Source organism: Theobroma cacao, chromosome 3 (assembly GCF_000208745.1).
Source record: "Theobroma cacao cultivar B97-61/B2 chromosome 3, Criollo_cocoa_genome_V2, whole genome shotgun sequence".
Classification (NCBI taxonomy): Eukaryota; Viridiplantae; Streptophyta; class Magnoliopsida; order Malvales; family Malvaceae; genus Theobroma; species Theobroma cacao.
This window is the reverse complement of record NC_030852.1, coordinates 23,702,107-23,774,195: the sequence shown is the minus strand read 5'-3', so window position 1 is coordinate 23,774,195 and position 72,089 is coordinate 23,702,107. Positions and strand designations below refer to the sequence as shown.

Below are 72,089 nucleotides of genomic sequence, written 5' to 3'. Positions count from 1 at the left end.
CCTAGCAACCATTCAAACCCAATTCACTTATTTGTACTCATACATGGCAGCAAATCAACTAATAAATTCTTAACCAAATTTCATAGTTAATCTAATGCTTACACACAATCATATATGGCAGCAACTTTACCAAAGAAGTCTTAAATCTTTGCATGCATAATTTTTATCCTTTATTTCCTTCAACATTACATTCCCACAACATCAAGTCTCACAACCATTATAGACATTTTTCCTAACCCATAATCGCATAGCATAAATAATCAAGGATTAGGCCACAATTTGTCTTACCTGTCCTCAATAATTCAACTTGAACTAAAACCAAGAAATCTCAAGCTCTTTGGTAGCAAAATTTCACATTTTTTGTGATCCACCAACATGCATGGTTTTTCTTAACACCCATACGATATTCTTTTGCTGCTATAAATATTTTCACACATTATAATCAGTTCAAAAGGCATGCATTCAATTAAACTAACAATTTTTACCTTCCTTACCTTGAAATCTTAAGCCAAACCACCAAACTCTCCTTAAATTTCAACAATGTTGTGTGGGTGGGAGGAAAAACCTCTCGATTTTTCTCTAACTTTTCCAACCGAACCTTCCTTCCTTTCTCTCTTTTTCTTTCTTTCTTTCTTTCCTTTCTCTTTTCTTATTGGTTATTGGCGGACTCCTTAAGGCCAAGCCTTGAAAATGATTTTTACTTTCCTATTTTGTTCATGCATGGGCGGATTGCCCAAAGCCATCTCTTTTTCTATTATTTTCTTTCCATTTCTCTTTAGTTTTCTTTTATGGGTGGATTGCCCAAAGTTTAATAACTTTTGACATATTTCTTTTACCTTTTATGTGGTTAAAATCATAAGACAAAAGCTTTGCAACCTTTCCACCTACCACCTTGCATTTCCATTCTTTCTTTTCATTTTTTTTATTCCATGCACTACATTTACTTTATATTTTATTTAATCACTCTTTGACCCATTCAAATCACATGCAACCCACTTTCTTCTTTCCTCATTTGACCACCAGTACACCAATCACATTACATGCAAATAAATTTTAGTCTTATTCTTTCTTTTACTTCACACGGTGGGGATCCCACATGTCCCTCACTAACTTTTTCTTTTGCACACCATAGTTTGCATGTAATAGTAACTTTCATATGTATATCTCATATTTCTCATAATCTAGCCTTCCTTGGATAGGAAATTCCCCTTTTTAACTTCAAATATTGAAATTGTAAATGAGTCCTCAAACTTTTCCTTATTTACCGTGCGACCCCTTCAACTTTCATCCTTTACAATTGGGTCCTTCCAACATTTCTTAAACTCCAATTTCCTTATATCTTTCTTCCTTTACACGTGTACAATCAAAATATCAAAGTTGCACTTCACCAAGGTATCACCATAATATTTAAATATTTACTTACCTGCTCTTGCTCAATTTATTAAAGGCACACGGGCTCCACTAATGTTGTTTCTCTTTAAAATTCTTCTTACTTCTCTTCCCCCACTTAGATTAGTCATATAACCCTTTTTTCGGACTAATTTCAATAATAAATAAAATATTAATATTTTAATATTATTTTATTCATAAACATATTATTTTATTTTAAAATATTCTTTTAAACCGTCATCGCTCTTTGGTACTTAAATTTATGTCAAGTGACCCTTCGTCGCATCGATAAGGTCTTATTGGCTTCTAAACGAGGGTACGGGGTGTTACATGGAAGAAAGTTGAAGAAATTACTAAGGCCTAAAAGCAAACTCATAGAATAAGTCCAAAAAGATTCACTAACAATATTATACTAGAATATTCAAGTTGGCACACACAGAGAATTAAAAACATTGTGCTTCCTTTCGAATGTGACTTTAACTACCAAACTAATATGAAACTTCGAAATGTCCCCATCACTAAATTACAACTCGAGGTTGAGGGAAACAAATTGAAGCAGGAAAATGAAGAACTCAAGAGAAAAGGGAAAAGTTAATGGATGAAGTTGAAGAATGAGAAAAAAAGATAAAGAAATTATGTACGAAGAAAAAGGTTTGGAAAGAAATGTACAATGGCTTAGGATTCACTTTTGAATCTGTAACTACTGAACTTAATGTGTTACAAAAAAAGGTTAAGCAGTTGCAAGAAAAATGTCAAATGATTGAAGAACAAAATAAGCTCTCCAAACTTCTACCAATAGTTTGGGCCATAAGTTATATATCCAATAAAGAGCCAACCAGGTACTTAGAGGAGAACATGATCAATTCGAGTGGACTATATGAACACTTCAGAATGAGTATGCTCTGGTCAAACAAGAACTTTTGAAGAAACAAGCCTTAATGGAGTATCTTGCAAAACAAATCACCAACGTTGTTTTCATAGCAAGAGAAATGGAAGACAAGGCAGAAATCCTCATAAGGGAAATCGTTCCACTAGAAACATATGGGTGTCGTATGCTCAACTTCTTAGATGAGGCATATGACCAATATCGACAAGTTGGTCGTTTCATTTAGATTGTACGAAATGGATATGATAAACAAATCTTTCAAAACTAATTGAGGAATTGTTCTTGTCAATATTTGTTATGTGATAAATACCTTGAAACACATTCATTCATACATTCATCAAAATTCAAAAACATGCATACATATTCATTTGATAATTATAAAAATACAATTACCAAATTTTCATTTCATGGCACAAACACATGCTAGTTCATGTTTATAGTAATAAAAGGTTAAAAAATAGCTTTATTGTCAAAAATCCCGAGGTAACCTGTTCGTTATTCATACAATACTTGATCATAGGGTAAGGTCAAAATCATGGAATACGAACAATCAAGTCAAATAGATAAAGTCAAGAAAACTCAAGAAGAGATGATGGAAAAGTTGATAAGATTAATGAAAATGATGGCTTCCATTAAAGGAAAATGGATTGTTGAAGGATCTACTACTCAAAATGGTTCTTAATCTCAAAATGGAGATAAAAGAAAGGTTTTATATCCACCAAGATACATTCCACCCTAGGTGCATGTTGCTCAACAGATGTACCAGATGCCAAAGCCGCATATGGGAACTTATCCATTCCCTAAAATATAACCATATGTGGGACAAATTCCAATCCATGGGAATACTATTCTAAGTCCAAGTGCAAATCTTCATAATCCAATTTTTTTGCCTGATTTAGATGATCGCAAAGAATAAGAAGAGTTGAAGATAGCTTCAGGGGCAATATGAAAATATGACCACTTAAAAGGAGCTTTTTAAAGCTATTGAGGGATTGGATTTCTATACCACCATTGATGCAGCAAAATTATGTTTAGAACCTAATGTAGTAATAACACCTAAATTCAAAATCTCAAATTTTGAAAAGTACGATGGGACGCAATATCCATGGCTCATATCACTATGTACTGTCAGTGGATGGTTACCTATACACACAATGATAAACTTTTAGCTCATTGTTTCCAAGATAGCATTACAGAGTCAACGACAAGTTGGTATGTGAAATTGGATAAAAATTGAATCCAATCTTGGAAAAGCCTCACGAAAGCTTTTATAGCTCAATACAGAGATGTTACAAACATGGCTCTAAACATACTTTCCTTGCAAAACATGAAAAAGAAAGTCATAGAGAGTTTTAGAGAATATGCTCAAATATGGAGAGATATAACTACATAAGTTCAAATACCTCTCACCGAGAAGGAGACAACAATTTTGTTTGTTAACACTTTGCGAGCTCTATATTATGAAAGATTAACCGATCACCAAGCTTCTATACATACACCTACACCAGCATCAACTTCCACAACTCAACCTATTACTGGTTAGAATTAAAAGCCAAGCAATTTGACCTTATACCTATGACCTACACTACTTTGCTTCCACAACTTATCGAGAAACACTTAGTTGCACCTGTCCATGTGGAACACCTAAAACCCCCTTACCTTGGGTGGTATGATGTTAATGCTCATTATGATTACCATTATGGAGCTCAAGGTCATTCCACCGAGAATTGCACAACATTAAAGTACAAGGTGCAAAATTTGATTAAAGTAAAGCTAGTAAATTTTGCAAAGAAGCCAAAACCAAATGCTAATGGGAATCCATTGCCCTATCACACTGGAGCTTTTATAAATGCTATGAATAGTGAAAATGCTCATTACATCAAGAGAAGTGTAGATGAAGTTAAAAATCTGATGATTGAAGTATTTGAAGTAATGATTAAGGTTGGTAGGATTCGCTAAACACTAAAAGAGAACACTAAACAATCAGGATGTAACTCCAAATTCTTTTGTAAATACCACATGGTGATAGTGGGACACACTATTCAAAATTGCGTTGAATTTCGTCATGTTGTGCAGAAGATGATGGACTCATTCTTGGTTGAATTTTATGAAAAATGTGCTTAGGGGTTTATGGTTGCAATAATAAAAAAATCAACAAAAGTTGCATTTTCTCAAAATATGCCTATGTTGTAAATAATAAGCCTTATTGAGGCATCACTATAGAGGTTCCAAGCTCTTTCCCATATGAAAATAATAACGTAGTCCCATGGATATATGATTGTAATATTATATCTCCAAGTTTAGGAATTGATATGTCTTCACTTACCTCACTGTTCGAAAACACTGTAAACAAAACAAGCATTGAGGGCATGACTCATAATGGACATTGTTATACTCAAGAAATGTTGTTGGACGAAGCTCAAAAAGAGAAATGAAAGAGAAACAAAAGAGTTTGATTGGAAAAAAGAATTCACTAAAAGGTCAAGTAATAAAACCTAAAATTGCTTTGAATGTTGAGTATAAGAAGCTTGTGTCAGAAAATGAAGCTTGTGAATTTTTTAAGTTCATCAAGCATAGTGAGTACAGTGTAGTTGAACAATTAAATAGAATGCTAGCTCCTATCTCGCTGTTATCGTTACTTTTGAATTCTAATTCCCATCAAAACGCATTGTTGAAAGTGTTAAATGAAACGTATGTGACTTATAATATATGTGTAGTAAATTTGGACCATATTATGGGAAACATCATTGCAGGAAATCCCATCACGTTCAATGATGAGGAGATTCCACCTAATAGTCGAGGAAGCAACAAAGCCCTCCACATATCCACTAAATGTAAAAACCATTCTATAGTGAAGGTATTGATTGATAATGGTTCATCCTTAAATGTCATGCCTGTGACCACATTGGCTAAGTTGCCTATTGATATATTTTACATGAAGACTAGCCATATGATTGTAAAGGCTTTTGATGGAACTAAATGAGAAATGATAGGTGATATCAAGATACCAATACAAATTGGGCCTTGTACTTTACTATTGAATTTCAAGTCATAAACATCACATCGTCTTACAGTTATTTATTGGGGAGTCCATGGATTCACATGGCAGACGCTATATCATCATCTCTCAATCAGAAAGTAAAGTTCATAGTGGACAAAAAGTTAGTATGTGTTTCTAGAGATGAGGATTTGCTTGTTACTCAATCTCCAACCACTCTATATATGGAAGTTACAAGAGAAACAATCGAATGCTCCTTTAGATCTTTCAAGTTTGTCAATGCTACTTATATGAACGAAGGATTAATAGTACCCACTCTGTGCCTATTGAAGGTTGCCAAAATGACAATCAAGAAAACTGTTGGAAAAGGATGTCATGTTGGGTTCGGTTTCGAAAAAAGGTTGCAAGGAATCAGATGACCTTTATCAGTGGTTAAGAATAAAGAAAGATTTGACCTTGGATATAAACCTACAAAGAAGAAAGAATTCGAGATGATGTCTAAGCAAAAGAAAAATAGAATGGCTCGTTTCAAAGGAATGGAACTAGAAGAAACAAAGATGTTTTTTCCATATCTTTAAGAGACCTTTCGTTCATGAGGGTGAGTTCATCCAAGCCCATCAAAATGGAGGGATTGTGACTATAAAGCTTCTATGTGTGCAATAGATGAAGAACAATCGTAGAAAGCACCATTAATATACATAGGACCCTTAGTTTAAAGCTGAGTAACTAGATAGTCATGGAGCTGCTTATCATCCTCAAACCTTCAAAGTAACAATTGAACTTCTAAATGCTTATGCCTTAGAGCTTAGGGAAAGTCTTGAATGTGCAATAGGCTTTTATTCTATTATCATGTAAAAAAAAATGACATATATGATGCATTTTCATAATTATTCCTTCATACATCAATTGTCATTTCTTTATTTTTATCTTTTCAATTTATATTCCATTGTTTCCATATCCCTATATCTCTTCAATTTTACTATTTCCAAGTAATGAATGTGAGGATAGTAATGACAACAATTCTGGATTTGATTTTAAAAGAAATACATATGTTGGTGAGCTTGATGATGAGAAGAATACTAATGATTGTTCTTTACCTCCTGACTTGCTAAGTTTGGTCAAGCAAGAAGAAAAACAAATAGAACCTCATCATGATTCCGCAGAAATAGTTAATCTAGAAATACAGAGAACAAAAAAGAGGTGAAAATTGGCACATTACTTTCGCCCTCCGAAAGACAAGAATTAATAAAGGTACTTCAAGAATAAGTGGATGTGTTCACATGGTCTTACCAAGATGTACCGGGGCTTAGTACAAATATTGTCGTACATAAGTAGACTATGACAACAAAATGCAAGCCAATCAAACAAAAATTGAGATGAATGAAACCAAAAATGTTGTTGAAGATTAAAAAAGAGGTTAAAAACAGTTTGATGCAAGATTCTTAGAGGTAGCCAAATATATTGAATGGGTAGCTAATATAGTCACTGTTCTTAAGAAAAATGGAAAAGTATGAAAACGTGTGGATTACTGAAATTTGAATAGAGTAAGCTCAACAGACAATTTCCCACTACCTCATATCGACACCCTTATTGATAATATAGCTAGGCATTCTATGTTTTCATTTACGGGTGATTTTTCAAGGTACAACCAAATAAAAAATGGAGCTAGAAGACATGGAAAAGACTATGTTAGTAATAATGTGGGGCACATTTTCTATGAAGTGATGCCTTTTCGCTTAAAGAATGCTAGAGTTACTTATCAAAGAGCTATGGTAATTCTTTTTCATGACATGATCCACAAGGAGATCGAGATGTATGTGGATGATATGATTGTCAAAGCTTGTAAAGTAAAAGATCATACGATCAATCTCAAAAAATTGTTTAAAATATTAAGAAAATTTTAACTCAAGCTAAATATAGCTAAATGCACTTTTAGTGTTATGTTCAAAAAATTGTTAGGGTTTGTCATTAGTGGAAAAGGGATTAAAATATATCCAGATAGGATACAAACAATTCAAAACTTGTCATCGCTCAGAACATAAAATGAAATAAGGGGTTTCTTAGTATTTAAATTATATTGCTTGCTTCATATCGCAACTTACTGCTGAATGCGATCTTATCTTCAAACTTCTTTAAAAACATGATCCAAGTGAATGGAACGAACATTGCAAAATTGCATTTAAGAAGATTAAAGAATATCTCTAAAATCCTCCAATATTGGTACTTCAAATTCCAAGAAAACCACTCATCCTATATCTAAGGGTATTCAAGAAATCAATGGGTTATGTATTAAGCAACATGATGAAACAGTGAAGAAGGAACATGCCATATTCTACTTGAGAAAGAAATTTATAGATTATGAAACTAAGTATTCGCCATTAGAAAAAATGTGTTGTGGACTAGCTTAGATAGCGCATTGCCTCAGGTAATATATGATATATCATATTACTTGGCTCATGGTAAAATTACATCCAATTATGTATATTTTTGAGAAACCTTCATTTTTAGGAAGGATAACGAGGTGGCAAGTCTTACTTTCTAAATACAACATTGTATACGTATCCTAGAAAGCAATTAAAGGAAGTGCAATTGCTGAATTTCTTGCAAACCAAGCTATTCATGATTATAAACCCATGAAATTGAAGTTTCCTAATGAAGATTTAATGGCTATATTCCAAACTGACAAAGAAAAATTGATAGAAAACAAAGTTTGGAAAATGTTCTTTGATGGAGCTTCAAATGCATTAAGGCATGTCATTAAAGCCATTTTGATTTCACCAAAGGGGGATTATTACCCTGCCACTGCAAGATTGGGTTTCCACTGCACTAATAATGTCACAGAATATGAGGCATGTGTTATGGGTCTTCAAGCAAGAATTGAAAGAAAAATTGACACACTCAAAGTGTTTGGGGACTCTGCCTTATTCGAAAAATATATATTAGGATTGATTAAAAGATTCGATGAGATACACTTTAATCACTTACCTCGAATGAAAATCATATCAATAATGCTTTAGAAACATTGGCAGCAATGTTCAAGGTAAGAACAAAAGTTGAAGTCCAACCCATGAAGATAAGTCTGTAAGAGTCCCATGCACATTGTTCTAGTGTAGAGGATGAGATTGACGTAAAACCATTGTATCATGACATCTTACAATATGTTAAATGCTGACAATACCTTGAAAAAGCTTTTAAGAATGATAAAAGGATTATTAAAAGATTGGCGATGGGTTTCTTTCTTGATAGAGAAATCTTGTATAAAAGGAGTCAAGATCAAACATTGTTACAATGCGTCAACACTGCTGAAGCTAAAATGTCATTAAGGAAATTCATGAGAGGATTGCGGAACACATGCAAATGGGCACATGATGGCCGAACAAATCATAAGGGCAGGCTATTATTGGCTGACAATGGAAACTAATTGCATTAATTTCATTAAAAAGTGTCAAAATGTCAAAGCTACATTGATAAGATTCATGCTTTTCTATCTCCTTTACATGTCTTAGCACCTCCATGGCCCTTTTCCATGTGGGGAATTGATGTGATTGGGCATATTACTCCCAAAGCCTAGAATGGACATCGATTTATCCTAGTAGTCATTGATTACTTTACAAAATGGGTAAAAATGACCTCCTATGCTAATGTGACACGAACTATTGTGTGCAAGTTCATCAATAAATAGGTAATTTGTCATTATGGACTCCCAAAAAGGATTGTCTCAGACAAGGCACTAAACCTCAATAACAAGATGATAAGTGAAGTTTGTGTTTAATTTAAAATCAAGCATCACAATTTTAGACCATATCGCTCTAAAATATATATAACAGTAAAGGTAGCCAATAATAATATCAAGAGGATTGTGGCAAAATAACTGATGTTTACAAGGATTGGCATGAGAAGTTTCCATTTGCCTTGCATGCTAATTGAATGCCCGTACGCACGTCCACAAGAGCCACACCATTCTTTTATGTATATGGAATGGAAGCAGTAGTACTTATTGAAGTTAAGATTCCTTCTTTGAGGGTTTTGAAAAAAGTTGAATTGGAAGAGGCAAACTGGATGCAAGCTCGTCATGTATAATTAAATTTGATTAAAGAAAAAAAACTCACAGCACTTTGTCATGGCCAATTGTATCAACAAAGAATAATGCAAGCGCATGACAAGAAAGTACACCCTCGACACTTCCATGAAGGAGAATTAGTCTTGTAGAAAATTCTCCCTATCCAAAATAATCCTTGAGGAAAACAGGCACCAAGTTGGCAAGGTCCATATGTGGTAAAGAAGATTTTTTTTGGGAGAGGTGTTAATCTAAACAAAAATGGATGGGGATGATTGACCAAATCTAGTAAATGCTGTTGTAGTAAAAAAATACTAAGCTTAAAAAAATAAAACAAAAAAAGAAGAAAAAATTAAAAAAAAAAAGAAAGAGTTCAAGGTGACAATAAGGGCAGCTTAAATCCAAAAGAGGCACTTGAGTGTAAGTGTATTCTCTAGAGCCAATCGGTTAGACAAGGGGTACATAGTAAAGAATACATAAAACCTTAAAAGGTTTCACTTCATCAAATAAGTTTTATGGATAATAAGTTATCATAAAACTAATTTGGATGAAGCCTTTGGATATTTGGTGCTTTGCATAGAAATTGTAAAGAGTTACAATTATAAGATTCTAATGCATCCAAGCACACATCCTAAATATTCCTAGCCAATGTATTATTAAGATAAGGCATCAATAATGCTTCAAGGCTAGCACATGTTATGTTCCTCACTACGAGTCGGTAATCGACCTCATATGATTGATAATATAAGGGAACTTAGAACAAACATGTGGATGCTTGTTCAAGAAAGAATAAATTCACTGAAATTGACCTACCATGAGAATTCCATTTGGTATTTCACTTAAATGTCTATGGATTAAATTCTCATGTGTTAGTCGTGTAAGTAATCTTTAGACTTGAGACATCATTGTTATCTTCTATAAGGAGTGTTATACTTTGATTCCATCTCTATGGATCTTAACCATGAATGCCCAAAAAGGATTTTGTTGGTTATAACATGAATCATATGAAGATATATGAATTGTCCAAAAAGGAATCATCACCTTAAGTGAAAATTGTTAAGGGGGAAGTATCCTACATGCTGGTTAAGCTCGTATCAACTTGATAAAGTCTTTAACCAAAGTAGGATGAAAGGAAAAGAGTTTCCTTAAGGTTTCATCCAAAGTCAACATCAAGGCTTAATAGAAAATATGGAAGGCATTAAGAGTAAACACTATACCATGCCTTTTGCCTATTTCGAGATACATGATGATAGGATCGAATTACACAAGTAACACTAGACACGAAAGGTTGAGTCAAACCATATGACTTTTCTATCATTTGGGTGGCCATGATGCTTTACTAAAAGCCAATATTGTTCTATAAGTATGATTGGCCCATTAGAGAATTGGTGATGAAGCCAAATTTAATTTGATTCATCTAATTCCATATGAGGTTTGAAATTCCAATTTATGCTTATTACCAGCATGATAAGAAGTCAAATGAGTCACACACATAAGGTGATTGTTAGGAATTAATTTAGGAATCAATCAAATATGATCTGATTGATGAAGTTGAAAGACTTCATATAGAGATAAATTGAAGAGTTCAATTTATGAGTTTGTTAGGCTATTGCCAGTAGTTCAAATAAAGGAGTTTATTGTCTAACATGTGGGCCAATTTCTTTAAGAGATAATTGCACTTTGTTTTGTTTAATTAAGTTAAAAAATTAATGTACTAATCAACTACTAATGGCTTAAAAAGACTTATAACCTAATGCAGTCCAATGCATTAGGCAAATTCTAATTTGATTAGGAGTTAATCTAATAGTTAGATTACAAGTCTTCTACCTTTCTATTTAAATGATTATTAGCCACTCCTTGAGAATAAGTTTTAAGAGAAAACTTTTTGAAATCCTTAAGAGAGATTTCTAGTTTCACATGTGCTAAGATTAGGATTTTAAACACTTAGGAAAGACAAGGGAACTCTAAGTAAGGAGTCTACTAACATAGATTCAATTTTTTATCTTTCCTATCTTAGAGAATATATTCCTATTAGTTGCTGCTTCGATCACCATTAGAGACAAGACACTTGTGCTACTTAAAGTTTGACACAACCACTAGTTGGTGGAAAAAGAAGGATCAAAAGGCAAAACGGAAGTCACCTAGTAATTTTGACTTTAGGCTTTTAAGGTAAACCATAAATTCCTTATTACTATGCTTAGATTGTTTTCAATTAAAGAGTTCTATGGTTTAGGGTTCTAAAAAATTTTAAATTCCATTCCATGCTCTGATCAAGTGTATCCTAGAAACCCTAACACTATGTTGAAAACCTAAAAAGCTGACTTAAATACAACGAGTGATGCATATACGCCATAACAAGACAAGAGTCAAAGTTAATTGGAAATGTTCAAAAGAAATCAAGGACATCAAGAAATGTTTTTACATTAAAGGACCTCCAGAGTTAACTTGTTCATGATTGTTCTTATATTCATTACTTGGATCTTATATCCCTTGTTAGAATCTTGAAACTTTTATTTTCATTTTGATTTTTCCCATTATGTTGAACAAAATTGTGCCTTTCTTAATAAATCCTATCAATTCTTAGCCTCATAAACCAAGAAAATTTGTAGTGCATCATATTTGTTATGAAAGTTTGAATAATAATGAATTAAATAAACCATAACGAACATGAACGACTCTTATTTTACTTTGAATGGGATTTAAAGGTGATAAGGAGTTCAAAAATTGAGTCTGAAAAGAAATTTGAAATTTCCAGATTGACAAAACGAAATAGATGTATTGAAGAAAATATCAGATCATCAAATAAAGTGCCAAAAAGTGATGACCAAAGGTCAAAAATTATGGAATTCTAAAACCTTTGAAAAACCATGAACCTGGATGCATGACATCATCTTAGAAGTTAAACATTTCCATATCATGATAGCTTATATCACATGCATTCAAAGGATGATATTCGCTTAGGTATTAAAAAGGAAAAATTTTCAATTGTTTTAAGTTACGTAACCTCATTTGGAGGTGAGAAGCTTTTCTAATCATTTTAAAGTTGTGTAGCCTCATTTAAGGACAAGGAGCTTTTCCAATCATTTTAAAGTTATATAGCCTCGTTTAGAGATAAAGAGCTTTTCCAATCATTTAAAGTTGCTTAGCCTCGTTTAGAGATAAAGAGCATTTCCAATCATTTTAAAGTTGCGTAGCCATCAAGCCCTACTCTATTATATAATTGTCATGTCATTCATGTGCTTGATAGAATGTTTGCATAAGTGAATGTACCGAAAAATCGTTAAAAATCGATATTGTACCTAGTGGTACAATTAAGTTGATTAAAGCCTCGAACTAGGCCAAATAAAGATTTTACGATGTATTTGAGAGGTATTGAATCTTAGAATGTCTTAATATAATTATTCAAAATTCGAGGATTGATTTCGAGTTAATTCAGGAATTTTCATAACGTAGGGGTAAAATGGTCATTTTTCCATCTAAGGGAAAAATTGATATGTTGGATGATATTTTGACTAAATTTGATTAATTAGAGCATTATTTGAATTTGAGAAGTGAAAATTTTCAATTTCAACATTTTTTCGAACATAGGGGCAAAACGGTCATTTTACGTGTCCACGGGAACGTAATTGGAATTTTTGAAATTTTACACCACCATGACACTTGTCAAACCCTTGAATTTCACCCATTATTTTTTTTAAGTGAGAGATTATATGTGGTGGGAATGAAATGCTCAATTGTTAAGTTTTAAGCATGGACCAATTACATGGTGACACGTGGTAAATTTTAATCCTTTTATAATTCCCTTTAAAAAACCAGCACACACTCCACCCAAATCACTCTTATGGTCGGCCAAGCAAGGGAAAAAAGAGAAAAAGAGAAAAACAAACCCTAGGAAGGAAAAATCCAAGAGAAATTGTTGGATTTCAAGGAATCAAGCAAGTAAAGGTAAGATTTTGTTATTTTACCTTGTGATCTACCTTTCCCATGCATTCTTTTTCATTCTTCATGGCTGAAATTCAAGTTTTCAAGAGGGAACCTTTGCTGGCCAAACCTAGAGAGAGAAGTTTTAGTGATGAATTTTGCTAGATTTCATAATATCCTAGTGCTTTTACTCATTTCGTGATGTTTGGAAAGAAAAACAAGCAAGAAAATCACATGTTCTTCAACCACCCTCATTTGGTCGAATTTTCTATAGGGCATGTTGATGATGGATTTGGTTGTAAATCATGTTATTTAGCTAGGAATTGATGATTTATGGTATCGGATATCGAAATCGAAATGAATTTCGATCACGGTGAATTAAGGCACAATTAAGCTCATTGAGGTACTTTGGTGTATTTGGAATATTGGAAGTGTAAGGAAGGTATTTGGAGTTGAATTGGATGTTTTGGCTAATTAAACAAGGCATAGTGCGAGTTAGGTCAAATGCCAATTCAGTCCGATCATAATTGAACCCACGTAGAACACCGTCTTTAAGTGATTATTCGGACAATTCTCATTCAATGTCATGCATTCATATAGAGCCTGAAATAGTTTCATAACATTTTGGCACAAATATATTGAATTACGTGTCATGTATTATGTATAGGTTGTGAGCCCTCTTAAAAGGGTAAAGATATTGTGCCCGAGGATGGAGAATAGGAGTACTCCTACCACTCCAAACTCCCGCTATTGTGAGTAATTATATGTTCATCTTAATTATTTAAAGTGGTTTATACTTGTTTTAAGATTTTAAAGAATAAGGCACTTAATTTTCAAATTATTATGTTTTACATTTTAAATGTTAGTTAAATGAATGAGATTTATAAATTATTCTGGAACTAAATGTTGATTTTCGAAATAGAGTAAATGGAGGTTATACATTCGTATTATGTATATATACATGATTTGAATTGATGACTTATGAAATTGTGGTAGCATGAATGGCTGAAATTGTGGTTTTGTGAATTATATAAATTGTTTTATCTTACATTGACAGGTTGGATAGTACTATATTAGCCATGTTATGCTGCCGAAATTTTATTGATTTGGTGGGTTATGTATTTAGCTTACTGCAGTGGGCGGGTTTTCGTGGACCAGCCTATTAGAGGGGCACGGTAAACCCCATTATATTTTACCTTAGTATGAGAGGCTCGAAGGGTATTTCCTAAGGTAAAGTTTAGAGTTCACTTCACGTTGAACCACCATGTGAAAGTGAAACTCAGCCAACGCCAAGGAACGGCTATGTTTTTAAACGTGAAAACATGTTTTATGTGTATGTCTTTTTAACTGCCTTGGCAGACTCGGTTGGATGCCCGGTGCAAGGCATCATTGAGTACTAATTTTTGGCACGAGCCAAGTTTTTAAGAAAGTCACAAGCTTTATTGATTTTCTTGATGAAATGTGATTGTTTTTACATGGATTGAAATGGGTTTTGATGTTATGAATTTTATATATATATATATTGATGGGATGATTTAAGTGTCTCCATTTACTCAACTTTAGATGCTACAGAAGAACTCTGCTTACTCACTAAGTTCATAAAAACTCACTTCTTCTTTTTTTTAACCATTTCAGGCTTAGGATAGTCTATAGATAGCTGATTTCGTCGAGGATCTACTTTTGGATTTACATCCTTAGAAATCGAAGGTCTACCTTCTTGTACATATTTATTTATTTTTGAGGCCCATATGTCATTGTAGAATATTTTGTATACCTGGCTACGTGTGCCACTGTATGTATGAATTTATTTTGTTTTTACGCTATAAAAATTATTTACGCAGAGTTCTATAAATATTGTTTTATAAAGAAATTGAATATTTTATTTAATATTTTTATTTAATTTGAATAGCTATAATTTCACTTTAAATTGATGAATTAGACAACGAAACTTATTTTTAGACATGAAATGGATGCTTATTACTCATATATCATAATTTTACCAAGGTTCGAAATTTTTGAGTAAAAAGACCAAAATACCCCTATGTACTAGAAATTACTTTTTGATTGTTTTTTATTTGAAATTAGTCTATATTTCTTTAAAACATGGTATTTTATAACTGTTGCTCACAGGGGAGAAGTAAAACTAATGCAAAAGCCTTGCGAGGTTTCGGTTGGCATTCCGGGTAATGAATATCAATCGAGACATCGCAGCGGTAGTCACGGGCTCGATGGGAATTCCGGGTCGTGACAGTAGCCTTGTTCAAAGATAAGGAGCTTTTTCCAATCATTTTAAGTTGCATAGCCTTGTTCAAAGATGAAGAGCTTATCTAATAATTTTAAAATTGCATAGCCTCGTTTAAAGATGAAGAGCCTTTTCCATTCATTTTAAAATTATGTAACCCCATATAAAGATGATGGGCTTTTTCTAACCATTTAAAGTTGTGTAGTCTCATTTAAAGATGAGGAATTTTTTTAATCATTTTAAGTTACATATGTCACGGCCTAAATTTCGAGCCATGACCGGCGCATGGGCCCAATGGACATAGTCCACTAAGCCCAAGCAAGCCTATTTATATGACCTGTTCACCATTCCATCAAAAGTTACTAAATTACATTCCATAACTTTGAATCAAACTAATACTAAGCATTGCCAACTCATAGTGGCGTACCAATCAAAATGTACATATATTTTCTAAACGTGCAATTTAATAATTTACATCACTTGTACATATTTACAACAAAATGACTCTGGGTTTCCAGCGGAGTGACCACAGTGAAGGTCTAGCTACTGAATGCCATTGATACCTACCAAAGATACGAATCTACAAGGACACCTCGACCTAACTACCGGCTGCCTCTTGATCTGAAAACATGAAGTTGAAAACGGTGAGTATAAACCCAGTGAGTGAACAAGAAGGGAACAAGCAAACAATAAGGAATGTTTACGAAATCATGATGCATTCATTTTTCAAAACAATGCAATTTGTTTTAGTTCTTATTAAAACCCCTCATGTAAATCCCACATGAGTAAATCACTTTACGAAAAGGGTCTATGCTCAACAAAGGATTTGGAGAGTGAAAACTTTAATGGCATTCATGCGAATCAGGTCAAATAAACAACAGGTGCTCGTTGAGCGAAAAAGCATTCTCGCTACAGCAAAGTCAAGATTCAAGTTATTAGCCGAACGAGGGTTTCTCAACTGGCCGAGGGTTTCTCACCAAACGCCCTCATTTCAAACTTAACTAATTAATTACTTAATGTTAGAAGTCCATGCTCAACTATGGTACAAAAGAAGTGAAAAATAGGATAGCAACCGAACCAAATAAGGAGCAAAACAGAAAGTTTTTCGCTGCAACTAGAATGATTCTCGCTGCAGCGAAATTTCAGCCATAAAACAGAATGTTTTTCGCTGTAGCGAGATTTCGATCAACATTACCCCTCCAAACCCGAGAGTTTCTCGTTGCAGCGACAATGATTCTGGCTGCAGCAAGAAATAGAGCACCAAAGAAATATTTTCGTTCTTTCAAGAAAAAGGTCATCTTGTCGAAATGACAAAATCAACATAAAACACATAAAGAATTTCCAAAGTTCAATATGCCAAATTCATATGCATTTCAACCATAAACCATATTCATGAGTTTCCATTCTCTAAGCATATATACATATACATACATGGATAAATACCAATACCACTATCGTCTCATCCAGCTCATGTGTATCCCCCCACATAGTGCACGTAGCCAGAGTCATCATGTGTATCCCCCCACATCGTGCACAATCAGTGCCATCGTGTACATCCCCCCACATCGTGCACACAGGCACTATCATCATCCATCTCCCTCACCACCACCATTACCGGCATGTGCATTCCCCCACATCGTGCAAACACATGGTTATAATCATCACACAATATCAACCATCATGCACAACATATATATATCTACATATATATCAACATAATGTAATAGTGCATGAATCCATAACAACTGCATGTCACAACATAAAATCAATTTATCAAAGGCTTGTTCCCAAGGCACTTGTTTTTAAGAAAAGTTGGATAAAATCATTCAAGTATATTGTGCAAATAAGTTTACATTCCCAAAACAAATGTTGAAATGCAACTTCACTCACCGGTATTTTGTTAAATCCTTACTCAACTCCAACTTCCTCTATTGGTCCAAATAGGGCGATGGGGCTTCGTTGGAACCTATTATCACATTAGCATCACCATTAAGTCAATTCAGATACTTATAAAATCTAAAAGCTTTCTCTTAGTTAACTTTCAAATTGCCATTTAAGTGGCTATCTAAGTTCACTATTCTAATCACTCTAAAGTGAATGAAAAACCGCAACTACCAAATCACCCCCAAGTCTAAACACTAATCATTTTCAACATAAAAACTCAATTTTAGTGTACTACTCACCTTGGTAGCTTGTATTTGAAATTCTTCCTAACAACTTTCAAGCTATTATTAAAGCTTCCTCTTTCTCTCTCTAAAACACCTAACTAGTGAGAGAGAGAGTATGGAAATAAGATTTTTCAAGGGTTTCAAAGTGAGAGAGTGGAAGAGCACCAGGGTTTATGAAAGGAGTGCACCAAGGCATGAAAAGTAGAGCTATTTTAAGGGAGGTTATAAAGCTTTCATATCAAGCTTTCATATCAAGCTTTCATGGAGGATGAAAGGAATGTGAGATGAGAGGAAAAAGAAGGAGAAAAGCTGCTGGAGAATGAACAAGCTGCTGGAAGATCAAGATATTTATAGCCCATGCTTATCCACTTCACTTAAATTACGAAAATACCCCTCCATAAATTAGCTTGTTCTTTTCCAATCCTTTATGCAATCTGTTTACTCTTTTGACACTGGGACAAGGTCCATAACGGTCTAGAAATGCTCAGGTTCATGAAAACTTAAAAATTTGATCCGAGATGAAAAATGACCATTTTGCCCCTATCGTGAAAATTATCACCATTGTTATATTTTTCGTCATTTTACCCATATTTTCATCATTCATTTATGCCTTAGGCCTACTTAGGCCTTAATACTGTTTAAAACTTACTTTTAGGGGCTTATTAAGGAAATGACGAAATTACCCTTAGCCCGTCTTATTGCGTCTACGCCTAGTTACGAGCATATAGAGGTCAAGGTCTCATAGCGTAGCCTCGTTTAAAAATGAAGAGCTTTTTTTTTTGTCTAACCAAGTGGTGTCTATGTCTTTGCATAATTATTGATTCTTAAGAAATGCACAAAAAAGGACAATTATAGACACCCCATTCGTCCAAGGTTGTCTTAGTAATAAACATAAGTAAAAAAAAGAAAAAACAAAGAAATAAAAAAATCTAAAACCAAAAAAAATGATAATGATAATGATAAAAAAGAATTTGAATGAACATCGAAACAAATTAAGGATTGGTTTAAACTGATCCTAATCTAGTAATTTTTTAAATTCATTTTTTTAAAAAAAAAATCCTAATCTAATATCAACACAAATGTGGGTATAAATACCCTTTAATCAGCCTAGAATCAACATGGAGGGAATGAAGAGGAATCACCATAAAGTTTTTTTTAGTTTTTAGATTTTTGGGTTTTGAAATTTCAAATTTAGATCTAGGAAAATTGGAGTAGTTTTTGGGAAAGTTACTCCTATTAAAGGGAAGAGAAAGTCAAGAGGATTCGAGAAGAACAATTTGGGAGAATTTCGACATCGATGAACGGCAACCGACGATCGACAATGAACTGATGTTAGATTTTGGACAAAAGGAGAGAGAAGAGGTTTTTAAGAAAGAGGGAAGTTTTTAAAGAGAAAGGGCAAAAAGACAAAAAAAAAAAAAAAGAATAAGTCTAGCCTATTTATACTATAAGTGCAAAACTACGTTGTTTTTAAGTGCAAAAGAATAAAGGAGTTTTCATATCAGATTTAGAAGATCCAAACCACACCTATTCTTGAAGGTCCGTGTATGATCCAAAGCCTAGTAGTTTAAGCTCTTTGCTTTTGGGTTTTTAAGCCCACTAAGATCAGTTATGTTTTAGTTTTTTTAATTATCTTTATATCTCTCTTTCATTATCTTGATATATTCCTATTTACTTAGGATAAGATCTTTAACTAAAGAGATAAATAATTAATTTTAAAATTTACAATTATTTACAAATAAAATCTCTTAAATGAAATTTTAAGGGAGATTATAAGTGGTAACTTTCTTAAATTTTTCAAAGTAAGAATAGTTATAAGACCTCGCCATAAGTAACAGGAGATAATCTTGTAATTTTTTTTAACAAAGAGACTTATTCCTAAAAAATTCTTATAAACATAGAAAATAATAACAAATAAATAATAAAATTTATAAATTAAAAGTAATTAAATATTTAAGGTTTCATAAATTAAAATATAGGGTTTAGGGAATAGATATTTAAATCTTGTAGATTATAAAATATAACATCATAATATTCATAAAAATTAAATAAATAAAAATCCTCTGATGGTGAAATCTCAAGAAAGTTATAAGTAGTAATTTCGAGAAAATTTCTTGGTGAAAAAATTTCTTAAAATTTTTGCAAAAGTATTGAAAATTTTTAGAAAGTTTTCAATACAAGGACTTGCATGGTAATAATAATAATAACAAAACAATACAAATAATAAAAGTGAAATAAAAGAATTTATAAATAAAAAATCATAAATAAGTAAAAGTTATCTAATGATGAAATTTCGAGAAAGTTACAAGTAACAACTTCAAGAAAATTTCTAGGTGAGAAATTCTTCTTGAATTTTGCCATAAGTATTGGAGTATTCAAAAGACATTTTCATATATTAAAGGATTCTTCTTTGTTGTAAAATGATTAAGAAAAGTAAAATTGGATATTGAATTTAAAATTGATTTATTAAGGCTAAAAAGATAACATATAATTAATTAGGTACAATGTTAGTAGGCGTTATGAGGGTACTAACATCTTCCTCACACGTAACTGTACTTCTGAATTCAGTGCCAGTATGTTGCTGATGGTAATTAGTAGATATTGAGTTACATCAAGGTTTCTGAATGGGATGCTTTAACCATTGTGTCACAATCAAAACAAAGGACGGCATCAATGTAATAAACTTACAATTTGTGAGATTATCATGCTAAGAGTGAGATATTAGGATTGCAATCTCTCAGAGGTAGAATAAGTAAAATACAATTTTCTTTCAGTCATGTTGCCATAATCTACTTTTGGTCTTTTCTCTTTCATTGAATTAATATATAATTTATTTTGTTTTTCATAGTCAAAAGTTGTTTCCTGTCATCTGCCAATAACAAACTTCTCTTTGAAAATGTTAAAAACTGGTTGAATTTTGAATTTCATAGATTACATATATTGATTTCTAATGGATAAAGGGGACAAACATAAGTGGCAAAATAGATGCTAAAGGTGAAAAAACAGAAGGCTAAAAGGAATATTAAAGATAAGAAAGCAACCTTTAAATATCATACATGTTGTGACTTTTTGAATGCAGTTTTCATGAGGGTTTACCAGTGCTGGATACTAGATAGGATTTGTTGCTTTTGTAAAAATGTGAAATGTTTAGTATAAATCTCTATGTCATTCAGAGTTGATTAATCAGTTGCGCCACTTGTTGAGACAAACTTGTCATCTGAATCACATACTACTAATTTCAAATGCAATGTAAATGAAAACTTAATTTCATTACTTAACAAATTTTTTTATGTACAAAATTTTCTCTTTGATCTTTGCCTATGTTCTACTGTCGTAAAGGTTTCATCATGCGTCACTCTAGTCTTAACTCCTAGAAGATGTTGAGAAAGCAACAACAGAATCTATGATGAAGTAGCCAAAAAAAATTAACAAGTCAACCTTTTAGAGTTGTAATAGTTTTTGGTTTCATCTCAGTGGAATAAATACCCATCCCCGTAATCTAGCATCTCTAAGAAGGTCCACGCTAGTTAACTCAAGCATGCCTTTTACTAGATTTGAGTGCTCAATGCTTGTATTTTCTTTCATCATGTCTCCTTTAATATTTGCTCCAACTTATGACTTGCTGGACCTAAATGCAAGCATAAATATTAGGTGGGATATTATGTCTTGGACCCCAGAAGGATATGTGGTGAGTTTCACCTCAATTTTGCTTAATCTATCTTTTTTTTGCTGCCATTCTAGAATATGCTTGATGCTATAACAGTTCATCACTAGTGTAGTTTCTTGATAAGGTACATGAAACATACTACTTTGTCTATCCTCCTCTGTGGGACTATGTGTTAGTATAAGCCCTACAAGCCAATCTGTGGTTGTATGGGAATTGTAATTTTGAGATATTCATATATGACATTTTGTTATTCATAATAACATTGAGGTAGTTCTTTATCCATAAGTTTGTAATTTAATTACTTTTTTGTACTTATGTAGATAAAGCCCATGGAACTATATATGCCTTGCAAAGGAATTGTATTGGGATACAATTATGAGATCCTTATGCATTAAAGCATTATTCTTAAAAGTTCCTGATCATTGTATTATTGAGACAGGGCATCAATAATGCTCAAAGATTGGCACATGTTATGTTCCTTACTTGTGAAGTAAGCAATCATTCTCAAGGTTGAAGTATAAAGATACTTGGAACTAGCATGTGGGTGCTTTCCATGGGAGAGCGAGTTCACTGAACATAACCCAACATGAAAAGTGCATTTGGTATTTCACTCAAGTGTCTATGCAATACTTCTCATGTGTCAGTTGTGTAAATACTCCCTATACTTGAGACACTAGGCTGTCTTATGTGTGGAGTGCTATGTTTTGATTTCATCCCTATGGGTGCCTAACCAAGGATGCCAAAATAGGATGCTTTTGGGTATAGCATGAAGCATGTGAAGGCAGATGAGTGGTCAAGATAGGAATCATCACCCCAAGTGATTCAAGGGGAAATATCTCATTAGTTCTTGGTTGATATTAGCTTAATCAAATCCTTGGCCAAGGTGATTAGGAGATTATGAAATGAGTTTCATAAGTCTTTATAAAGCTAATGATCTAACTGCAAGAACAAATATGGAGATCAATAAGAGTAGGCACTGCACCAAGCTCTTATCATCTTCAGGATATATGATGAGGGAATGAATTACACTAAAAAACTGTACACTGAAAGGTTGTCAAAGAATCCTTTGACTCTCCTAACAATTGGGTGGCCATGATGCATTGCTAGATGCTAATCATGGTCTATGGAATTGAATTAGTTAATTTAAAATTGAATATGATTCATTTAAATTAATTAATTAATAATATTATAATTCAATTCCATTGCCAACATGTTAGGAACCTAATGGGTCACACACAAAGGTTGCAATTTGGATTAAATTGAGAGTGTGATGATTTAAGTTAGACTTAAATCAAATTCTAGGTTTTAACTATTAAGGACCTAATTAAAAGAGTTTAATTAGGTATTGGTTAAATATTATAATTGTTATAATATTAAGGACTTATTTTGCAAATTTTAATAAGTTAAACCTAGATATAAATATCACATTATAGCCACTCTTTTTTTGAGGAAAAGGATTTTTCTCTTGAGTGCTGTCACTCTTGAGACGTTTATTTTCTTTTGAAAACTTCTCCTTTGATTCTTTGCTGGAAATCAAAGAAGAAAAGAGGACAAATCGTTGTCCACTTGCTAGCACAAGCACGTGGCATAAAGCTCTCTCCTTGATAAGGATCCGTTGCAATCGTGTGTGCATCATTAAAGGCCAAGCGATTGAGTGGCTGGGATTCTTTCACACCAAAGGTGTTCATGTTTTGTCACCAAAAAGAATCCATTTGATTACGATATCACTTGGAAAAGTACATTCTTTATCTGATTTTATGTGGTACATAACTTTGCATTAAACAACTAAGGTGATCCACAGGTAGGAAGCATGGTTTTATTTTTATTTCAACCTTTTTTTTTATTCTGTTACGTTGAAGCCCTAATCATGCCATTCCTAGCACTATGAACTCACATGCTAAGGAGAACGTTTCTCCATTCCTCATAAATGTTTGGCTTCTATCTCATAAGTAGCAATTAGAGGTATTCCTCTACTTTTTCAAAGACCTTGAAGTCTAATTGTTATTGCTTGGAACTTAGCAAGCTCACATTTTTCAAAATTTAGTTAGGCACGCAAAATCCAAAACAAATATGACGTTTACATATTGTTCTTTTTCTTTTCTGAAAAGCCACTCGGACACAATTTAACTTCACCATCTTCATAAGCTAGTAAGAAATCATATCAAACCATTATGCATCTATTGGAGTTGGATCATTAGCCAATATTTTGCAACTTAGTACTATAATTTTGAAATTATACAATTGCTCCATAGCCCTAAATACTAATCCAAATGTTTGCTTACTTTACCACTTTCAGGCTATGGTGACAATAAGCAACTTGCAAATGTATCGACAGATACTAAGCCCTGGCTGGACCTTGGGGTGGACATGCGCTAAGAAAGAAGTCATCTAGTCAATGGTTGGAGCCCAGGCCACAACTCAAGGAGACTGTTTCAAGTTCATGGGAAAAATTCCTCACATTTCTAAAAAGAGTCTTGCAATTGTTGACTTGCTACTTGGAGTCCCCAAAAACCAACAGTTGTCCAACTATTGCAAGGGCGGCGTACTTGGTTCTTGGCAACAAGACCAGGCAACTCCAGTCTCATCCTTTCAAGTTAGTGTAGGGCATTCTGGAACATCAAGGAAAATAGTGAAAGTGCCAAAGGATTTTTATTTTCTTGGTCCAGGAGTAGACTACGCATGTAATGCTGCAATGGCAGTGCCATCATCTATTTTCTTCTCATCTGATGGTCAACAAAAAACTCGTGCAATGAGTTTGGTCTTAGCCATTTTATGACCTGTATGCTTTACGGTAAAGAAGGAATTATAGAAAAAAAAAACATGAAAATGTAGTAGCATCAATTGAATTCATGTTTGTCACTTACTCTGTTTATTGCTTTCGGATGCATGCTTCATCATTTATAAAATGCAACAAGGTTGTGGAAAATTGATTGTGAATGTTCTATAAACTGCCATGTCATTAACAAAAACATAGGTATATACCAAGAGTTACCTATTCTGACAGAACGCTAATGGTTTTTTTCTTGTACAAAAGCTCACGAACTAGAGAATGTCTTCAACTAAATTTCTTAAAATGAAATATAAATTTCACAATGAGAGAGTCAGACTGATGATTCATAAACTAATTGCATCTCCTCCAAGTAATCTTCTAACTTATTTTCTTGTCCTTCTTTGTAGCGACATGGACTATTACATGCACATACTCATCGATCCTTGTTTCAAGAAACCCCAATTGTTGTGTCTCATTGTCTTCATTCTATAACCCTGTGATCACACCCTATCCAACTTGTTCTTACGGCTAAATAAAGATAACTACACTACGTAAGGATCATTTTGATCTCCTGAAGACACAGGTGCCTGTAAATAATTTTGTGTTTCCCTTGCTTCACTAATCATCAACATTCTCACTAGCACACTCATTGTTTCATAGCTTTGTTTAAAAGTTTGCACAACTACATGAATTAAATGTTTCAAATTAATTGATAGCAGTTATAAAGGTTATAATTTGGCATTCTGACCTGGGACAAATTGGCCAGTAAATCAAGAGTCAACTATCATGTGAAAAACCTAATAAAATTTTGACAAACGTTTGTTTTTATATTGGAGTTTAATTAAGCCATGTAATGTGGTTGCACTGTAGGGGAGATTCTAAAATTTCAACTATTGTGAAATTTGATGATCAATCACAATGCTCAGCTGCTGCAGTGCACACAACTTATGCGCCCAATCCAGGTGCACTGGCACGTTAAGATTATAAAACAAGCTCAATTTTTAGTAATTTCTAGCAACAGAAGCTGAGAAAGATGAAGAAGAAGAAAACAAAGTACAAGCTAAAGAAAATTGGGGATTTCATTAATCAAAGGAGTGTACCATACAATTGTTACAAAATACGACTTTATACTTAGATCTTTCCTAAGATGTAGCCTCAAAATCATAAAACTGATGCAAAGGAATGTGAAAGCACAGAAAACGAGACTCGATTTTCTGTGCATTAACGACTAAAACATCAACTGAAATAAGGAAATAAAGGAACAAAAGAATAAGGCTATTGGCTTAAACAAAACAAACAAAATGACACTCATGAAAAGTGTTTAACAGGAAAATTTAAAAAGACTAAGTAAACGACACAATAAGATGTCGTATACTCTTGTAAACAATATTCCAAATGATAGACTTCTCTATGTTTAACTAATGAAAAGAAATAGAACGACACTGGTGGTCTTCGTTTCACATACATGAAATGCTCAGAAAACCTTTACGACATCATTTCACTTAATCTTGAATTAACTTCCAACCTTCAGCTTCTTCAGTTGTTTCCCGCCATTCTTCAGCAATTGATTTCTCTAGGTTGAAGGTCACTTCTCTAACACTTCCCTATGATCTGAAATCTGAAGTTACCCAGAAGAGTTCTGAGTGTTTCAAACCTTTCCCTAGATAAACCTTTGGTTAATATATCTACTAATTGAACCTTTGTACTGCATTGCTTGAGTTCAACATCGTTTTCATTCACAACCTCTCTAAGAGCATGATATTTCACCTTGATATGCTTGGTTCGCCCATGATAAACTAGATTTTTGGCTATTGCAATGGCTGATAGATTATCAACAACGATCACAGTGCTCTTATCTTGTTTGAAACCAAGATCATCTAAAATCGTCCTTAGCCACTTCAACTGATTGATAGCTACTATAATTGCCATGTACTCTACTTCTACAGTAAACTGTGCAACAACACTTTGTTTCTTCAAATTCCATGAGAAAACTGCACTATTGAAAGAAAAACATAACCTAATTGTGCTTTTAGAATCATCAAGTGACCCTGCCCAGTCACTATCACTGTATCCAACTAAATCCCCACTATCCTGCCTTACAAACCTCAAACTAAAATCAGCAATTCCTTTAACATACTTGAGGATACTTTTGGCTGCTTTAAAATGTAACATTGTAGGAGCTTGCATGAATTTAGACAAAAAACATGTAGCATACATCAAATCAAGCCTTGTTGCCGTCAAGTATAATAAGGAACCTATCAAACTTCTGTAGATAGAACCATCAGCTGTTGCAAAACCATCCTCCTTACAGAATTTATTTCCAGAAGCTAGTGAAGTAGCTACTACCTTGCAAGCAGACATGTTGAACTTTTTTAACAAGTCTTTGGCATACTTTGTCTGATGTAATCACACTTCTTCACCAATTTGCAAAACCTCCATACCCAAGAAATAAGTCATTAACCCCAGGTCTATCATTTCAAATTCCTTCATATCTAGTTTTTAAACTCAAACAATGAATCACCATCAGGTCTAGTGATTAACAAATCATCAACATATACTTCAACAATTAACATTACAGTATTGCTAGATATCTTCACATATAATGTACACTCATTTATCCTTTTCAGAAGACCTTGACCAGTAAAGTAAGCATCTACCCTATCATACTAGGCCCTAGGTGCCTGTTTTAAGCCATAAAGCTCATTTACAAGCTTACAAACCTTGTTCTCTGACATTGGTTCTTCATATCCTTTAGGTTGTTCCACAAAGATATCTTTAGGCAGATAACCATTTAGAAAATTTGACTTTACTTCTAAATGGTATATCTTCCACCCTTTTCTGGCAGTTAATGCAACAAGCATTCTAATAGTGTCATGTCTAGCAACTGGGGTAAAGGTTTCCAAATAATCAACTCTATAAATCTAAGCATATCCCTTAACCACCAACCTAGCTTTGTATTTATTTATCGAGCTATCAGGATTCAGCTTAGTTCTAAATATCCATTTGACTTCTATTATGTTGTGATTTGCAGGTTTGTCTACAAGTAACCAAGTGTTGTTTTTCTTTATCATGGAGATTTCAATGTCCATAGCTTTTCTCCAGTTCTCGTCCACTACAGCTTCAGAATAAGTAGTAGGATCAGCAATAGCAAGATTACATCTACTATTTATGTCTTTCAATGTCCTTGTCCCTCTCACAGCTTTACTTTCATCTTCAATATCAGAATCATCACTCTCTAGTAATGGTTGATGATGACTTGCATCATGACCACCAGGAACAGATTCTACAATCTCCTTCTCCTAGTTCCAACACTGACTTTCATCAAAAACCACATCCCGACTAATAACTACTTTATTTGCTTGTAAATCATACAACCTATATCCCTTGGACTATACTCGATTTGCACAGCAATAAAAGCCTTAGCATAAAATTTGGACCCATTCACATCAGGAATTCGTGCATAACACACACAACCAAAGACTTTAAAATGAGAAATAGAGAGCTTTTATTCGTACCAAATCTCAAAAAAAGTTGGAACATAAATGCCTTAGTGATGCTTCTGTTCTGGATGTAGTTGGCAGTGTTAACTGCCTCAACCTAAAACTTCATAGGTAGATTACACTGTAATAACAAACACCTTGCCATATGTGCAATTGTTCTATATCTGCAATTGTTCTATTCATCTTTTAGCCTTGCCATTTTGCTATGGACTATAAGCTACTATTAACTGATTGTGAATCCCAACTATTGCTAGAAGCTTCTCAAAGTCATTTGAAGTGTATTCAGCTCCATTGTCTATCCATAGTACCATGATGCTTAAGCTAGCAAAGTTCTCAACCTGTGCTTTAAACTTAGAAAAACTCCTTATAGCTTCTGATTTATTCTTCAGAAAATAAATCTAGTAGTAATTACAAAAATCATCAATGATCAAGATATAATACCTACTTTCACTCAAAGAAAGATTTTTCATAGGACCACTCAGGTCAGTGTGAACTAGCTCCAACTTCTTTGTGGCTCTCCATCTACTCTCCTTAAGAAAAAGTTCCCTGGTCTGTTTTCTAAACTGATAGATATCACATAACTTCTCTAGTTTGAGAATGTTAGGTAGACCTATCACAAGCTCTTTTGAAGTCATGGTTAACAATGAATTATAATTCACATGTCCAACACGTTTATGCCACAATTCAGATGAGTCATACTCAATATAGAGAGCTACTTATTTACTTTCTGACAAATTCATAGGATAGCACTTATTTCTCATACTCACTGTTAATAACTCAACACTAGTATGATCAAATATTGTGCATTGCCTATTTTTAAATAGTAAGGCATAACAATTATCATCTAATTGACCTACACTAAGTAGGTTTTGATCAGCTTCAGGCACATAATGCACTTCATGAATAAACTTCATACCAACTATAGTTTCAAATCCTATAGTGCCTACTCTAAGAATTTTCATGTAGAGACCATTACCAATCTTTACACGAGCCCTAGAACTCTTATGAAGCTTAGTGAAAAGATTGGCATTACTTGTCAAGTGGTTTAAGTAACCACTATCAATCAACTAAGTGCACTTCTCAGCAACTTTATCATTTGTTTTAGCCATAAACAGTACCTCTTTTGATTCATCAGCTTCTTCTGCCACTGTAGCCTTGCCCTCAACTTCCTGTTTCTTGGCTTTGCACACCTTTTCCACATGTCTAAGTTGATTACAAGCTCGACACCTCACATTAGGCCTGTACCAATAGTACTTTGGAGTATGATTAGTCTACTTATAGTTAGTGCAAGGAGGCTATTTGTCATGATTCATTCCTTACTTCACAGTACCAGACTTAGTGCCTTTGATACTATTCTTCTTCAAGTTTTCAGCTTTGACTCTTAAGCCTTTAGTTTTAGCTACTAAGGCATTTTCAACAAAGTCCTCATACTTGAAAGCTTTGCTCTACTCAAAAGCTAATAGAGTATAGATCAATTTTTTCACAAAGATTTTAGTCAGATCCTTCGAATCCTCAAGTGAAGTCACCTTTGATTCAAACTTGTCTGACATACTCACCAAAATCTTGTTAATCATCCTCTGATCAGTGACATCTTGTCCCTACATCTTGAGTTGATTTACCAGCTTCAACATCTTATCAGTATACTCTTGAATGCCCTTATCTACCTTTATCTTCATCACCTCGAACTGTCTTGATAAATTCATAATATGTGTCACCTTTGTTCTATCATTGCCTTGATATTCTTCTCTGATATTGCCCCACACTTGCTTAGGATCCTCCAGATGCATAATCTTTCTAAAGATTAACTCTAACACAACTGACTACAGGCTAATCAAAGCCTTATATCTCTTTGTAACTTCTTCCAAGTGTTGCTTCACTTTAGCAAAGGTTGGATTCGCATGCCTTTGAATAGGCATCTCACCAGACTTCACCATATACCACAAGTCAAACACCTTAAGATATGACCTCATTTTCACTGCCCAGAAATCGTAATCAACACTAGTGAATACAAGCAGTGTAGTTGCACTAAATCCAGTTGTAGCCATGTTGAAGTTGAAGATGTTTTGATCAAAAACAATGTGTTACAAGTCCCTTTAGATGAGCAGCTCTGATACCATATAAAACAAACTCAATTTTCAGTAATTTCTAGCAACAGAGGCTGAGAAAGATGAAGGAGAAGAAAACAAAGTATAAGCTAAAAAAAAATTAAGGATTTCATTGATCAAAGGAGTGTACCATACAATGGTTGCAAAATATGACTTTATACTTAAATCTTTCCTAAGATGTAAACTCGAAATCATATAACTAATGCAAAGGAATGTGAAAGCACAAAAAATGAGCCTCGATTTTTTATGCATTAATGGTTATAACATCAACTGAAATAAGGAAATAAAAGAATAAAAGAAGAAGGTTGTTGGCTTGTACAAAACAAACAAAACGACACTTATGAAGAGCGTTTAACAGAAAAATTTAAAAAGACTGAGTAAATGACACAATAAGATATCGTATACTCCTGTAAACAATACTCCAAATGACAGACTTCTCTACGTTTCACTAATGAAAAGAAATAGAAATGACACTGGTGGTCTTCGTTTCACAAACATGAAATGCTCAAAAAACCTTTGCGACATCGCTTCACTTAGTCTTGAATCAACTTTCAACCTTCAGCTTCTTCAATTGCTTCTCGCCATTCAAGCAATTGATTTCTCCAGGTTAAAGGTCACTTCTCTAACAAAGGTCAATTACAAGAAGTATTGGCATGTGAAGATCACCATCACAAATTTCAACTACTGGATGAATTACTCTCACTGGAATCTTATTGTTCAACATCCAAATCTCAACAATATTACTCAAGTTTATAACTTCACATACAAGCCACTCCCTTACTAATCCATGAGTAAGTTGATCAATCAAGCCTGTAAATAACAAGCAGATAAAACTAGTTATTCAAAAAAATTGTCATATTTAACAACTGAAATTTTATAGTAGTATATACTGCCAAATGAAGGGAAGTTGATTCATCATACTTAACTTGTATTTTTTCTGACTTTCTAAGGTTTATGATGAATTTTCTTCAAGCAAATGACTTTGGTGTGTTCTATGGTGTGAAATATAGCAATGAATTACTCTTGGAAGCTGGACCTCGTGGACATGTTCAATCAAAGATGATTATTGGGAAAGATAAGAATGCATTTACATTGGAGCAAGGATGGGTTTTTCCTCATAAAGTTTACTTCAATGGTGATGAATGCACGATGCCTCTACCCCGATGCATACCCACTACTACCCAACTCTCCTAGTCCAATCACACCTTCACTATTTGCTGCTGTTTTGCCCTTGATATTGCTAGTCTTTTTGTCTTCCTTATGTGGTTTAAGAATCGAAAGGTGTTGAAGATGGGAGTTTGCGATGAGGAAATTCTTAGTGCTAAAATGTTTGAAGCTATTGGAGAAAAATAACATGTGATCTTATTTGTTTTAAACTTTTATCTTTATAGTATTTTATATTTTATTTTCTTGTATTAAAATAGCCTACGAGGTATCAAGTATTAGTTGTAGAGGGCATGTGGCATTTCTTGATTGTAAGCCACTGTCCACTTAGCTGACAAGGTGCAATATGGCACTACTGTGCAATTGCCCTATCCTATTTGTCTTTATTTCCTCCAAATGGTGCTTATATACCACATCATTTTCACAAAATGAAAATATTCCAACTACTGTCTTCTTTATTGAGCATTTGATATTTTTACTCTGTTTTTATGTCTGCTCTGTGACTAATTTTCTTTATGAAATTCTTCATGGTATCGAGCATTTGTGAGATCTTGAGGGACTGTGGCTGGTAAAAGATAAGCTACTACTCATCTGTGTAAAGCTCCAAAGAAACCATATGGCATCGGCAAGCTACAATGCCTCTACTCCTCCGATTTTCAATGGTGAAAACTATCATATATGTGTAGTGAAAATGAAAGCTTATTTAGATGCTTTTGATTTGTGGGACGTGATTGAGGTAGGTGGAGAGCTTCTAGCCTTAAGGCAAGCAAACCCCACCTTCGCTCAACTAAAATGACACAATGAAAATGTAGCCAAAAGATTTAAAGCATTGTTATGTATTCATTCTGCCATCTCAGACTCCATTTTAACTCGTATTATGGCATGTGAGTCACTAAAAGAGACTTGGGACAAGTTAAAAGAGGAGTTTCAGGGAAATGATCGAACACAGCAAATACAAGTATTAAATCTGTTAAGGGAATTTGAAGTCTTGAAGATGAGGGAGAATGAGTCGATAAAAAAGTATTCTGACAAGATTTTAAAGGTGGTCAACTAGCTTAGATTTCTTGGAGAATATTTGCCTAAAAAGCTTATAGTGAACAAGGTTCTTGTGAGCCTGCTAGAGAAGTTCGAGGCTAAAATATCTTCTTTGGAGAACTCCAAAGATCTAACTAAGATCACTATCACAGAGCTTGTGAATGCTTTTCAAGCTCAAGAGCAAATGAGAGCCATTCGACAAGAAGACCATATTAAGAAAGCTTTTATGGCTAAAGCAAAAGGCAAATCTTTTTCTGGAAAAAAAAAATGATGGTGACAAGAAAGATAAAGGGAAAAAGGTGAATGAAAACAAACCAGTGAAGCAGAAAAACCAATATCCTTTCTGTCCATATTGCAAAAAATGAAATCATACTGAAAAGTTTTGTTAGTTTCAACCAAATGTTAAATACAAATCTTGCAATCAACTTGGTCATGTCGAGAAGGTCTGTAAAGTCAAAGGAACTATAAATGAAGAGATGCAACTATTATGGAAGAAATAGAGGAAAATGAAGAAGTTCTCTTTGTTGCACAAAAAGTTTCTGGGGTTGAAAAAAAGATACTTGGCTAATAGACAATGCATGTTCAAGCCATTTGACTAGGAATGAAGCCCTATTCATTACTCTGGATAGAACCTACAGGTCAAGAGTTAGAATCGAAAATGGTGATTATCTTCAGGTTATGGGTACTGGCATGGTTGGAGTTCAAACTTCATCAGGAATCAAGTACATTTCTCAAGTTCTATATGTTCCTGAAGCTAGTCAAAATCTTTTAAGCATTGGTTAATTGCTCAAAAGTAATTATGAACTAGTTTTTAAAAACCTCAATTGTTCTATGTTTCCTTCCTGTGGTAAGGAACTTTTTACTATACCTTTGAAAGGTAAATGCTTTCCTATCTATTAGATGGAAGTTGAGCAGTGTAACTATATGTCAACTGATGATGATAACAAGAAATGGCACAAAAGGCTTAGGCATATAAATTATAAGTATCTCAAAATGATGTATGTTGCAAATTTAGTTTATGGTTTGCCTAAAATTACATATGGTTATCATTAATGTGATACATGTATGTATGGAAAGCATGCCAAAGAACCATTTCCAAAACATAGCAAGCCAAGAACCACAGATGTTCTTCAAGTGGTGCACTCAAATGTTGGAAGACTAGTTAAAATAGCATCACTAAGTGACAGCTAGTATTATTTGCTACTCATAGATATTTTAGCAGATTTGGTTGGGTTTATTTTCTTAAAGCTAAATCTAAGGTTTTAAGCTGCTTTGTTAAGTTTTTTACTATGGTTGAAAATGAGTCAAGCCATGCTATTAAAGTTTTGAGAACAGACAATGGTAAAGAGTATACTTCAGGAAAGTTTGAAGATTTTTTGAGTGACAGGGGAATTAAGCATCAGTATACATCACATATAGGCCCTAAAAGAATGGGGTTTGTGAGAGAAGGAATTGAACACTTATAGAGATGGTTCAATGCCTTTTATTTGAAAAAAAAATGCCCAAAAGTTTATGGGTAGAAGCTACTCATGTTGTTACAACTCTACTGAATATGTTTCCTACCAAGGCACTTAACAATATAACTCCTTTTGAGGTCTGGTACAAGTCAAAACCAAGTGTTACTCACCTAAAGGCGTTTGGTTGCATTTGTTACGCTTATATACCCCAAGCTAAAAGAACAAAGCTTGATACAAAGTCACAGTTAGCTATTCATATCGATTTTGGTGAGACTACAAAAGGATATAGACTTTACAACTTGGAAACAAAGAAATTTTTAATGTCTAGGGATGTAAAGTTTGAAGAAAATTGGAGGTGGAATTGGGAGAAACAAGAAATAGAAAAATCAGTTAACATCGATGTCATTGCTGATTCAAATAAGGGAGGGTATGTGTTGGATGATGATAACATTGATGAATTACCTATGGCATTACTTGAAATATGTGACGTGGCATTACTTGAACCAATAACCTTCAATGAAGCTCAAGAAAGTGAGGAATGGAGGCAAGCAATGAAGGCTGAAGTTGATATGATTAAAAGGAACAACAAGTGGACTCTAGTAGAAAGACCAAAAAACCTAAAGGTAATAGGTGTGAAATGGATCTTTAAAGCTAAGTATAATGCAGATGGATCTATAAATAAATACAAGGCCCGATTGGTAGTAAAAGGGTACTCACAAGTATATGGGGTTGATTACTTGGAAACTTTTGCTCCGGTTGTAAGACATGACACAATCCAGTTGCTTATGGCTTTGGCAGCTCGAGAAGGTTGGAGAATTTGGCATATACATGTAAAGTCTGTGTTCTTGAATGGCTTACTTACAGATGACATATTTACTGAACAACCTGAGGGGTTCATCAAGCAAGGAGATGAAACCAAAGTCTGTAAATTAAACAAAGCTTTATATGGGCTTAAGCAAGCACCAAGAAGTTGGTATGAAAGAATCAACTCTTACCTCTACAGTAAAGGTTTCAAAAGAAGTGACACAGAGCATACTCTTTATGTCCTAAAAATAGGTGAAAAATCTCAACTGATTGTTGCTATATATAGATGATTTATTTATTACAGGTCTAGATGGTGATGACATAACAGAGTTTAAAACTCAATAGACCCAAGAATTTGACATGACTGATCTTGGTGAAATGTCTTATTTCCTAGGAATGGAGGTGATTCAAGGAGTAAATGGAATGAAAATTCATCAACACAGGTATGCAAAAGATCTATTGAAGAGATTCAAGATGGATGCTTGTAAAGAGGTTAGCACACCAGCTGTGTTTGGAAACAAATTATGTAAGGAAAATGGTAATCCTAAAGTTGATGAGTATCTATTTAGAAGTATGATAGGTTGTCTATTATATCTAATAGCAACGAGACTTGATATTATGCAAACTATAAGTGTGCTTTCCAGGTACATGAACTCTCCCTCAGAAATTCATTATTCTGCTGCAAAGAGAATGCTAAAGTACTTAAAAGGAATCTTAAGTTTTGGACTAGTCTAATGTAAGAAAGATAGCTTAAACTTGCAGGGGTTTAATGATAGCGACTGGGCAAGATGTTTAGATGATTCTCAAAGTACTACTGGTTATTGTTTCTCCTTTGGTAATGGTATGTTCTCCTGGAATTCCAAAGAGCAGGAAGTTTTGTACAGTCTTCTGCAAAGGCTGAATATATAGTTGCTACTTCAGTAGTAAACAATGCTTTATGGTTGAGAAAGGTGCTAAATGATTTGGGTTTTATTCAAATAGAAGGAACGGTGCTTAGAGTAGACAATTAGTCAACAATTGCGATTGCCAAAAACCCAATTTAGCATGGAAGGACAAAACATACTAGAGAAAAGTTTCATGCTATCCATGATACAGTAAAAAATGATGACATTGAGTTGGAATACTGCAAAACAGATGAACAAGTTGCTGATATACTCACCAAGACTCTCAGCAAGGAGGAGTGCATCACTTTATGCACCAAGTTAGGAGTGCTCATGGCAGATCCCATGAAGGTGTGTTGAAGATAGGAGTTTGCAATGAGGAAATTCTTGGTGCTAAAATGTTTAAAGCTATTGGAGAAGAAGAACATGTGATCTTATTTGTTTTCAACTTTTATCTTTATAGTATTTTATATTTTATTTTCTTGTATCAAAATAGCCTGTGAGCTATCGCTGTAGAGGGCATGTGGCACTTCTTGATTGTAAGCCACTGTCCACCTAGCCGACAAGGTGCAACATGGTACTGCTGTGCAGTTGCCCTATCCTATTTGTCTTTATTTCCTCCAAAAGTTGGTTATATACCACATCATTTTCACAAAATGAAGATATTCTAGCTATTGTCTTCTTTATTGAGTATTTGATATTTTTACTTTGTTTTTATGTCTGCTCTGTGACTAATTTTCTTTATGAAATTCTTCAAAAGGCAGAAAAGGCGAAGAGAAGGGCCCTTGCTAGGATAGAAGAATCTTATGTAAGATGTATAAAGTATTAAACCAATGTATAGAAAACTCCTCACCTGGTACCAAATCCATCTGTAACATATACAAGGAATCTTGTAATCATAATGTACACACATTTTTAAGCTTTAATAAGAAATTCAGAAACTTGACTACATAAACTTTATAGATGGAGGAAAAATTGTAACTTGCCATACATTGTTAATTTAATTCAATAGTGCATAGAAAAAATGTAGCTTTCCCAGATTAGTAATTTAGCAATATCTTGTTATAATAGAAATAACAAAATCATGCTAGCGGAGTGTTTAAATAGTAGTTTGAAATAGAAGTGAGTGCTTGATAAACATCCTAATCTTGTTAAAAGTTTTATTTTATATATCATGTATTAAGGCTGGTTAGCTGCTTCTTTGTTGCCCTTGTAGGATTATCATATTTAAGAATGTATAAATGTTTGAGATGGTTTTTCTGCCTTTTCTTTGGTGAGTAGGTGTTTGGTACATGCCTTCTTTGCGACTTTTTGGCCTTCAAACTTGGCTTGAGGAAGTTGGAATCACCCTTCCCTTGTATAAACATGTTAGTATAATATTTTAGTAACAGCTGGTATCTTTTGTCTCTTGTCTAAGTGTGATCTTAACAAAAGAATGAATGTTGAATTTGTTGGAAATCTCAAAGATTTTGTTATATCTGCAGACTATTATCTGCTAGAATGATGAAAGATAAAACTAGAGAACCAGAGAAAGATAAAATGAGAGAGAAAATATAATTGAACTCAAAGTCTCTCTTCAGTCTTTTCATTCAATAATAACACTTATAAATACATTTAGGAAAGAGAAAATAATAATAAAATAAAACAACACGTAAAGTAAAATAATTGTGCACTATTCATGTCTTGCATAACCACCTACTTTACAATCTAAACCCAATACCCAACATAACAATAACTGACTCAACATGACAATAATTGTAAAATAGAAAATAAACTGAAATTAACTAATAAACTAAAAAACTATTGAAAATAATTGAATCCGGATCTTCAAGTCAAATCTCATTCTTCAACACACCTCCTTGAGATTAACTTGATGAACTCCAACAACTAGATTCTGTCATGTGATTGAAACATCTGCTATCAAGGAGCCATGTGTTTTCCTTCTCATCACTAGAAACCTTGGCCATGAACAACTACTCCTCTACCATATCATTTTCTTTAGCTACTGCTACCTTTTCATCAATACGATTGCCCTTGGATTGGCAAAATTTCTCTACATAACCAAGCTGGTTACAAGACCTATACTTCACATTAGGCCTATACCAACAAAATTTTGGAGTATGATTACTCTTTTTGCAATATTGACATGGGGAAAAACTTGTTACTTGGTTTGTTGGAGTTCCCATCATCATTTCTCCACTCGTTGTCTCTTTTATCTCCTTCTCTCTTTCTCGGGTTGTTCTCACTAATTCGAAAATCCTTGGTCCTTACTACAAGAGCATTTTCAATTGCATCATCATTCCGATAAGCCCTCTTTTGTTCTTGAGCTTGTAAAGCATTTACAAGTTCTGTCACCGAGAGTTAAAAAGGCTCTTTGGAATCCTCAAGTGAAGAGATTTTTGCTTCAAACTTTTCTGGTAAACTCACCAGAATTTTGTTGACAATCCTATGATTTAACAACTTCTCACCAAGGAGTCTAAGCTGGTTCACCAGTTTCATAATCTTATCTGAGTATTCTTTGATACTCTCATTATCTTTCATCCGCAAAATCTCAAACTCTCTATTTAGATTTAAGGCTTGCATTTGACAAGTCCTCTCGCTACCATGAAACTTCTCCTTCAGGCAATCCCAAGCATCCTTAGGCGATTCACAACTCATTATTCTTGTGAAAATAGTATTTGACACAGTCGAATGAATGATGGAGAGAGCTGTAAATCTTTTTGCCACTTCCTCGCTGTTTTGCTTCATTTGTGCCACTGTGGGGTTAGGTCTTTGTTCTGGTAGCTCACCTACCACCTCCACAACCTCCCATAAATCGAAGGCTCTAAGATATGCCTTCATCTTCACAGCCCAGATGTCATAATTTTCTCCTGTAAACACAAGTAGAGTAACAGCATTAAAACTTGAGGAAGCCATAGTTATTTTAAGAAGCTTGAGAATGAAGATTTGCAAAATAAATTGTTGGTTTCTTTCTCGGTCCCTTAAGATCCTTTTTGGGGTTCTGATACCATGTTGGAAATCTCAAAGATTTTGTTATATCTGCAGACTATTATCTGCTAGAATGATAAAAGATAAAACTGGAGAACTAGAGAAAGATAAAATGAGAGAGAAAATATAATTGAACTCAAAGTCTTTCTTCAATCTTTTCATTCAATAATAACACTTATAAATACATTTAGAAGAGAGAAAACAACAATAAAATAAAATAACACGTAAAGTAAAATAATTGTGCACTATTCATGTCTTGCATAACCACCTACTTTACAATCCAAACCACTACCCAACATAACAACAACTGACTCAACATGACAATAACTGTAAAATAGAAAATAAACTGAAATTAACTAATAAATTAAAAAACTGTTGAAAATAATTGAATCTAGTTCTTCAAGTCAAATCTTATTCTTCAACAAATTAAGTTTGAGATGGGATTCATCTCCTAGAATGTTGTTTATGCGGTACTTTGAATAAATCATATAATACCTCATAAGATTAGCATATGTGTTAACATTCAGCTTTTGAAGATGAATAAATGCAGCATTAATGATCTAAGAAACTATAAAAATCCTTTAGAAAATTGAAGCAGGTTGGAAAGACACATGGTTCTGTTGATTGGGAAGAGACATATTACCTGTCCAGACGCCAATAATTCCTCCATGACTGCCTTCCTGAAGAAAGATGCAAAGCTGTTCTGGCTTCTTTCTGGAGGCAGTCAACTTTTGCTGCTCCGGTGCACTTGTGAATATGTGGATGATTTTTGTATTGGCCGGCAGGCAAAAATAATTTCCCAGCTTATACTTCTAGAGGTCTGAATATCAGATGCAGCTTTTAGTCTTAGATGTCCCAAGTCCAAACGATAGGAATTATTATGATCCTGGTTTCAATATGGTGCTCAAATTGCCATGATTTTATGTGGTACTGAGATTGAGTAGAACTTGGAAGTTGGAAACAAAAAATTTGAATTGAGGAATTGAATTTTTTTCATTTCAGTGATCAAACTACATTCTCCCAAATATTGTATTTAAATAACTATACATATTAATTTTGTACATTCTCATAATGACTGGAGACCGGTTCTGTCTAGGATTAACATGGTTAAAAGCAGGCAATAATAGAGAGAACACACCGGAAGGCATAGCAGAAAGAATTAACAAGTTAGGCTTAACATCTTAGTTTAACTTAATAGTTGATATATAACTGGTTTTTGGAAAGTTCAACCTCTGAATTATACACAGTTGCATCCAGCATCCTTGTAAAAAACAATATTGGAGGTTGGAGAATCCTTGTCTGGATTTGTCAAACCTATTGTTTTCCTTTGAACAAGGGGATATGTAGGTAGGGGAATGGAAAGTCAAAAGCAATGATTTTGTTGTTGGCATCTTCCTTTCTATAATCTGAACACAAATACAATCCGGAATAGAACAAGTTGAAGTTGATTAAATTATAAGAATAGTGGTCATGTAATCAACTAGGATTGATATAGTACTAGCTTTCTTGTTAATGAAAACTCTCCTTGTACTAGTAAATTTCTATTTATCCAATCTTGGTTTTTCCCAATGTTATTTGCTCTCTTCCTCCGATTTCTCTCTCATTTTTCTAATTCAAGATTACGTCTGGTGAAATTCCTTTGCTTCATCCTTGTGATGCACTGTGCCTTGCTGATCAAACATGCATACGACAGAGGAACAAAACCCTCTTGCCTAACCACACTAACTACAATTTAGAGCTTCTTTAATGTAAACATTCTGTTATGTGAGACAGTTGAATAGTCATGATCAGAAGGAGAGTTGAATACTTGTTCCAGCTCCCACAGCTGTATTATACCTTATTCCTCTTGTACCAAATGAAATAATGTCAAAATCATTTTTTAAAAACAATAAAATAAGAAATTATAAAAATATTGTTGAAAAGGAACTACATGGCTAGGTTCCTTGTTTTCTGTTCTTAACTTTTCTTAAGACTGATCTAATACATTATACTCAATGACAAACATGAAATCGTAGCTTTTGCAATATATATAGACATATACTATATGTTAGTGAAACTAGTTTTATTTTCCTAGAGTAAAACTGAGCATGAATAAATACAAGTTTCTTGAATTCATCTGGGTGATTAATGGAAGGATATACTGTAAACCAACAGTGCCCTCCTGGAGTCTTATAGAATGTCATTTTCCATCAAAAGTTAAAAAAAAGGACTAGCTCATCGAAATCATTTGTTTGGTAGATAGTTATTTTAATGCCCAAATCTGTGTGAAACTAAGTTTAAGCTATGCTGTGTTGATAAAAGACTAATGAGGTGTTGGCAGTTGAGCAGTTGTACTCCAATATTTTGAAATATCCCTCGTGTATCAAGTCAATAATCAACTATGATTCGCTTCAAGAGCCTGAACTAATACAAACACAGAAACTTAATATAAAAGTGTATGAGAAACTTACAGGAAGATATGACATGAAACACCCTAAAAAGACCAGTAGGTGAGCCTGCCCTAAACAATTCTTGTTTGTTCAATGTAAATCTCTTTGTTTGAATAAATATCAATCATCCGCGTTCCCTTGCACCAAAATCGGAGAGAGGATCCAACACCAGTGATCTTGAAGAATGTCATTCAACAAATTTGCCTACCCTCTTGCTTTGGCTACTTTCTTTGCTACAATTATTTCTCAAGCAGGTGAGCTTCCAGTTGCTGTGCTATTCGATGCTGAAAACTTGATTCTATTTATGCTTACTTACATATTGTTTCCTGCCTCTTTTCTGTTGTGTTGTAGCGGCATATGACCCGTTAGATCCTACAGGAAACATAACAATTAAATGGGATGTCATGTCCTGGACTCCAGATGGCTATGTAGTAAGTATGATTTGTCTTCAACAATTATAAAATGCTATTTCTTTTCTAGTAAGAATTTAGATTATGCAATTTTTGAGTCATCATTGAAGTGTATAAGGCAGAGTAAATCCAAACACCAATTATTCATTTGAAAGATTGCTTGTTACCAAATATTGAAATGCAAGCTTATCATGGCTATGTTCAGGCTGTAGTAACAATGACCAACTTCCAAATGTTTCGCCATATCACGAGCCCTGGCTGGAACTTAGGATGGGTATGGGCTAAGAAAGAAGTGATCTGGTCAATGGTGGGAGCCCAAGCGAATGATCAAGGAGATTGTTCCAAGTTTAAAGGAAACATCCCACACTGCTGTAAGAGGAACCCCACAGTCGTTGACTTGCTCCCTGGAGTCCCATACAATCAACAGATTGCCAATTGCTGCAAAGGGGGCGTTGTGGCCTCATGGGGACAAGACCCTTCAGCTGCTGTTTCCTCCTTTCAGCTGAGTGTTGGGCGTGCTGGTACTTCCAATAAAACAGTGACACTGCCTAAGAATTTCACTTTGCTAGGTCCTGCTCTGGGCTACACATGCAGCCAAGCAAAAAAAGTGTCATCCTCAGTTTTTATCACAGCTGACGGTCGAAGAAAAACTCAAGCATTGAGTGAGTTTGATCGCTATTAAAGTTATAGGTGATCTAGGTTCTGGCTCCATCTAAATTTGAAAAGCATGAACCTGGAAAAAATGAACTTAAAACCCCTTTCAGATACTTATTGATTGGGTTCTATGTAGACGTATATAAGGGTTCGTATGGATTTCAGTTTATATATATCTGTTATTCCCATTGAAGTTATAGGTGATTTATAATCTGGCTGCATGAAAGTATAAAGTGTGAACTTGAAACTGCTCTTTTCAGACACTACTTATTAATTGGATGCTAGATTGACAGATGATTACTGCTGTTATAGTTTATGGTATATATTTGTTAGATGACATAACAAGTTTGCTTGAAATATTCTAGTTGAAATTGGTTCAGATAAATAACGAAGGACAGCATACATCTTGAATTAGTATTTCGGAAGTAGAAATCCTTACAGCCTAACCCAGTAGTAATTACTTGGAGTAATCTCGGACTTGCTTATTTTGGTTTGTAGCTTCTGCTAACATTCCAATTCGTCTGTTGTCCTATAATTTCTTGTTTGCAGTGACATGGAATGTGACATGCACATACTCTCAGATCCTGGCTTCACGATACCCAACCTGTTGTGTCTCAATGTCATCTTTTTACAACTCCACAGTCACTCCTTGTCCAACATGCTCTTGTGGCTGCCAAAGCAGGAATCAATGCGTCTCGTAAGCCTCCTTTCCAATCTCAAACTTGAATTTTGAAGCTAAACAAACATGTTAAAACTTTTTTGTTCAACTACTACTTATTATAGTTGAAAATTATGGAAATTTGATGTTCAGTTTGGGGAAAGAAAACTTACTGCTGAAATGCAGCGTGAAGCTTTTGATATTTCTTGTGAATTAAGGTATCTAACTCATGGCTAGAGTGTAATGCAGGAGTGATTCAGAGATCAGAACTGTTGTAGCAATGAACGCATCAACGAGTCAACAAACCAATGTGGTTAGGTGCACAAATCACATGTGCCCAATTCGTGTGCATTGGCATGTGAAGCTCAACTACAAGGAGTATTGGCGAGTGAAGATGACCATCACCAATTTCAACTACCAGAAGAACTACACACAGTGGACGCTTGTTGCTCAACATCCAAACCTCAACAACATCACTCAAGTTTTTAGCTTTGACTACAAGCCGCTCATCCCATACCAATCTACAAGTAAGTCTAGTCTTGCAATTCGATCCTACTGGTTTGGTTTGCAGGATAAGACACTGATTTTCCGGTGAAGTGACCATAAGTGGAGGCTAATCTTTGCCTATTTTGAATCTGTAGATGACACTGGTATGTTCTATGGTTTGAAGTATTATAATGACGTTCTAATGGAATCCGGACCAGATGGAAATGTCCAGTCAGAGTTGATTCTTCAGAAGGACATGAATACATTCACATTTAAGCAGGGCTGGGCTTTTCCCCGGAAAATATACTTCAATGGGGATGAATGCATGATGCCTCCTCCAGATGCATATCCTTACCTACCAAATTCTGCCAATTCAAATCTAATTGCGTCATCTACAATGGCTTCCTTTTTGCTTTTGGTTCTGCTAGTCTTTTGGTGACAATTTGAAGAGATTGAAACCAGGGAAAGCTGTAAGTACTAACTTTTGTCAAACTAGTGACATCCTTACCACCAGCTATGCCTATTTATCCAATGCCAAAAGCGAAATGGTGGATTGAAGTAGCAGGTTAGATGAAAAGTGTGCAAATGATTGTGTACAGAGAAGCAATAATGATCTCCTCTATCCACCCATTGGTGACAGCTAATAAGGAAACAGGGAAAACGGATACACTGGAATCTTCCAAAGAGCCACTTCTAGTTCTGTTGGATCTTGTTTTTGGCAAGACAAGAATAAAAATTGTTGTGCTAGTGCTATTTACGATACTACAATACATCCATCATCATTATCATCACAAAGACACAAAAGGAAATAGGGAAAGAAAAACAAAGTCACTTTTCAGTGGTACAAATATTAGATACAATGAGTTACATTTCAATACAGATGTAGATGCTATTCCGAATAAATGTATTGCTTGAGTTACATGAATATTATTGGCCTTTGGACAGATGTCTAAATGAATCTTCTCAGAAGATGAAAGTATGTGCAGGTTCTTGATTCCAATATCTCAAGATTTTTTATTTTTTTTTTAAAAAGTACGTAATTTTATTGTTAAATATCAAAATTATAAAAATTTTAAACTTTATGATTATAATGAAAATAAAATAAAATAAAAACTACTTCCAAAAAATATATAAAATAAAATAAAAGCTAAATAAGAATCCCATACAATTAAAGGTTTGGATTTAGGGATATCCAAGCCCAAACTTCCGACGAGTTAAAGTATTACAAAAGCCTTCGGTTGCTTCTCCACAAAGTGCCGCAACAAACAACCATCTACACGCTTTAAAGGAACCTTGTCTGATGATTGAACGTGCCTTAAGCAACTCACTACAGCCGTCAATGCATAATGAAAATAGTCCAACTCACAATCAAATCCTTAATGTACATAAATTCCTACCCCCAATGTCCAAATTTAGATAGACTTCACTCATTATCCACAGCCACTACATAACTGTCAATAAAGCTGTCCAGATATCCGAGTATTCATATAGAAGCAGAGTTCCTCTTCTAGGCAACCTCCTTCCCACGTCAAAAATATTATTTTTGAATTTAAGATAAATCCCTATCATGAAGGGTTTCAACTCCAATTTAGAGTCCAAGTGAAATACAATGGCAGAGACCAATTTAAATTCAACAACCTAAAAAAATTTCTCCTCCCACAGTAATTAAAATCTTCTTTTCATATGTAATCAAAAATTCCTTAAACCAACCAATTGGAATAAATCACTCTTACAAGTTACACCTTTGTTTGGCTAGTACATTTGCCTCTTCATTAGCCTCCCTACGTATATGTGTGACCATCCAACTGGAAATTAAGCTCTGCAAACAACCACTCTATACCATATGCTGCTTGAAACACCAAGGAACTTTCAAAGGATTACTTATCCAATTGACCACATTATAAGAGTCACTTTCAATCCATAATTTCATTTGTAAATTTTTCGTATATCTACTAAACAATAAGAAAGCTTCTCTTATAGCTAGAATTTCCATCTAATTAGCATCACGTTAATTAATGAACTTAACAAATCTCATAACTACTTCCCTTTTATAATCTTGAAGACTTCCATCGATTCTTACCTCTCACAGATTTCCGACTAAAGCTCCATCCACATTAAATTTGAGTCATCTTTATTGTGGTGCTATCTATTCAACCCTTCTCCTCCATGGCTTCACAATTTGAGCAAAACTCACTGAGGTTGGACTTTTAAATGTATCATCAACTCTATCATTGAGCTCTGGCCATTTTACTTGACTCCAAACAGTAATTCGAAGTTTAATCAAATCATACAATTGGTTTCAATCCCATATTTTTTCATATATCTCAAGATTTATTTCCAGATAAAAAAAACCCTTATATTATATATTTATATTTCATAAGTCATGGGGAAAATCTAAATCAACCCACATTGATTGATGGGGAACAAGTTGATATACTAATCACCAATATGATTAATGAATTAAACTATATTTCTATCAGATGTAGAATTATTGAGAGAAAGTGTCGTGATTTACATGATATATGTTATAACAATTGCTAAATATTTATGCATGCATAAAGCCCGTGGTGACCGCAACACTGACTACAGTTCAGGCTGCCTTCATCTAAGATAGGTCAGCAGAGAAGCAGATCCACACTCTATTTCATTTAACCAAAGAAAGGGACAAGGGATAATAGAACTGCCATTATTCAACATCTATGGTGGTGCATCGTCGACATGGAAATGAACCCATCGGGACTGACAATCGGTGGAGACCAAAAAATACATCATAAGAGGAAAATATAATGATTTTCTTGGAGAATCTCCACCAAAACCTTTTCTAAATGGCTAAAGGTCATTTTTGAGAAATATTGGAGTATTCTCAATGTCTTCATCCTATGAAGGCTTTCCACCAAAGGAAAACCTTTTTTGCCTTTGTTAGGTTTCAATTAGCATCAACGGTTCAAAATGCAATCGAACACCTCCATGAGGTTTGGTTTTTTGAAAGCAGATTAGGGGTTTATCTGGCTAAACAAAATCAATGCCATACGCAAAAGATACCACAAGATAAATTACAAAGTTCAAAATTTCCTATTGCTCAACAAAACTAGATTCAAAAGAAAATGAATTGAGGACTCGGTTTGATGATTTGATGGAACAAGAAGACACTAACAAACCTCCACCAAATCCTAAAAATTTGGGATCAAGCTCTAGGACTTGCATAGGCGAAAATGAAGAGAGTGGAAATGACTGAAGCAAGCCCTACCTACAAGTACTCATTGGAAAGACAACGAAGCTACTTGATGTTACGCCAGCAACACCTCCACCTCCGCCTAGTCGCATTGCCCGTTGAATGTGTTCTAGGTTCATCGAAGTGGAGACAATGCATTGGCTTGAAACCAATCTTGTAGGTGTTTGTAGAAAGGACTATGAACCAGAGAAGGTTAAAAGTATGATTCACGAACATGAAAGGGATGATGTGTCCATAAAAAGAGTAGTAGGCCATCATTTCCTTATTACTTATGTAAATAGTGAGTAATTTGAATCTAAAAAAATTGAAAGCTAGTCATGGTTAAACAAGTAGTTCGACAATATCAAATTGTGGTCTCCTAACTTCGGGCTCAATGCAAGAAGATGTTGGATTTCCTGTTTCAGAATTCCTGTCCATGCTTGGAATATTGCTACTTTCTGCAACATAGCACAACTATAGGGCGAATTCATATGCTTGGGGGAACAAACTAAAAAAATACAATCCTTTAAACGAGCTTCTATGTTAGTTATCATTAACACTTTTCATACCATTGATTAGTGTATTCATATTATTGTGGGTAACCAAATCTTCTTAGTAAATGTGCAGGAATTTGCACCAGATTGCATGGCGGAGTATCCAGGTTGGCCAATGCGGAATGAACATAACAGTGAATCCAATTACTCTATAAATGAACCACCAAGGAAAAACCAGACAACAGACATGAAAGACAGGCAATTGAGAAATCTGATGGCAAAGGGCAAGAACCCATGGTGCATGATGAAGTTAGTAGGCCCATTAAAGCTCAGGGTGCATGTAACCCATCCACTCAATCAAGCCAAGATGAGCATAGAAGCATCAGGCCACATTTTGAGTACCAAAACATGGATTGGTGAGCCCACCTTATGGGACCAAATCAGGACGGCAATGGATCCTCATGTAACATACCCTGTGGCCCAAAAAATAGCCTAAGTGAGAAAGGTAACTCAAGCCTAGTTGATCTGAACACATCTTACCCCTTAGAATCAAGCCCAATTACAAGCCCACTGATTTGCAATTCTCTAGAAAACAACCCATCAACCTATAATAACCTAGAATTAGAATTAAATATAGATGAAGGCTTTGGCGTAGGTAACTTGTGCAACAAACAAACTTACTTGTAGGCTCGGCATCTTTAAGCTAGCCATCTATGGATCCGAACCACCCAATTAATTTGCAACAACAACACTCCTCAAATCATGATCTGTCAACTTCTTCAGAAATCCCTCAATGTTTTGACATTCAAACCTCAAAAAACCAAAGCCCTTCAATAGAAGTTATGCTTTCTGAAGGCACGAAAACTGAAGATAATGTGCATGAAATGCAAATGGCGAATTAGTTGAAAAATGTGTAATTGCAAGAGCCACAAGGAGTTTCAAGAAGTTAAGGAAGAAAAGGATTAAAGGACTTACCTAAAAGGCTTCCTCATCAAACCAAAATTGTCCTGCAACAGCTTTAACTCAAATGGAGACTTTACTTAGTGTAATGAACTCACTCCAAAAGAAGCAAACAATGTATAGGCCATGGGTTTAGCACTAGGCTTTACTCTCAATAGTCCAAAGACCAAATCAAGGAAAGAATTATGAAAATTACAAAGCCAAAAACTAAAAGACTTGGATAAAAACTCAATTAAGTGATCCACCCAAAAACCAAAGTAAATTCTTTGTAGGTCTTGAAGTTTGTGAATTATGTATATATCAATTGTGTTTTCTCTTGGGGAATGCTTTTAATTTTAATGTAAATAAACTTACACAAAATGCATACTTGATGTTACTACGCAATGCGTATATTGTGCTTGAATGTCAAAGGGTTAGGCAGTGCAGTTAAGATAAAGTATGTCAAGCCCAACTCTATAAAATATTTGTCATGTCATTCATATGCTTGATAATATGTTTGCATACTTGGAAAGCCTTAAAAAATCATTAAAAGTCGGTAGTGAACTTAATGGTACAACTAAGCTGAATTAAGCCTCTAATTAGTCCAAATAGAGATTTTAAGATGAAATTAAGAATTTTAAAACCCCAGAATGACTTAATATGGTGATTTGGAGTTTGAGGATTGATTTGAAGTTAAATTGGAATTTTTATGACGTAGGGATAAAATGGTCATTTTGCCACCCAAGGGCCAAAATTGGAATGTTGNTCATGACGTAGGGGCAAAATGGTCATTTTGCCACCCAAGGGCAAAATTGGAATTTTACACCACCCAACACTTGTCATGCCTAAGGATTTCATCCATTAACATTTTATATTATGGATAATTGAGATATTTTATGTGGTGGTGAAAGAAAGCTTAGTTGTTAAGTGTTAAACATGGACCAATGGAATGGTGACAAGTGGCAAGCTTTCATTTCTTTATAATTTACATTAAAAATCAGCACATGACTCTCCCATTTCACTCCCATATGTTCGGCCTCACCAAGGAAAAGAGGAAAGAAAGAAAGAACAAGACCCTAGTTAGAAAATTCGAGAGAAAATTTTGGAATTTTAAGGAATCAAGTGACAAAAGGTAAGATTTTTCAATTTTAGCTTGAGATCTATCTTCCTTAAGCATTCTTTCTCATTTTCCATGGTTGAAATTCATGATTTCATGATGGATCCCTTGTTGGCCTAACCTAGGGGGAGAAGATTTGATGATGAATTTAGTTGGAAAACATGTTATTCTAGTGTTTTTAGTTGGTTGGTGATGTGTAGCATGAAAAGCAAACAAGAAAAAATTCATGTTCTTCCATCACCCTCATTGGCCGAATCTTCCTTATGGTATGTTGATGGTGGATTTGATTTTATTTCAAGTGATTTGGTTAGAAACTAATGATTTATGGTATAAAAAAAATAAAGTATGAAAAATCATAGTGTTTATGCACCCACCATGGCCGAATTTCATAAGGAACCTAGTGATGATGATTCTTGTGTTATTTAGTTAGAATTTAATGAATGGTGGTGATGAAAATCGAAAATGGTAATTTTAAAGTATAGTTCTTTTAGTAAATAAGTTGAATAACAATGAGAAAGTCAAGCTCATTGAGGCGCTTTGGTGTATTTTGGGACATTATAAGTGTGATGAATATAATTGGAGTCAATTTGGATGTTTTGGTTAAATCAAAGGTGGAGAGTTTGAATTAGGTCGAAAACCGATCCATTCCGATCACAATTGAACCAACGTGTAACACCATCTTTAAATGACTATCCAAGCAACCTCATGCATTCATATAGAGCCTAAAATAGATTTATAATGACATGACACAATATATTGAATTATTTATCGTGTATTGTGTATAAGTGGTGAGTCTTCTAATAAGGGTAAGGAGATTATACCTGAAAATCGAGACTAGGAGTACTTCGACTCCCGATATCGTAAGTAACCTTATTATCGTCTTAATTATCTAAAGTAGTTTTTATTCTTTTTTGTGATTTTATAGAAAAATGAGTTTAAATGGTAAATCCTTATATTTTATAAGTAAAATATGATTAAATGAAATGAGTTTTATAAATCATTTTGAAATTGAATAATGATTTTAGAAATTGAGTAATTGGAGACTGTTTGTTTGTGTTGTAAATTTATGATTTGAATTGAATGGTTTATGGTGATATTGGCATGAATGGCTGAATTGAAAATAGTGTTGAAATTGTATGAACTGTTTGTTTTGCCTTAACAGGCTGGGTAGTAATATAATTGTCATGTCATGTTGTCGAAACTTTTATTGATTTGGTGGGATATCGATTAGCTTACTGCAGTGGACGGGTTTCTGTGGACCAGCCTATTAGAGGGGCACGGTAAACTCCATTATATTTTACCTCGGTACAAGAGGCACGGAGGGTAACTCTTGAGGTAAAGCTTTAGAGTTCACTACACGCTAAACCACCACGCGAGAGTGAACTCAGCCAATGTCAAGGAACGGCTATGCTTTTAAACGAAAAAAATGTGTTTAATGCGTATATGAACTTTTCTTTAACAACCTTGGCGGACTCGGTTAGATGCCTCGACCAAGGTATCCCCGAGAATAAGTTTTGGCATGAGCCAAATTTTTAAGAAGTTCATAAGCCATGTTGATTATTTGAGTGAAATGAATTTATTTTGTTTAGTTGAAATGAGTTTGAAACGTTATGAATCATAGTATGATGAACTATTTTAAGTTATCTCCATTTACTCAGCTTTAGATATTTTAGATGATGTTTATTTACTCATTAGGTTTATCAAAACTCACCCCTCCTTTCCACTCATTCCAGGCTCAGGTTACTCTGTAGATAGCTGATTTCGTCGAGGGCTATAGTTAGATTTGCATCCTCAAAATCGTAGGTTCGCAGCCTTCGTTACTTTTGGTCATTCGGGGGGGGCTCACATGTCATTGTAAATTAAATTACACACTCTGGTTCACTGTGTTACTGTGTGTACGAATTTATTTTGCTTTTACGTTACAAAAATTATTTACGGATATCTCTATAAATATTGTTTCATAAGAAAATAGAATATTTTTTTTAATATTTTTATTTTATTCTAATAGCTATCATTTCACTTTAAATGAATGTTTTAAATATCTAAACTTATTTTTGGTTATGAAATATATATCTTTCATTCATATAATACATTTTTAGATGGTTTCGAAATTTTCGAGGAAAAATGACCAAAATACTCTTGTGACAGAAATATTATTTTTTTATCATTTTAGTTTGAAAATAGCTTATAATCTTTTAAAATATGATATTAGCAACTGTTGCTCGCAGGGGAGGTGAGAAAACTGATATTAAAGCCTTGCGAGGTTTCGATTGGTATTCCGGGTAATTAATGTCTATCGGGACATCGCGACGGTTGTCACGGGATCGAGGAGAGTACCGGGTCATGACAAAGTATGCTACAGAAGTTTATCTCAACACATAAACTAGAAATGGTTTTGTTACAAGAGACAAAACTATCTGAAAATGTGGACAAGATAATTGGGAGATTATGGTTATCAAATAACTTAGAATGGCTATACTCTACGACTGTTGGTAGATTAAGTGGCGTGATAATTATGTGGGACAAAGCTTCCTTTGTAATGGAAGCAATGGTCATCCGAAGCAAATATATACTTCTACAAAGAATATGGGTTTCTCATAATTTTCCATGCATTATTGTTAATGTGTACTCACCCTATGATGTTGATGACAAAAGAGTTTTATGGAATGAACTGTATGGACTTAGATTCTCTTTCAAAGATTGTTGGTGCTATGCAAGAGATTTTAATACAATCTTAAGTTCAACTGAGAGAATGCGTTGCTCAACAATAAGTACTAGTATTGAGGATTTCATTGAATTTATTAATACTTGTGAAATAACTGATTTGCCACTTATGGGCAAAAAGTTTGCTTGGTTTGGCCTAGGTTCCAAATGTAGCCATCTTAATAGATTCCTCCTATCTTTCAATTGGCTCTTCTGGTTAAAAGATATATAATAGCACTGCTTTATGAAAGGCTTGTTTGATCATTGTCCGATATTACTATCTTCTGAAACAGTGGACTAGGGACCATCACCTTTTTTATTCCTTGATTGTTGGCTCATGGCAAAGAATTTCAAGCAAACCATTAGTGAAGAATAGTAAGCAATAAAAGTAAATGGTAGTGTCAGATCATGTCTAAAGGAAAAGTTACGTAAACTAAAAGACTTTCTCAAACGTTGAAACAAAGAAATCTTTAGCTATGTTGACACTACTATCCATGACTTGGAAACCACATTGGAGACTCTTGATAAGATAGGATGCACTCGAAATTTGATAATTGAAAAGAGCATCTTGAAGTAATTCACCATCCGTGAACTTTGGATAGCCATGAGAAATAGAAAGTCCATCTAGAGATCGAAATCATGCATCAAGTGGATACGAGAGGGGGATAAAAACACGAAATTCTTTCAATGCAAGGCTAAAGCCCATGTTCGTCAGAATCATATGGGTGGAATCATATGGAACAGTAATTGGATTTCAAAACATGTTGAGGTAAAACAAGCCACCTATGAATATTTCTAGTCTTTATTTCAAAGTGATGGATAGATTAGGCCATATTTCCAAGAACTCCCTTTCTGTAAAGTGGCACTAAGTGATGCATTAAACCTAGAAGCACCAATCACTATAACGAGCTTCGCTTAACAATACGGGATTGTGATGGCTCAAAGGCACCCGTTCCAAAAGGGTGTAATTTCAACTTCTTTCGAAAGTCTTGGTCCTCGGTAAGTATGGATATCTTTGCATTTTTCTCTAAATTTAAGTTGATAGGGAAACTAGAAAGGGGACTCAATTCTTCTTTCATTGCCCTCATTCCCAAAGTTCTCAGTCCAGCCTCCTTAAAAAAATATAAACCTATTAGTCTCATTAGCTTTATGTATAAAATCCTTGCTAAGGTGCTATCTAATAGGCTTAAAAGTGTAATGTCTCAAATTATTAGTGACACTTAAAGTGCCTTTGTCAATGGTTGTCAAATAACATATGGGATCATGCTTGCAAATGAGATTATCCACAACATGAGAAAACATTCCCATAATTCAAGGGGAGTGGTGTTAAAACTTGACGTTGAAAAGGCTTTTGATTGTGTTAAATGGGACTTTCTGCTAATGGTCATGGAATATATGAGATTTGGGGCAAAATGGAGAAGACTTTCCACCTAATGTTAGTTCGAGCAGAACAACTCTTGACTCTTTCGAGGGATTAATGTCACTGCTTCCAATATGATGATATCACACTGACAATTTACAAATGACACTGTGATATTCATGGTGCTTGGCTCTCAAAAGGCTCTAAATATCCGAAAGATCTTGCACTATTTTAAGCTCATATCTGGATTGAAAAGTAATTTTAGCAAATCATGTGTATACCCAATGGGTATCAACATAAAGGAGGCTGAAGTAATGGTCAGTATCTTAACTTGTGGAGTTGGTTCTCTTCCTTTCTCATACCTAGGACTACCTCTAAGTGCCAATCCAAGATCTCATAGCACATGGGAACCTGTCATCACAAAATTCAAAAACCGTCTCGCCTTATGGCAAAAGAAATACCTTTCCTTTGGAGGCTAGTTAGCACCCATCAATTCTGTTCTTAGCTCTTTGCCACTATGTTACTTATATGTCTTTCAAGCACCAAAGGGAGTGCTAAACAAGCTTGAGCAAATTAGAAGATCTTTTTTATGGGGCAGTGGATTAGACAAACCAAAAATTCAAATGTCAAATGGGAAACAATGTGCAAGCCTATGCGATTTGATGGACTTGGAATATCCAATTTATGCCAAAAAAACATAACACTTTTTGGAAAATGGTGGTGGCGTTACGGAGTGTAAAAGAATGCTTGGTGGAGGCACTTATTAGTAGATAATTATGGCATGGGTGCAACACATTGGATTTTATCAGTTCAAAACCCGAGTAGGATGTCAAATGTACAAAGAAGCATTATGACTTTACCATCATGCCTGATAACTCTATGATATAGAGTTATTTGGCCTTAATTTTGATAATAATTTAGCTTAATTTTTGTAGTAATGCATAAAAATTAGTAAGTTTTATTTAAATTATTTTAAATTAATTAATTAATTTAGGTGAGTCACTCTAATCTTAGTTAATTTTATATTTAATTTGGTGTTAATGTAATTAAGATAGATTGTTATTGATTTAATTGTACTTTTGTAGGTGTTTAATGAAGGAAGAATTTTAATAGAAGTAGGAGAACAATTTTAAGGTGCAAGCTTCCATTACATATGTTTCAGTATTTCAACTATAACTCTTTCTATAAAGCTCCAAATGAGATGATTCTTAGACCATTAGAAAGATAAGAGAAAAATATACAATTTTCATATTTACCCCTTCACCCAGTTCGGTCAAAAAAGTGGTTAAATATCTTATCGAAGTTAGAGCATTGCAACAGTCGTAGAGCAATTATGATTTCTGATATTTAAATGGTTAAGGCTGTAGCTCACATAGTTTGATGAGGAAATTCTAGTTCAAATTGAATTCTTTCTTCATCCAACTTGGCTTAACTTCAAAACTCTATAAAAATAACCTTTCGGAAGACTTTTAGAGGGGAGAATGAAAACACCAAATTGACAATTGAGAATCAAGTCATAAAGTCATTTAAGCTGAGAAGAATTTGAAAGATTCAAGAAGAAGATTTGGAAGATCAAGATTATAATTCTTGAGTTTTATTTTTTTGTTATTCTTTTATTTTTCTTAGTTTAATGTTATTGATTAAACTTTATTTGATAATAATGTGTAACTTGATGAGGAATTAAATTGTTTATCTAAGATTATAATTAAACTCAATATGTAGTCTTATTTAGTTATCTCTCTTTTGCTTATGTTCGATGAATTTAAGTTGTTTATTTTATTCTATTCTTAATGTTTCTAATTGCTTGATCATTAATTAGATTGAATTGGAAACTTAGGTTAAACCTTGATGAAAAAGATTTAGGTAGACCTTGAATAGAATAGCGTATGATCGTATGCACTTATTTGATTAGGTGGTTTGATTTGCATATAGGGTAGACATATACCTATAAGCCATACATAACCAGAATTAGAGTACGAACTTAATGAATCTTTTTTCAATTTAATTTGCATAGATATATAATAAATTAATTGAAAAATGTATTTTTAAGAAAAACTCTACAAAAACTTGTAAATAAATTAAGACTCTAGGTTAGCAACTTAATCCATTAAGTTAAGTTAAAAGGAAAAGACAATATTCAAATGAAGTATTAACTGCACGTTTGATATGGGGAATAGCTATGCTATTCCCCCTCTATTCCCAATCCTTTCCTATATCTTTGTTTGGTATAAAATTGGGACACGGAAGAACAATTCCGCAAGAATAAAAATTCCATCAAATAGGTTAAAAGCCAGCTTTATCTATTCCCTTCTCCTCCCCCCCCCCCCCGGTAATATCTATTCCATGAGACATGGAATAGCTTTCAAATATATAATAACTAAAATACCCCTTATAACTTAAAAATATTACAACCCTAGACCTATAAATACTTTTTTTCTTCTCATTTTCCCTTTTCTTTCTCTCTCTTCTCATGTTCTTTCCTCTCTCATTCTCTCTCTAACTGGAACTCAACATCGATAAAGGCGGCGGCAACGGCAGCGACGGTGGTGGCAACGACTGAATATGGTAGGAAGTGTCGATCTAGTCCTTTTCGACAACATTCAACCGAGATCCAGCCAGATCTGGCACTCAACAATCAGATCTGGCCGCGCGAAGCACCGGATCTGGTGCTTCCCGACCAGATCCCACTGTTGGATCTGGTACTCCACGGCCAGATCCAGCAGCGGGGAAACGCCGATCTGGAGCCGTAGTGGCCAGATCCGGCCACATGGTGAGCCAGATCGACGTTTTGTTACACCGATCGCCTTTCTGGCAATCGACCTATGAAAAAAAAAATAGAATAAAAAAGAATAAATTATTTATAAAATTTAAAATATTAATATTTTATATATAATTTAAACATTATTAATATTACTATGATTAAAATATTAAAATATTAATATTTTAAACTATTAATGTTTTATTTATTAAATTATTAATANTATAAATAAAAAATAAAAAATTATTAATATTTTAATCAAAATAATATTAAATTATAAATAAAATATTATTAATTAAAATATTAATAATTAAATTATATTAAAATATGATATTTAAATTATAATTATTTAATATTTTATATTATAAATTATTAATACTTAAAAAATAAAATAAAATAAATAATTATATATATAATTAATGATATTTTTTATCTTTTATTTTTTATTCTTTTCTTATTCCAAAGCTATTATTACCAACCAAACACTGTAATAAGTCATAATAATTATTTCTACTCTATTCCATTTATCATACCAAACTACGTAATACTTATTATATTCTATTTTCACCTCTTTCTATTCTCACGTAATAACTATTATATTCTATTTCTGTCTATTCCGCGAATCAAACGTATCATAAGATATATCGTAATCTTAGGTCTAAAAGTTAATCAAATTTAATAAAATAATTTTCCTGGTTAATTTAGATTAATTTTGGTCTTTAGTTTGTTTTTCTTTTTAATTTAATTTTTAATTATTTAGATAAAATTAGGATGTTATAATTTTAGTTTTTAACAATAGAAATTAAAATAATTCTCTATAAGATCGATGTTCTACTTTATCACTATATTACTTATTAACGATACGTGTATTTACGTGAGAAATCAACAATACCACAATCTACACAATTTCATTGGATCTGTTGCTTGCAAATGGTCACTCGAGAATGGATCAAGCATTTTTTCTAGCATGATATATGGCTTCATAATGATCTACCTCTGAGTAACAAGCACCCTCGCTTATTTATGTTGTCCACTGATAAGGAAGCTAAGGCGATTGATGCATGGAGTCAGGGACACTGGGCTATAACCTTTCGCAGGCCTTTGCACTCATGGGAAAATGATGATTATGCAGAACTTCTTGAGTCCTTATCCTGCATTGCCTTGATATTTTACAGAGATTATAAATTGATATTGAAGCATCACCCAAAAGGAATATTCTCTGTCAAGAGATTAAACTTTCTATTGGGTACGGGCAGCAGTGGGCAGTAGGTATGGTTTGCTTTTATTTGGAAACTTCATATCCCCCAAGAGTCTAGTGCTTTATACGGCTTGCCGTACTTGATTCTATACCTACACGAGCCTTTCTAAGGACTCGTGGAGTTCCTTTCAACGAAGAGCAATTACTACGTGGTTGGTGCCTAGCTGAGACAGAAACATGCCCTCACATTCTCTTAGGCTACAAATTTAGTTGGATAATATGGAAGATGGTTCTTAGATGGTGGCAAATGATTTGGGTACCCCCTAGTTCTATTGGCACTCATATATGCATTTGGGATGTTTGTCATTATACAGGTTTGACAAAAAAAAAAGATGGATGATTGTTTGTGGTTCGACCATTTGGTCACTATGGCTTGCAAGAGAATCCATGTTTAATGGTAAGCGTTGGGATAGTGTGGAGATATTTAATCTTATCCATACACGCTCATTATTTTGGACTAAAGCTTGTGATGGAATGGGCTCGGTGGCTGAGTATGGTTGGTGGTCCGAGCCGGGGAATCTAAATATTGCACATGCTCCCCTCCACACGTCTGTTAATATTACTTGGCAGCCTCCACAACTTGGTGAGTTCAATTCAATGTTGACGGCTGGACTAGAGGAAAACCTAAGCCTGCAAGCTGTGGGGGTGTTCTTCGAGACTCAGAGGGATATGTGAAAGGTCTATTCTGTAGTACCCTAGGCGTGCAGGACTCTAATTATGCAGAGATAATGGCCATCAAACACGCCCTGTGCATGTATGCGAGTTCTCCGAATGCAGGTAACGACCAACTTGTTGTGGAGTCTGACTCTATTGTGCCACTCACTTGGGTGGAGAAGGTGAATCATAGACCTTGGAATATCTGGCATATTTTCAATGAAATAGATACAATTAGGGCGACTCTTGGTAGAGTGATTTCCCAACATATTATGCGAGATGGGAACTCATATGCAGACATGCTTGCTAATCATGGTTTTGACTGTGAGTCTATGTTCACAGCATGGTGGTAGCTCTCATTGGTAAATTTCTTTATGAATACTTTTAGTTCACAATGTTTTAATATTGTAAAGCTTAGCTGAGAATTGTGGTATCTTTCATATCAAATATGTTTTGTTCAGTAGTGTTATGTATGCTCACACCAGTTATACTCTGATTGTAGTATGAACAGTTTACTGTACCCTTACGATCGTGGGCAGATTATTAATGAAAATACCTTACTAGCTGAGAAAAAAAAATGAAAGGAACAGGGAGGAACGCCCTGACTTTTAACTAGCAATTTTTTTTCCCATGAAATTGAGAACTCGGTGGCGGCTACTATCCAATGAGTATCAAAGTCATTTTCGCAGATGAGATGTCTAAATTGGTCCACTTAATTATTTTTGTAATATTGATAAGGATGCTAATATAAGCAACTCACTTTTATTAACTCCAAACCTTTTTTAAAATATATATGTTTTCTATCATATAACAATTCTAAATCAGCTTGATCATCATACACTAATTTCAAACTTTTTATTGGGTAATATACTACTTGGATGTTAAGTTCATCTCAGTAACTGAAATTGAGGAATTAATAAAGCAGAGTAAGAAAATGGATCAAGTAAAACACTTTGCAATTGGTAATGGTAAATGCCTTGCATAATCCGAGTCCTAAAGCTATTTCAGCTTCATCATCATGATACCTTGAACTTGTGCTTATTAACTGCTCATGATCTTGTCTAGCTTATTTGGTATAAAGAAAAATTGTGTAGTTTAATTGTTTAAGATTTGGCTTCCCTTTCAACAACCCTACACAGCTATATATAAGTCTGTGAGTGGTTAATTGTAAGGTTATTTGAGGACACATGATGCATATAAAGAGACAGCTACCTTGTATCTTTTATTTTGTTTTCTTAAGCATTTGTCTTTTAAATTAAGCTGAGGTATCACATTCAGATAGAGAGAGCTCATTTGCCTTCACCCAAACTCCCAGCACACTCTGGTCTGGATGGGTGGCAGAAGTAGCTAAATTTAATCTTTTTAGACTCTCTGTTTTTCACCTTGACGTAAGAGGTTGTACCATAAAACCCCTTTTAACCTGATTTAGAACAAGGAAACAATAGTAAGATTTAACGAGCAATTAAGAAAACAATCCAATTTATAATATAATGAACCAAAACTCTCAAGGAATAGGGTAAAAATTCAGTTTGAATAATATCGCTGGAGTTAAAATGGGTTAGGCTTCACGAGAGCATGAGACTTGACAAATGGATATGGATTCAAGGGGAATAAGCATCACTACAATCCCCAAAATGAATAGGCTCAAAGAGGGAAATTCCAGTAGAAATAGAAGAAGACTTGCTATTGAAGCAGTCCAATACCTGACATTTCCTCACACGCATATAAGTAAGTGACCACCACACGCAGCACTGTGAATTTTGCAGAACCGTTGAGCAGTTCTGTTCAAACCTCTCAAAATCTCTCCCGCCACCTTTTCCTTTTCATCATTCCTCGCAAAAGATTTGCTTCAAGATGCAGAAAACTTTTTTAAAAATTAATGTGCCAAAAGAGAGAGACAAGGAGAAAGATGAAAATATCCCATGAAATATTAACAACCAGTTGGTAAGACATTTTCAAAGCATTCTTTGCCAATATACTCTTCCCTTTCCTTCTTAACACAACGTACTAATGCAAACAACTTCCAGTCTCCTTTGAGTTCTTGCCAGGAGCTTGGAACTTCAGTGAAATTCTGGCAAATGGAATTTGATCAATCGACGACAACATCTCACAAATTCCTCTCCATTTCTCCAAGTTATTGCCAACGTCGGAAATGCTGCTCATTTCTACAACTGAAGTTCATATGTGGTCTAGTTGTTCTATTTCTCATTATGCTTCCCAATACCGGTAAAGTTCTCTCTCACAATATCATATAGAAAAATTAGAACGTTTTCTTGCAAGTAACTTCATGTTTTCTGTTTATTACCTCTGGCTGCTGACTCTTTTTTCCCATACTTTTAGCTGCATATGATCCACTGGATCCGACTGGAAACATAACAATAAAATGGGATGTAGTCTCTTGGACCGCAGATGGCTACGTGGTGAGTTGAACATGGCAGTTTGTCACTTTTTCCTCATTTAGAAACAAATTCTGGAGGAAGCCTTGCTTGTCATAGTGTTATAGTCATTCCTAGAACTGAAGTTCACATGTTCATGAGTTGGTATGGCATGAATCAAGCCTTTAATGCTTAAGAAAGAATGTTATCTTCTGTTTGAGCTTTCCCTGTCCGTATAACGTTAGGAATCAAATACAAAGTGTAAAACACCAAATCAGCCATATAAATAGAAAACATTTGCGGGGTTAAGATCAACCTCCTATGCCATGGAAGAATTATCTGGGGCAAAAGCATAACTTTGAAATCTAACTGCCACCTTTCCTTATGTCATAAATGACTCTTGGGAAACTTTATATTATCATACAGAATGAGAAAAAACAATAGAGAGAGAGCCCCCAATTCATTCTCTTCTGATTTGTTTTAGAGGGAGATCCCCAGATCATTTTGTGTATTGATCCTTCCACTTTTTCTTTTTTTATTTTTTTTACCTTTTATCTTCGATAAATTCTACCAGGCAGCAGTGACGATGAGCAACTTCCAAATGTATCGTAGCATCATGAGCCCCGGCTGGACTCTAGGATGGCAATGGGCTAAGAAAGAAGTGATATGGTCCATGGTAGGAGCTCAAACCACAGAGCAAGGAGACTGTTCCAAGTTCAAAGGAAACGTTCCTCACTGTTGTAAGAAGAATCCTATAGTGGTTGATTTGCTCCCTGGAGTTCCTTACAACCAGCAGTTCTCCAATTGTTGTAAAGGCGGCGTGGTGTCTGCTTGGGGACAAGATCCTATAGGTTCAGTGTCGGCCTTTCAGGTGAGTGTTGGAGTCGCAGGAACTTCGAATAAGACAGTAAAACTACCCACAAATTTTTCTTTGCTTGGTCCGGGGCCAGGGTACACTTGTGGCCCTGCAAAGGTTGTGCCCTCCACAGTCTACTTCACACCTGATCATAGGCGAAAGACTCAGGCATTGAGTAAGCGCTGTTTCACTTCCAATTTTTCAAGTTATTATTTAAAGCTAGTAAATTACTATAATAACTAATGTTTTTCATTGTATGCAGTGACATGGAATGTGACATGCACTTATTCACAATTTCTTGCCGCAAGGAACCCAAGCTGTTGTGTTTCATTCTCATCTTTCTATAATGAGACAATCACTCCTTGCCCATCCTGCGCTTGCGGTTGCCAGAATAAAAACAACTGTATTAGGTAAGCCTCTCATTCAGTCTCTAACCCTGGCCAACAGTTCTGTATCTTCATTTCTAAATGCGAAAACATGCACATAACACAAACATTCTATTTAGAATGTTTAAACCATAAAAGCACACGACAACTTCTTTCTTGGATACTGCTCATTGCTCATGATGATTGGATTCTACAGGAGTAATTCGAAGGAGGCACACCGCGCAGGAATAAACACTAGGAGGAAAGACAATACACCATTGCTGCAATGCACACATCACATGTGCCCTATAAGAGTGCATTGGCATGTGAAGCTCAACTACAAGGACTACTGGCGTGTGAAGATTGCCATCACTAATTTTAATTACCGGATGAACTACACACAGTGGACGCTTGTTGCACAGCATCCCAATCTCAATGCCGTCACCCAAGTCTTTAGTTTTGATTACAAGCCTCTTGTGCCCTACGAAGCCATAAGTGAGTGCCTGACAATAGCCATTTCTATTTAATGAACTCTGACAGGACTAACCTGGAAGCAAATATGGAATTCCGGAATTCTTAACACCTGTGATCAACTTGTTTATGCAGATGATACCGGCATGTTTTATGGTATGAAATACTACAATGACCTATTGATGGAAGCAGGGCCCCAAGGAAATGTCCAGTCTGAGGTGCTCCTTAGGAAAAACAAGGACACATTTACCTTCAAGCAGGGTTGGGCATTTCCTCGCAAAGTCTACTTTAATGGGGATGAATGCTTGCTGCCTCCTCCTGATACATACCCCTTCCTACCAAACTCTGCCCATGTAAATCCAATTGCCATATTGACAATGGCATTCTCAGCACTCCTGTTTATGTTTAACATGTAGAGATCATCTGGAGAGAAGAAGATTTTCAGAAAGTATTGCAGATAAAGAAGAGTGGTTTGTTTGCATTGGACCTTCATTCATTACAGGTATAAGTCATAACTCATTTCTAGAAACTTGCGGATCTGGTCAGCGCGGGATGATTTGTGATAGTTGTGAAAAAATAAACTAAATTTCACATGATCCAGAAATTCCCCACTTTTGAGCTGCATCAGTATTGCATCATGGTGTAAATTGAATTGTCTCACTTTCTCTGTCTCTCGTGCAAGCTTAAATGTCATTTATTAATCTATTAGCCTTTATCTCTCCTGCATTTTACATAGTATTCGGGATGTAAAATAGTTTTATATGGCTAAGTGCAATAGAAACATAACAAACCATATATCAACTATAATTTCTTTTGATGTTCGTCAATACAATGCTACAAACTTGTTTGTGGATACTCTACAAACAAATCGATCGTGTGTATGATGTGAATAAACATACAACAAAGCAGCTAACTCCAAAAAGAAATGGTGTAAATTACAAACCTGAATAAATAAATAATAAGCCAAAATGCTTTAAGAACAGGACATTGTGCACCTGAACCTGCTTGTAGCATGCTATGTTGCCGCACCAACACTATTCCAACCCCATCAAGTGGATCATTATAAGCTTCAGTGTATTAATATAAATCAGATGGGATTTGCGGGCTGTCAAACAAATGGCTGTAGCAGTTTCCCAGACATTATTCATCACATATAAGCCCATAAGAAAACAATAGATGCCAAGATTGTCATGACCAGCTGACATAGAGAGATAACTGGCCTAAAACCAGAATTTGGCAACCATGGATAGGCATCTGGAGGTGGCATGACACAGTTATCACCATTAAAATATATCCTCCTCGGGAAAGCCCATCCCTTTTCAAAAGTAAAAGTTGCTGCATCTTTTTGGAATAGTAGTTCTGACTGCACATTCCCAAGAGGGCCAGCTTCTGAGAGCAAATCATTGTAAAACTTAACTCCCCATAACATGGCAGTATCATCTGCATAAGAAAGGTTCATCGAGTTCATGGTCACAAAGTATATATTAGAAATATAACAGAGAACTATGCACAGATTCTGGAAAATGACATGATGCTACTTCAAAGAAATAAATCATGGCAAACTTAGACTTACTTAAGCCAGCATATGGAGTTAATGATTTGTAATGAAAGCTGAAAAGCTGGGTAAGATTGTCAAAGTTCGGATGTTGCACAACTAGATTCCACTGTGTGTAATTCATTCTGTAATTGAAATTGGTGATTGTGATTTTCACACGCCAATACTCCTTGTAGTTGAGCTTAACATGCCAGTGAACTCGAACAGGACACATATGGCTTGTACACTGAAGCAGAGGTGAATTGCTAGATTTGCCTGGACCAGAAACAGCTGAAGCCAAATATGGAGACCTTTCACTGCAGGATGTCATCACCAAGAAAAAAGAAAAGACACGGAGAGAGAGAAATTAGAAAAACTGCAAAAATGTAAAGGATAATTAGAGGGCGAAAAGGGCAGACAAATGAGATAACTTACCTTACACAGCTCCCAGGTTCTGTTATGTTATTTTGACAGCCACAAGCACATGTCGGGCAGCTTACAATGGTGTCATTATAGAAGGAAGAGAGGGAGACACAACAAGTAGGTGTCTTCTGAGCCAGGAATTGTGAATATGTGCATGTAACATTCCATGTCACTGCAATGAGATGAAGGTAAGATAGACTGAAGTTAGAAGATTGTTCCACCATCCTGAATTATTACCAAAAAAATACACTTAGTTCACTTTCCATCTTAGTTCAAGCTTTAGCCCATTATGAAGAAAAAAATTGTTGCAGATGTTACTATTTAACTTTCTTCATCGAAAACTACTAAATTCCAACAATATTTTTATACAAATTCATAGAACATACATCATACTAGGTATTTAAATTTTGTAAGTGAAGCAAGTATGTTTGTAAGCATATAGATATTGTTCAAATGAAAATCAGTAATGTGTTGCCAGATGACGTATCTATATAACAAGTCAAACAGGGTTATATCTAACTTGATTAGTGCAGACTAAAAAAGCAGAGCTGTAGTTTAGCAAGGAACTTACTCATAGCTTGAGTTATTCTCCTTTTATCCGGAGTCACGAATTTAGTTGGTCTCACAATCTTGGCAGGCCCACAAGTATATCCAGGACCTGGTGCTCTTAGGGTAAAGTTTCTAGGCACTCTCACAGTTTTGTTAGTTGTTCCTGCAGCACCAACACTAACCTGAAATGAGCTTGCTGCATTGGCAGGGTCTTGAACCCATGAATTTATCACCCCGCCTTTGCAGCAATTTGCTATCTGCTGGTTATAAGGAGTTCCAGGCAATAAATCCACAACTGTTGGATCCTTTTTACAGCAATGTGGTATGTTTCCCTTGAACTTTGAACAATCCCCTTGCTCTGTAGTTTGGGCTCCCATCATGCTCCAGATTACTTCCTTTTTTGCCCATGTCCACCCCAACGTCCAACCAGGTGCCTGAATATGGCGATACTGTTGGAAATTGTAAATTGTAACAACCGCCTACCAAAGTCGTAAGAATGATAATTAGTATTGGAAATCCAGGAAAGAAGGAAAATAAAAAAGGCTTTAACATCAAAACAAAAACTCATGGAACTGCAATGCTGGATTGGCTATATTTTCACCCTAAGTGTTATATTTCTGAATGTGTTGAAGAAAAGCACTTTTTGTGAGCCTTGAAAGAAAATGAAAAGCAAAAAAGCAATGCTCCATTGAAAATTATTCTGTGCAGTAAAGAGGCAGTTGCATACACACCAAAAAAAAAAGACATCAGTGATTTCTTTTGAAAACTAATCAACAAAAGCAAACAATCAAATCAATGCATTAAACGTCTGATAGAAAATCTTTCCAAAAATCTATTTTGATTTTTGAAGGTAAGTTAGTAGCTCTTTATATGTAAAAAAGCAAATGCAACCCTGACCCTTCAGTAATACTTACAACATAGCCATCTGGAGTCCAGCTTATTACGTCCCATTTGATAGTGACATTGCCAGTTGGATCAAGTGCATCATAAGCTTCTACAGAAACAGCCAAAAGATCCCAAAACTCTAATTAAAAAATACTTAAGGCATGAGTTTTGAACAAATACTATTGTGAATTAAGGTCTGGATCACAAAATCAGAAATTAACATGCAAAAAATGAAGTTTGCTCGTCAATAGCATTTTGCTCTTTTGGCCTTGGCCTGGGTAGAGACCTTTGGCCTGTCTAGCATTATTTACTGCAACTTGCAGAAACATAAAAGATCCAAACAAAAAGTAAAATGCCTTGATAGCCCAATGGCATAGATGTAAAGCATTTTAATAATTTCATGTACTACACCATAAAAGTAAAAGTAGCCCTCCAATCTTTTTCCTTTTGTGTATTATAGGTATGATTGTTATGATGGTGACTTCAATTATAAACTTCAATAAGTATCTCTTGCATTATGACACTAAACTTAAAAGTCTTTGGGGTCAAATTTGGTCAGTTCCATGTCGGTAAATACTGTACAATGTGATCTTACATTTCGAGCGCACAGATCTCCATTCTTGGTAAGTTTTTCTCTTTTTTATTGGTTAAAGCACTTAAATCTCAGTGTGTCCAGCACTGTTTTAGTTCTTTCATTTCTCTTCTCCCACGAAATACCCTCTTTGCCGTAGAAAAACTAAAATTGAGCCACTTTTTAAGAAGAATAGGGAAAACAAATGATGCAAAAACCCAATCTGACTTACACTCATTATGCTTACATTTCTTCTTTTGGAAATTAAAATAAATGTCAAACTGATGAAACAGAGTAACTGATCATTCATTAGGGAAGAAGGTCTTAAAAAAACAAGAAGAAAAATTCCATTTTCTCCAATCTCTTCAACTTCTTAACAGCAGCCAAAATCAGATAACTCAATTCAACTTTCCAATCCAATCAAGACATAAAGAAACTACAAGATCAAGTTTTGAAGCTAATTTCAGCAACCCAGTTTGCCCTTTATATTAACAAACTTGGTTACCAAAACAAAATAACATTATGTTATTATAATTAGCAATCAACCACCTAATGAGAACAGTCAAACTCCAAACTCTAAGGAAGTATTTAAGCAAAACCCAGATTCAATTTCTTTACAAACAAAAACTAGTCCCTTTAAGAAAAACCATGCATTTGACTGGAAACTTACCTGTAGAAGTGAAAGTGGAGCAGGAGAACAAGAAGAGAAGCACAATGGTAAAGCTACAGAGCTTGGAAATGGATCCAGAAGCTGAAGACAAGACAGTCTCCATGTCTTGATGCAGACCCGGATAGTTTATCTGATGTTCTGTGCTGTGATTAAGCTTAAGATCTGCACAAGGAAATGGAAAGAGAGAGAAAGAAAAGATCCTTCTCACATAGAAAGGGAGCTCTTTTTTGAGTACGAGTGAGCTTGCAAAAGCTTATAGTTCTGTGTCTGAGAGAGATCCAGCCATCAATGCAATCTGGCTGCAGCTGTCGTTAGTTAACGTGCAGATGTAAAATCACCATGATATCCTTCTGTACTAATTTATTTTTTTAAAAAAATTAAAAAAATATATTTTTATATTACCCTCAAATTAGACAATTCACAAAATATGAAACCCAAAGAGAATCTTTGCATTTTTAATAATCAAGTAAGTTAAAAACAAAGGTAAAATACATTATTTTTAACTTTTAATTATAATTTCACACGAAATCTATTAGTATTAGAAATTGACAATATGCTTTAAAAGTGTTAATACTATTAACAAAAAATCAAAAAAATTATTAATTTTTTTATAAAAATTATATAATAATAATTTTTAATTAATAAAAAATAAAATTATCTTTTCAATATTATTACATCACTAAATTAATAAAAACACTAATAATAAATTAACGACGAGATCTATTTATCTATCGAAAGATATTTTTTGATACGAAATATTTATTTTAAAAACTAATGAATTCGTTTAAAATTTCCATTAAAACTTAAAAAATTGAGATATTTTATAATAAAAACAAACTAACTTCAAAAGCAACAATCTTACTTTTTTTTTCATGATTCAATATAATCTTCATACAAAAGATTTACAAAATTACTATATTGCCCATTTTATTGAATTGTGAATGGGTGTACCAGTAATTTGATTGAGTAGTTGGTGAAGCATATGATTGTATGCCATCTGAATAAAAAAAATCATCCTAAATTTGTGTAATATGATCTGGCATCTTGACATTGTTAAATGGTGTAATTGTCTTGAACGGAGTAGGGGTATCCTTGGAATGGAACCCAAACAGTAACAGCAAGCAAATATGGAAACCGCATATAACCAACGACAAAGCAAGTAGGGCATAAGAACACGTCATCCATCCCCCGGGCAGGGCCCTGCCACCAGTGTCGGTGGGGAGAATTCAGAAGACTTGTTCACCAGGGAAAAGGAGACGCTTCTCTCTGTTTATCGTTTGTTTGTCCAAAGATGATGGCCCAACCACCAAACCTTTGCTACTTGTATTTTTTTTTATTTTCTTTTTTCTATTTTGTGTGCCAAGTACATGGCTTATCTACTAGAATCACACCAAAATGTGGACCATTCCCCCCTTTTTTTTTTTTATTTGCAATTAGGTGGCAATTCTGCCATGAACAATGTGTCATTTTGAATAAAAATATTTTGCCGACACTAGTTTTCATTCTATTTTAGGGTCAGTACCATTACCAACAGTATTGATATTTTAAGCAAAAGCTCTATTTCTCTTTGGTTGCAAATTTTAAAATTAGATTTTCTTTTTCTTTTTTCTTTTGTAAAAAGGAATATGGAATCAAATTCATCATGCGATAATGAACTTTTAACTTATGTGAACCTTGTAGTTTTAACTTTTTCCAAATAGTATAGTATGATTTTTTTTTTCAATTAACACTATAAATAAGTTCTATTCCCATAAAAATTATATTGTTAATTTTATTTTGTAAAATGTGAAAATAAAAATATTTCGATAATTTTATTAAGTGAAAATAGCGGTATAAACTCTTTTAGAAATAAAAACATTAATTGAGAACAAAAATCGTAGATATTATGTGAAACAAAAAAAGAAGAAGCTAAAACTACAAAGACATAAGTGAAGTTTACTACCTAATTTTCCATCTCTTGCAAGACCAATTTTGCATTAGCAGCAGTACAATTAAAAACCGCTACTTAATTCTTTTTAATTAGACTTCACTTGATCAAACTTTGCTTCAACTTAATAAACTTGTATTACCATCTTTTTATAAGAAAGACAAAAATTTTGCAAACCTGTAGCTGAGAGCATAAGCATTACATTGCGATCACCTTTTCCAGAACAGCTGGGTCTTTTGTTAACCACAAGCCTTTCACTTTGTAAGCTTAAAATTGGATTCGTCTCCCAACCCCACCAAACAGGATAAAAATCCAGAAAGGCCTTCCCATCACATGAATAAAACCACATAGTAGCATGTGATTAGGGTTTAGGGCACATGGGACAGATCGGGGCGTGTAAGGAGGACGATGTTGGGAACCTGAACCCAGCCCGACTCTACTTTATGATCCATTACTTACTGTCATATGATGTTGGGCTTTCCGAACCCAATACTCGGCGTATATGACTGAAGCGAATACTCAATAAAGCAAAGGGCGGGGTTCAACGGTCAGTTGACATTCCACTTCTTCTCTAACCGGTGGATTAGTGGGCAATAGTTTTGCACATGAAAATAAGTTGAATGTAATCGAGCAACATCCTTTCCTTCTAACATTATATAGTGCAGAGAGTTAGGGTTTAAGGAAAGGCTTAATAATGGAAGGCAACAACCTGGAGCAAACACTCCAAGAAGGGAAACTTTACAGGCAACTCAATTCCCTCATCGTTGCTCATCTTCGCCATCACAATCTCACCCAAGTAATCCCGCTTCTTCAATCTCCCTACCCTTCCCCCCTTTTTTTTTATTCCTGATTTTATCAAACTTTTTTTTTCTTTTATTGGTTTCTAGGCTGCAAGAGCTGTGGCTGCAGCAACAATGACTCCTCTAGACGTTGAAGCCCCTCCAAATAAGCTCCTTGAGCTTGTTGCTAAGGTGGGTTCCTTTTGTTGTTTGGGTTAAAGGAAAACAAAAAAAAAACAAGTTTCTTTTTTTAGTTCTAAGGTGATAACAGGGTCTTGCAGTGGAGAAAGATGAGATGTTAAGAGGGGTTTCTTCTTCTGCATTGTTTGATCTGGGGGGAGCTTTGGCTTATGGCTCGATTCCGGCTCCTCGGGTTTCTTCTGTTGATTTTAGGTAATACCTCTTGCTAAAATCCTTGCTTTTTCATTTTAACTAGTTTGATATGTATGCCCTCTTGTTTTCAATGCATTAATGTGATTTTAATGTGTAGTTAAGAATCTGAGCTTTTTAAGCTTGAAAGTCCTTCCTATTAGCAGGGATAAACTCATAGTGAATGTCTATTGTGAAACCAGTGCTGTGCAGGATACAAAAGGCTCATCAAAGAGCTTTCCAAAGCATGAGACAAGGCATCTTTCCGAGCACAAGGTTTGCTTAAGATATCTCTGCAATATGTTCTTGAAACTGAATGACATAAAACTGATGGGTTAAATATTCTTAAGAATATTGCAAGGTGTGCAAGGTTTAGTCCTGATGGGAGGTTTGTTGCTACTGGAAGTGCTGACACATCAATTAAGCTCTTTGAGGTAATGATTCTTGTATTTGTATGGTTCAGTTTATTTCAATATGGACAATATCTAACTCCCATGATGTTATTTCATTGGCAGATATCAAAAATAAAGCAAATGATGCTGCCAGATTCAAAGGATGGTCCTGTGCGACCTGTCATAAGGACATTTTATGACCATGTACAGGTATTGGTGAATTGGTTTTTCCGCAGTATGCTTAATGCCAACCATTCTCATGGTTATGAAAAATAATTTTTATGTTTCATTTAGTTCCAAACCCTAATTATTTTTCATTATAACCCTCTTTCCAGTTCATTTCCATCTTGTTTTTGCATGTCTTCTCTGTGATATATCTGGATGCTTGTATATTTGATCAATTAATTTTTCCTGCTGTCTTTCAAGTGAAGGTCCCACTTTTCACTGAGCTGCAACTAACATGAGCTAGTGTCTAAAATTTATTAACATTATTTTCATGATTGCTTCTTTTGGGATCAAGGGAATGCTATAAAGGAACTGATACTTCATACTTTGTAGCTGTATATTGCTTCTTTTGTATTTCTTCTTTCTTTGAATCTGTATATTTTTCTCATAATTTGTGGCTGAAGTGATAGATCTCTTGATTTTGTTAAAGTTTGTGCTTCAGACCTCTCATGATAGAGTCTAAAAGGGTCATCTTCATAGAATCAGATGTTAACAATTACTTTATAATTTATGCATAATCTCTGTTTCCCTTAACTCTAAAAGCTGATTAAATATGTTTATTTTCCCTTGCATGGTCTAACACTTTTCTGCTGAAATGCAGCCAATAAATGATTTGGATTTCCATCCTCAGAGTACTGTGCTGATATCTGGGGCAAAAGATCACACAATAAAGTATGACTTCTCATCTAAATTTAATCTACTCTGAGGTTTCTTTTTAGTTTTCCATTCTGTCTTGCATGTCTTATATTCCTCTCATTTTTAGTTTATCAGTAACTCCTTAGTGATAAATTGTGTTTTTTTTTGCCTTAAACTTTATTGTTTCTAGTGGTAGATGGAATTCATATTAACTGGCATTTCAACATTATGCTTATTACGTGTTTACAGGTTCTTTGATTTTTCCAAAGCTACTGCAAAGAGAGCCTTCAGAGTTATCCAGGTTTTGCCTGTTATTTTGACACTGTTTCAATCATGGTTTCTGAACTTAGCTGCAGAATTTGACTTTAGTATATATTTATGACATTATAGTAAATTTTCTACTTATGATAACCCAGGATACTCACAATGTACGATCTGTATCTTTCCATCCATCTGGTGATTTCCTTCTAGCAGGTAAATTATTTGCTTCATATTTTCTGTGTTTGATCTTTTCTTGCCTGCTTAATTTTTTATTCAACATTATTATCATAGAACCTTAGATGAATATTCTTGTGGAAAACTAAAACATGTTGAAACTTAGAATTATTTGATTTAATTGAACTACTTGTCCTGTGTTATGCATTTGAATTTTCATATACCAGACCTTTCGAGGTTACTTAACCTACCTTTTAGTAAAAGCCTGTTTCATCTCTTTACAACAGAGGATTGTTAATCTAGTGATACTCTGTTACTTTATTTCAGATAAGGACTGATCCAAATGAAATGATCATGATTTGAAGTTCGTAAAAAGTATATAATCATATTTTCTCAGCAATTTAACAGGGGGTGATGATAGAACTGTAGATGTTGTAAAGCATGTTTGAATTGTCTCAGAATACAAAAGTTTGCAAATTTGACAACTTTGAATTATTCAAAAGTATTTTATTTTTTGTATTTTAAGTTTATTAAACCCTTATGTACCAAAAAAAATTATTAAAACAATATGAACCTTGAGCAAAGTGCACAATATGATTCATATATCCAACCGTACATAGTGGGAAATGGCTTTGTTTCTTGTTGTAAGTTGAACCTTTTTGAAATATGTACTTTGATAAATGCTGATCTAATTTTTGTATCTCTGCTAAATTGGTAAGCATCTGAGCTAGAGTGGCATATGGTGAACTTCTGCGAGGAGTTCTTTCTTTTGAGTTTGGTCTATTACCATGATTTGACTACTTACAAGGTCGGGATGAAAACTGACAGGAACTGATCATCCGATAGCACACTTGTACGATGTTAATACGTTCCAATGTTATCTATCTGCAAATCCACCAGAGATTGGTGTTAATGGAGCCATTAATCAGGTATAAAATATCACATCTTCCAAAACAGAAGGATCTCTCATCCATTTATTACAGATAAATTGAGGCTATTAAGTCCATAATTCAATCTGTTTCCGTGTGCAGGTGAGATATTCTTCTACAGGTGGCATGTATGTTACTGCATCTAAAGATGGTGCTATTCGGTTATGGGATGGAATAAGTGCCAGTTGTGTGCGCTCCATTGTTGGTGCACATGGAACAGCAGAGGCCACAAGTGCATGTTTTACTAAGGATCAAAGGTATGGATGTTAAACGGTTTGGTTATAAGTAGGATGTGTTTTAATTTATAAATTAAATGGGCTATATATTGCAGAATATGCAGCTTTATATGTTGCATTGTTATATTATTAAATGGAGACAACATGTTATGTCATAAAATGAGAAATTTTTCTCTAGACAAGGGCCGTAGTCTACTTTTAGTTTGTAACAGATGGTGAAGCAGAGTACAGTTTACGGGGTGCAAATCAATGGTCAAATTATGTAATTAGTCCCTGTACACTATTAAAAATGTGAATTT

At 34.4% G+C, this 72,089-nt stretch overlaps 4 protein-coding genes and 1 pseudogene across 7 annotated transcripts in view; 4 read left to right on the top strand and 1 right to left on the bottom strand.

The window, feature by feature from the left end:
* Nucleotides 21,200-30,991, top strand: LOC18604870 (annotated as a pseudogene).
* On the top strand, nucleotides 40,646-43,108 carry LOC18604869 (COBRA-like protein 4). Its single transcript, XM_007037559.2, has 6 exons — nucleotides 40,646-40,715; nucleotides 40,813-40,892; nucleotides 41,077-41,533; nucleotides 42,075-42,222; nucleotides 42,433-42,710; nucleotides 42,825-43,108. Exons 1-6 carry the CDS (start codon nucleotides 40,646-40,648, stop codon nucleotides 43,106-43,108), a joined length of 1,317 nt encoding a protein of 438 aa, XP_007037621.2.
* On the top strand, nucleotides 58,953-62,085 carry LOC18604866 (COBRA-like protein 4). 2 transcript variants are annotated; one of them, XM_018117620.1, is made up of 7 exons: nucleotides 58,953-59,107; nucleotides 59,191-59,389; nucleotides 59,504-59,583; nucleotides 60,113-60,569; nucleotides 60,657-60,804; nucleotides 60,977-61,254; nucleotides 61,366-62,085. In XM_018117620.1, the coding sequence occupies exons 2-7, from the start codon at nucleotides 59,242-59,244 to the stop codon at nucleotides 61,644-61,646; spliced, it is 1,392 nt and encodes a 463-aa protein (XP_017973109.1). In that variant the 5' UTR covers nucleotides 58,953-59,107; nucleotides 59,191-59,241; the 3' UTR covers nucleotides 61,647-62,085. The 2 variants fall into 2 exon arrangements, with proteins under 2 accessions (XP_017973109.1, XP_017973107.1); XM_018117618.1 differs by lacking the exon at nucleotides 58,953-59,107 and having other exon boundaries at nucleotides 59,115-59,389.
* LOC18604865 (protein COBRA) lies at nucleotides 62,008-65,965 on the bottom strand. The gene is made up of 6 exons (XM_007037555.2): nucleotides 65,863-65,965; nucleotides 64,651-64,730; nucleotides 63,759-64,215; nucleotides 63,200-63,359; nucleotides 62,804-63,081; nucleotides 62,008-62,670 (listed from the first exon to the last, which is right to left on the bottom strand). The coding sequence occupies exons 1-6, from the start codon at nucleotides 65,963-65,965 to the stop codon at nucleotides 62,378-62,380; spliced, it is 1,371 nt and encodes a 456-aa protein (XP_007037617.1). The 3' UTR covers nucleotides 62,008-62,377.
* The window catches only part of LOC18604864 (cleavage stimulation factor subunit 50), a 5,829-nt gene continuing 1,821 nt past the window's right edge, over nucleotides 68,082-72,089 (top strand). The window contains exons 1-12 of one of the 3 annotated variants that reach the window (XM_018117622.1): nucleotides 68,082-68,336; nucleotides 68,455-68,585; nucleotides 68,677-68,760; nucleotides 68,840-68,961; nucleotides 69,141-69,213; nucleotides 69,288-69,371; nucleotides 69,453-69,539; nucleotides 70,156-70,226; nucleotides 70,440-70,491; nucleotides 70,607-70,664; nucleotides 71,454-71,554; nucleotides 71,657-71,811. In XM_018117622.1, the coding sequence (XP_017973111.1) occupies nucleotides 68,484-68,585; nucleotides 68,677-68,760; nucleotides 68,840-68,961; nucleotides 69,141-69,213; nucleotides 69,288-69,371; nucleotides 69,453-69,539; nucleotides 70,156-70,226; nucleotides 70,440-70,491; nucleotides 70,607-70,664; nucleotides 71,454-71,554; nucleotides 71,657-71,811 (989 nt within the window). In that variant the 5' untranslated portion in view covers nucleotides 68,082-68,336; nucleotides 68,455-68,483. Of the gene's footprint in view, nucleotides 68,586-68,676; nucleotides 68,761-68,839; nucleotides 68,962-69,140; nucleotides 69,214-69,287; nucleotides 69,372-69,452; nucleotides 69,540-70,155; nucleotides 70,227-70,439; nucleotides 70,492-70,606; nucleotides 70,665-71,453; nucleotides 71,555-71,656; nucleotides 71,812-72,089 lie in introns of all 3 variants that reach the window. The other 2 variants (XM_018117621.1, XM_007037553.2) reach the window with 2 other exon arrangements.

What these genes read in the sequence shown, in the direction of transcription:
- LOC18604869 (XM_007037559.2), top strand. Translation starts at nt 40,646, where the DNA reads ATGTCATTCAACAAATTTGCCTACCCTCTTGCTTTGGCTACTTTCTTT. An exon ending in GGACTCCAGATGGCTATGTA is followed by an intron (nt 40,893 to 41,076) that starts GTAAGTATGATT and finishes GGCTATGTTCAG; the next exon opens with GCTGTAGTAACAATGACCAA. An exon ending in CATCCCATACCAATCTACAA is followed by an intron (nt 42,711 to 42,824) that starts GTAAGTCTAGTC and finishes TTGAATCTGTAG; the next exon opens with ATGACACTGGTATGTTCTAT.
- LOC18604866 (XM_018117620.1), top strand. Translation starts at nt 59,242, where the DNA reads ATGGAATTTGATCAATCGACGACAACATCTCACAAATTCCTCTCCATT. An exon ending in GGACCGCAGATGGCTACGTG is followed by an intron (nt 59,584 to 60,112) that starts GTGAGTTGAACA and finishes AAATTCTACCAG; the next exon opens with GCAGCAGTGACGATGAGCAA. An exon ending in TGTGCCCTACGAAGCCATAA is followed by an intron (nt 61,255 to 61,365) that starts GTGAGTGCCTGA and finishes TTGTTTATGCAG; the next exon opens with ATGATACCGGCATGTTTTAT.
- LOC18604865 (XM_007037555.2), bottom strand. Translation starts at nt 65,965, where the DNA reads ATGGAGACTGTCTTGTCTTCAGCTTCTGGATCCATTTCCAAGCTCTGT. An exon ending in CTCCACTTTCACTTCTACAG is followed by an intron (nt 64,731 to 65,862) that starts GTAAGTTTCCAG and finishes CTGTTTCTGTAG; the next exon opens with AAGCTTATGATGCACTTGAT. An exon ending in GGACTCCAGATGGCTATGTT is followed by an intron (nt 64,216 to 64,650) that starts GTAAGTATTACT and finishes CGACTTTGGTAG; the next exon opens with GCGGTTGTTACAATTTACAA.